At 45.3% G+C, this 72089-nt stretch overlaps 1 protein-coding gene across 1 annotated transcript; it reads right to left on the bottom strand.

Annotated features, from left to right (window-relative positions):
* Positions 1 to 33578: 33578 nt before the first annotated feature.
* Positions 33579 to 62186, bottom strand: LOC136620535 (serotriflin-like). Its single transcript, XM_066595386.1, has 8 exons — positions 62134 to 62186; positions 57464 to 57531; positions 55212 to 55349; positions 54547 to 54637; positions 50663 to 50811; positions 48737 to 48834; positions 47536 to 47618; positions 33579 to 33759 (listed from the first exon to the last, which is right to left on the bottom strand). The coding sequence occupies exons 2-8, from the start codon at positions 57521 to 57523 to the stop codon at positions 33635 to 33637; spliced, it is 744 nt and encodes a 247-aa protein (XP_066451483.1). The 5' UTR covers positions 57524 to 57531; positions 62134 to 62186; the 3' UTR covers positions 33579 to 33634.
* Between the last annotated feature and the right edge of the window lie 9903 nt (positions 62187 to 72089).

Raw genomic sequence — 72089 nt, 5'->3', positions numbered from 1 at the left:
AATAAAGTAAAAAAAAAAAAGATTAGCCAACCTAGAAGAGCCGTCTGGCTATTCTCTCCAGCCCTGGAAGTTGTCTTCTGTGTTTTGAAAAATCCCCACCTCCAGAAAGCGATGCCTCTAATTGGCTCAGCGCTGTGGCTAATCAGAGGCAATGCTCAGCCGTCATTGAATGACAGCTGAGTGCTGCCTCTGATTGGCTGAGTGCTTAGCTAATCAGAGGCAGCAATTAGCTGTCATTCAATGACGGCTGGGCACTGCCTCTGGTTGGCCACAGCGCTCAGCCAATTAGAGGCAGCACTCAGTTAGTTGAGTCCTATAGCAGCTACAATATAGCTATCAGCCTTGTAGTTATGCCCATAAACTGCACTTCAATGTCAATGGGTCAAAGTTACATTTCTTTAAGGCAGCAATATGCAGTCCTAAGCTCTCGCTCACGACCTGAAGGTTGCAGGTTCAATCCCCAAACGACTCAGGTAGCCAGATCAAGGTTGACTCAACCTTCCATCCCTCCAAGGTCAGCAAAATGAGCACCCAGCTTGCTGGGGTGGGGGGTAATAAATAAATGACCGGAAAGTGCTGTGGAATAGGTTGGTGCTATACAAATAACAAGTCCCTTTATTTAGTCTGGTCAAGAGAACAACTGGATTTGGGGACAGCTGAAGCACCTCTATAATTCAGATTCACTACAGTCACACTTGAATTTTTTTGATTTTGAATAAAGCTAAAAAATAAAATTGTAAATGTTCTTTAATGATTTTTATACAGATAGCAAAAATTCAATCAGTTACAAAGGTCACCTGATAATCAACCTACCTTCGCTCTAGTGTACGATACTAGACTATAAGGATGTATGAAGTGACTTGTGATACTTAATACTGGAAGAATCACTTGATTTTACATACAGTACTTCCTAATGAGAAGTAGGTCATTGTGTCTCTCACATCATGTTGACAAGGAAGAATATTAACACTATTTATTGTTCCAGGTACCACTAGTATAATCTCTCTATTGTTTTCAATGTTTTCCTCATTAGCAAATTTGGACTCAAATTAAATTGCGGTTTGACTCTTAAACTGTGCTAACCCTAGGATTCTCAGCATCGATGTGTTTACTTGGATGTGCTGCTTAGTAAGAAGATAAGTTGTAAGTTATGTTTCAAGGAAGGAAATGGGATGTTATGAAGGCGTCAAAATGACATGTACATAATAATCCTTACTAGAGATGAGCGAACGTACTCGTCCGAGCTTGATATTCGTGCGAATATTAGGGTGTTCGGGATGCTCGTTACTCGTAACGAGTACCACGCGGTGTTGCGGTTACTTTCAGTTTCCTCTCTGAGACGTTAGCACGCTTTTCTGGCCAATTGAAAGACAGGGAAGGCATTACAACTTCCCCCTGTGACGTTCAAGCCCTATACCACCCCCCTGCTGTGAGTGGCTGGGGAGATCTGATGTCACCCGAGTATAAAAATCGGCCCCTCCCGCGGCTCGGCTCAGATGCCTTGTGAGTTAGCTGAGGGACAGTGGTATCGTGCTGGAGTTGCTGTAGGGAGAGCGTTAGGAGTTAGTGTAGGCTTCAAGAACCCCAACGGTCCTTCTCAGGGCCACATCTAATAGTGTGCAGTACTGTGTTAGCACTGTATTTTTTTTTTTTTTTTCAAAATTGGATCTGCAGAGCATTGCGCCCTGCAATAGGGACAGAAGTGGTGGTCAGGCAGGGAGAGTGTTAGCAGTGAGTGTAGGCTTCAAGTACCCCAACGGTCCTTTCTAGGGCCACATCTATCCGTGTGCAGTACTGTCCAGGCTGCTGTTAGCAGTGTTGCTTTTTTTTTTTTTTTTCTCAAAACCGGCTGTGCAGACCATTGCACCCGGCATTAATACAACAGGGATAGAATTGTGTAGGCAGGGCCAGAAGACATACATTATTCATTGAATAGACGCAGTGTGGCTTGTCCTTTGAAAAACAAGGGAAAAAATTCTATTTCGCCTGCCTCTGACAGTCCTCAGGGCTCTGGGTACGTGTGTGCTGCGTGCAGAACGTTAAAAAAAATCAGACGCAGCCAGCTACGTTTTACTGCAGGCTTGCGCCAATTTTTTTCCTGCATGGGAAATCCCTGATCTGCTGGAGCCAATAACTTTGCATCACTGCAGTTCTCTGACACATTTGCAGGGCCACAACACAGTTATTAAACTAAGTAGTATTCATTGAATACACGCAGTGTGGCTTGTCCTTTGAAAAACAAGGGAAAAAATTCTATTTTGGCTGCAGGCTTGCGCCAATTTCTTTCCTGCATGGGAAATCCCTGATCTGCTGTAGCGAATAACTTTGCATCACTGCAGTTCTCTGACACATTTGCAGGGCCACAACACAGTTATTAAACTTAGTAGTATTCATTGAATACACGCAGTGTGGCTTGTCCTTTGAAAAACAAGGGAAAAAATTCTATTTTGGCTGCAGGCTTGCGCCAATTTTTTCCTGCATGGGAAATCCCTGATCTGCTGTAGCGAATAACTTTGCATCACTGCAGTTCTCTGACACATTTGCAGGGCCACAACACAGTTATTAAACTTAGTAGTATTCATTGAATACACGAGTGTGGCTTGTCCTTTGAAAAACAAGGGAAAAAATTCTATTTCGCCTGCCTCTGACAGTCCTCAGGGCTCTGGGTACGTGTGTGCTGCGTGCAGAACGTTAAAAAAAATCAGACGCAGCCAGCTACGTTTTACGGCAGGCTTGCGCCAATTTTTTTCCTGCATGGGAAATCCCTGATCTGCTGTAGCGAATAACTTTGCATCACTGCAGTTCTCTGACACATTTGCAGGGCCACAACACAGTTATTAAATGTAGTAGTATTCATTGAATACACGCAGTGTGGCTTGTCCTTTGAAAAACAAGGGAAAAAATTCTATTTTGGCTGCAGGCTTGCGCCAATTTCTTTCCTGGCTTGGAAATCACTGGTAATACAGCATGCTGAGGGGTAGGGGTAGGCCTAGAGGACGTGGACGCGGCCGAGGACGCGTAGGCCCAAGTGAGGGTGTGGGCACAGGCCGAGCTCCTGATCCAGGTGTGTCGCAGCCGACTGCTGCGCAATTTGGAGAGAGGCACGTTTCTGGCGTCCCCACATTAATCGCCCAATTAATGGGTCCACGCGGGAGACCTTTATTAGAAAATGAGCAGTGTGAGCAGGTCCTGTCGTGGATGGCAGAAAGTGCTTCGAGCAAGCTATCATCCACCCACAGTTCTGCGCCGTCCAGTGCTGCAAATCCGAATCCTCTGTCTGCTGCTCCTCCTTCCTCCCAGCCTCCTCACTCCACTACAATGACACATGCTCAGGAGCGGGAAGACTCCCAGGAACTGTTCTCGGGCCCCTGCTCAGATTGGGCAGCAGTGGTTCCTCTCCCACCAGAGGAGTTTATCGTCACTGATGCACAACCATTGGAAAGTTCCCGGGGTCCGGGGGATGAGGCTGGGGACTTCCGGCAACTGTCTCAAGACCTTTCAGTGGGTGAGGAGGACGATGACGATGAGACACAGTTGTCTTGCAGTGAGGTAGTAGTAAGGGCAGTAAGTCCGAGGGAGGAGCGCACAGAGGATTCGGAGGAAGAGCAGCAGGACGATGAGGTGACTGACCCCACCTGGTGTGCAACGCCTACTCAGGACAGGTCTTCAGAGGGGCAGGCAAGGGCAGCAGCAGGGCAGGTTGCAAGAGGCAGTGCGGTGGCCAGGGGTGGAGGCAGGGCCAGACCGAATAATCCACCAACTGTTTCCCAAAGCGCACCCTCGCGCCATGCCACCCTGCAGAGGCCGAGGTGCCCTAAGGTCTGGCAGTTTTTCACTGAGACGCCTGACGACCGACGAACAGTGGTGTGCAACCTTTGTCGCGCCAAGATCAGCTGGGGAGCCACCACCAACAGCCTCACCACCACCAGCATGCGCAGACATATGATGGCCAAGCACCTCACAAGGTGGGACGAAGGCCGTTCACCGCCTCCGGTTTGCACCGCTGCCTCTCCCCCTGTGCCCCAACCTGCCACTGAGATCCAACCCCCCTCTCAGGACACAGGCACTACCGTCTCCTGGCCTGCACCCACACCCTCACCTCCGCTGTCCTCGGCCCCATCCACCAATGTCTCGCACCGCACAGTCCAGCCGTCGCTAGCGCAAGTGTTGGAGCGCAAGCGCAAGTACGCCGCCACGCACCCGTACGCTCAATCGTTAACCGTCCACATAGCCAAATTTATCAGCCTTGAGATGCTGCCGTATAGGGTTGTGGAAACGGAGGCTTTCAAAGCTATGATGGCGGCGGCGGCCCCGCGCTACTCAGTTCCCAGTCGCCACTACTTTTCCCGATGTGCCGTCCCAGCCCTGCACGACCACGTCTCCCGCAACATTGTACGCGCCCTCACCAATGCGGTTAGTGGCAAGGTCTACTTAACTACGGACACGTAGACAAGCACAGGCGGGCAGGGCCACTACATCTCCCTGATGGCACATTGGGTGAATTTAGTGGAGGCTGGGACAGAGTCAGAGCCTGGGACCGCTCACGTCCTACCCACCCCCAGAATTGCGGGCCCCAGCTCGGTGGTGGTATGTTCGGCGGTGTATGCTTCCTCCACTAAAGCACCCTCCTCTTCCTCCTCCTCCTCAACCTCTGTCTCGCAATCTAGATGTGTCAGCAGCAGCAGGACGTCGCCAGCAGTCGGTGTCGCGCAGCGTGGCAGCACAGCGGTGGGCAAGCGTCAGCAGGCCGTGCTGAAACTACTCAGCTTAGGAGATAGGAGGCACACGGCCCACAAACTGCTGCAGGGTCTGACAGAGCAGACTGACCGTTGGCTTGCGCCGCTGAGCCTCCAACCGGGCATGGTCGTGTGTGACAACGGCCGTAACCTGGTGGCGGCTCTGCAGCTCGGCAGCCTCACGCACGTGCCATGCCTGGCCCACGTCTTTAATTTGGTGGTTCAGCGCTTTCTGAAAAGCTACCCACGCTTGTCAGACCTGCTCGGAAAGGTGCGCCGGCTCTGCGCACATTTCCGCAAGTCCCACACGGACGCTGCCACCCTGCGCACCCTGCAACATCGGTTTAATCTGCCAGTGCACCGACTGCTGTGCGACGTGCCCACACGGTGGAACTCTACGCTCCACATGTTGGCTAGGCTCTATGAGCAGCGTAGAGCTATAGTGGAATACCAACTCCAACATGGGCGGCGCAGTGGGAGTCAGCCTCCTCAATTCTTTTCAGAAGAGTGGTCCTGGTTGGCAGACATCTGCCAGGTCCTTCGAAACTTTGAGGAGTCTACCCAGGTGGTGAGCGGCGATGCTGCAATCATTAGCGTCACCATTCCTCTGCTATGCATCTTGAGAAGTTCCCTGCAAACCATAAAGGCAGCCGCTTTGCGCTCGGAAACGGGGGCGGGGGAAGACAGTATGCCGCTGGATAGTCAGGGCACCCTCCTGTCTATTTCTCAGCGCGTACAGGAGGAGGAGGAGGAGGATGAGGAGGAGGGGGAAGAGACAGCTTGGCCCACTGCTGACGGTACCCATGCTGCTTGCCTGTCATCATTTCAGCGTGTATGGCCTGAGGAGGAGGAGGAGGAGGAGGATCCTGAAAGTGATCTTCCTAGTGAAGAATGCCATGTGTTGCGTACAGGTACCCTGGCACACATGGCTGACTTCATGTTAGGATGCCTTTCTCGTGACCCTCGCGTTACACGCATTTTGGCCACTACGGATTACTGGGTGTACACACTGCTCGACCCACGCTATAAGGAGAACCTTCCCACTCTCATTCCCGAAGAGGAAAGGGGTTCGAGAGTGTTGCTATATCACAGGACCCTGGCGGACAAGCTGATGGTAAAATTCCCATCCGACAGCGCTAGTGGCAGAAAGCGCAGTTCCGAGGGCCAGGTAGCAGGGGAGGTGCGGAGATCGAGCAGCATGTACAGCCCAGGCAGTGCAACAGTCTTTAAGGGCCTGGACAGCTTTATGGCTCCCCAGCAAGACTGTGTCACCGCTCCCCAGTCAAGGCTGAGTCGGCGGGAGCACTGTAAAAGGATGGTGAGGGAGTACGTAGCCGATCGCACGACCGTCCTCCGTGACGCCTCTGCCACCTACAACTACTGGGTGTCGAAGCTGGACACGTGGCCTGAACTCGCGCTGTATGCCCTGGAGGTGCTTGCTTGTCCTGCGGCTAGCGTCTTGTCGGAAAGGGTGTTTAGTGCGGCTGGGGGAATCATCACAGATAAGCGTACCCGCCTGTCAACCGACAGTGCCGACAGGCTAACACTCATCAAGATGAACAAAGCCTGGATTTCCCCAGACTTCTCTTCTCCACCAGCGGACAGCAGCGATACCTAAGCAATACGTAGGCAGCACCCGCGGATGGAAGCTACGTTCTCTCTCACCATCCAAAACGGGGACATTTCTGCTTCATCAATCTGTGTATAATATTCCTCCTCCTGATCCTCCTCCTGAAACCTCACGTAATCACGCTGAACGGGCAATTTTTCTTAGGGCCACAAGGCTCACTCATCTAATTTTTCTAAACAATTTTCATATGTTTCAATGCTCTTAAAAGCATTGAAACTTTAACTTGAACCAATTTTTAGTTAAACTGGGCTGCCTCCAGGCCTAGTTACCACTTAAGCCACATTAACCAAAGCGATTAATAAGATTCACCTGCCATCTTGGTTGGGCATGGCCAATTTTTACTGAGGTACATTAGTACTGTTGGCACACCAATGTTTTGGGGTCCTCACCTACAGTGTAATCATAGCAATTTGTATGTTCTTCGCCTGCACTCATGGTACAGAAGTGTGTGTGGGGTTGGCCTACACTTTAGCTACATGAATGTAACTTGGGCCTTGGCTATACTGCAGCTACTGAAATGGAACTAAGACTGCGCTCCCACTATACTGCTGCTTCGGAATTGTTCCTGGGGCCTGTGTAGGCTGCTACAATGACTTAAATGGAACTAAGACTATGCTCCTCCTATACTGCTGCTTCGGAATTGTTCCTGGGGCCTGTGTAGGCTGCTACTATTACTGAAATGGAACGAAGACTGCGCTCCCACTATACTGCTGCTTCGGAATTGTTACTGGGGCCTGTGTAGGCTGCTACTATTACTGAAATGGAACTAAGACTGCGCTCCCCCTATACTGCTGCTAGTGATATGTTAGTGGGGCCTGTCGCTAATGCTACGGCTGAAATGTTACTAATTCTGGGCTCTGCCTATACCGCTGCTAATGGTATGTCTCTGGGGTGTGGAAACAGAGGCTTCCCAAAGACATGATGGTGGCGAGGCCATTTCCCACCAACGCTGTTACTGTTAAGGTGCATATAACCACGGACACGTGGAGAGGACACGTAGTGCCTCCAAAACATCCCCCGCCACGGCCCACTTAATCCTGGCCACATTCCGAAAACCAACAAAATAAAACCGTGCTACTAGGTCCGCAGTCACCACCACATTACCACCAACGCGGTTACTGTTAAGGTACATATTACCAGTCTGACTGGGGCATGCAGTGTTGGCCGGAGCCCACCTGCATTAAGCATGACATTACTACCTCAGCTGTGTTGGGCAATGCAACGGGATATTTTTGTGTATCGCCGGTGGGTTCCAGGGAGCCACCCATGCTGTAGGTGCACACGGAGTTTAACCTACATGTGTCCACTTGTAAAGAACCCCAGTCTGACTGGGGCATGCAGTGTGGGCCAAAGCCCACCTGCATTAAGCACGACATTACTACCTCAGCTGTGTTGGGCAATGCAATGGGATATTTCTATGTACCGCCGGTGGCTTCCTGGCACCCACCCATGCTGTGGGTCCACAGGGAATTATAAATGCATCTGTTTCCACTTGTAAAGAACCCCAGTCTGACTGGGGCATGCAGTGTGGGCCGAAGCCCACCTGCATTAAGCATGACATTACTACCTCAGCTGTGTTGGGCAATGCAACGGGATATTTTTGTGTATCGCCGGTGGGTTCCAGGGAGCCACCCATGCTGTAGGTGCACACGGAGTTTAACCTACATGTGTCCACTTGTAAAGAACCCCAGTCTGACTGGGGCATGCAGTGTGGGCCAAAGCCCACCTGCATTAAGCACGACATTACTACCTCAGCTGTGTTGGGCAATGCAATGGGATATTTCTATGTACCGCCGGTGGCTTCCTGGCACCACCCATGCTGTGGGTCCACAGGGAATTATAAATGCATCTGTTTCCACTTGTAAAGAACCCCAGTCTGACTGGGGCATGCAGTGTGGGCCGAAGCCCACCTGCATTAAGCACGACATTACTACCTCAGCTGTGTTGGGCAATGCAATGGGATATTTTTGTGTATCGCCGGTGGGTTCCAGGGAGCCACCCATGCTGTCGGTCGACAGGGACTTCACAATAGGGAGTTGTACCTGCCTGTGTCTATGAATTAAAAAGCCCGGTTTGACTGGGGCATGCAGAGACACCTTGACAGAATGAATAGTGTGTGGCACATAGGTTCCCCATTGCTATGCCCACGTGTGCAGCTCCTGATGGCGGTGGCACAGGATTCTATTTCTCATTGCTTCTGTACAGCATTGTGGGCTATCGCCCCGCCCCTTTTAAAGAGGGTCGCTGCCTAGCCGTGCCAATCCTCTGCAGTGTGTGCCTGCGGTTCCTCCTCATGGCAGACGCACTTCTAAATAGACATGAGGGTGGTGTGGCATGAGGGCAGCTGAAGGCTGCGCAGGGACACTTTGGTGTGCGCTGTGGGGGGGGGGGCGGTTGGGCAGCATGTAACCCAGGAGAAGTGGCAGTGGAGTGTCATGCAGGCAGTGATTGTGCTTTGTTGGAGGTAGTGTGGTGCTTAGCAAATGTATGCCATGCTAATGAGGGCTTTTCAGAAGTAAACGTTTTTGGGAGGGCGGGGGCCCACTCTTGCCGCTATTGTGGCTTAATAGTGGGACCTGTGAACTTGAGATGCAGCCCAACATGTAGCCCCTCGCCTGCCCTATCCGTTGCTGTGTCGTTCCCATCACTTTCTTGAATTGCCCAGATTTTCACACAAGAAAACCTTAGCGAGCATCGGCGAAATACAAAAATGCTCGGGTCGCCCATTGACTTCAATGGGGTTCGTTACTCGAAACAAACCCTCGAGCATCGCGAAAAGTTCGTCCCGAGTAACGAGCACCCGAGCATTTTGGTGCTCGCTCATCTCTAATCCTTACACATGAGTGTGCATGAACACTAGACGGTTGTGAATCCAAAAGTAAGACTTTTTCTATCATTTTTATGTATTCAGGCAAAAATGACAAATTTGTGTCCCCACATTCCATAATGACTGTCCATAATAAGGTGATTACCAAATATTTGGGCCCTTCTGGCCTTGAGATGTTGGTGGCTCATAGACCTCCTTTACCATAAGCTGATAACAGAACCTTATGGTAGATGTAACCCAGCAGATGTGGCCCCACTGTGTCAATGACTGATTTGGTTTTGAGCTACTCTGGAGGGCTGTTCTAAAACATCCCCTGATCTTCACCCTTTAACCCCTTAAGGACATGGCCTATTCTTGGTTTAAGGATGCAACGATTTGTGGCGGATTTTAATCTCCATTTTTCAAAAGCCATAACTTTTTCATTTTCCTGTCGGCATGGCTGTATAAGGGCTTGTTTTTTGCATGATGAACTGTAGTATTTATTGATACCATTTTGAGGTACATAGACTATATTGTAAAACTTTTATTATTTTTTATGACCGCAGAGAGAGAAAACGCATCTATTCTGCCATAGTGTTAGAAAAAATTGTCACCGCGCTACAAGGTACTTTGTATTGTATGAAGAACACTTTTCCTTTAGCGGTGAGCATAAAGGCAAGTGATAGTGTAAGAAAGACACTTACTGGGGAGGAGGGGGGTGTGTGGAAGCAGAAACTCCCTCCTTGAAGTGTAGACTCCAATCACAGATGATGGTACACGCTGGTGTATTGGATAAAATCCAAGGTTTTCTTAATCAATCCACCGATTGTGGATGACTTATTATACAGGCAACGCGTTTCGGTGTACCAATGACACCTTTCTCTAGCCATATGATACATAAAAAACATCAAACATGTACTCACATTTATAATGAAATCGAAAATGAAAGTGCTCGTTGCATCCGTGGGTAGCGCCATTTTGTGGGCGGGGTTTACTATGATGATGCATGACATAGTGATGGGGGGAAGGGCCAGCCTTACAGTAACTGGAGAATGGAATAAAAGTTAAATTTGGGAAATTGTAAGTAAATATGTGTGGATAAGGGGCCCAGAGACAACTATCTGGTTTGCAAGGAAAAACGAGCAGCAGAATGATAGGAAATACAAGTTTTGTGTAGGGATAGGGCACTGGGGGCGTGTTTAGCAGCGCGTTGTGGTCACATGGGGACCGCGCACCGCGTCATAATGAGAGGGAGGCTAATGTGTGTCACTATCACGCTGAATTGGCGTGCCGTGTCATGAAGCCTGGTGAAGCTAATTGGTTGGCGCGGTCACGTGGGGGTTACGTGACGTGTCATCCTCATGAATGGGGTTTGTAGTAAGCGCAGTCACGCTGTATTAGCGTGCTGTGCTGCGTAAATGCCGGAGGTATGATTGGGAACGTAATGACGTAAGCAGAGTGTGCCCCGTCCTTTCGGGGGGCATGTGACTGGATAGAGTAATAACGCAGCTATGAGAGTCACATGACCGGCAGTTTGTCACAGCTCTATTCCGTGGGGCTAATCAATAGAACTGTTATAATCATAATTGTGGATTAATTTAGTAATGAATTAATGATTTAATAAAACGATAATTGGAACTAGTATAAATGAACATGTTATTATAATAAATTATTATGAAATTAAAGACTGGTAATGATTTAATAAGTACAAGGCTGTAAACTATGAAAAGGTCGGGGGGGGGGGGAGGAAAGAGGGTGTGGGGAAAAATGTAAAATAAACCGATATACATAGGTTTAGCAATAAATATTCAGTTAAAATTACTTATGGCAATAATTATTTTTGGCATAAATATTCATAAAATGAATTGTCTATAGATACATGAAAATACCAGTTAATAAAAGATGATCATTATATTGATTATAATTAATGAAAATTGACAATACAGTTAAAAGTGATGTATTAAAAACAAAAGTTAAATATTCTTCTCTAAAACTTCATTAAGCCCAAATGGGGCTAAGGCTTTCATTTTATAAATCCAGTACATTTCCCTTCTTTTTAGAAGGGAATTTTTTTTTTTTTTTAATGAATTTTGAATGAGTCTACACTTCAAGGAGGGGGTTTCTGCTTCCACACACCCCCCTCCTCCCCAGTAAGTGTCTTTCTTACACCATCACTTGCCTTTATGCTCACCACTAAAGGAAAAGTGTTCTTCATACAATACAAAGTACCTTGTAGCGCAGTGACAATTTTTTCTAACAATATTGTATTATATATTTCTTTGTGAGGGTTTCCCTGTATTAGGGAACCCTTTTGAATGTCCTGCAGCTCTCCTGTTAATACGTGGATTGGGTACTCACGGAACCCCAGTGGAGTGGTGTTTTTCGAAAAAACCTTGTGGCGCATTCCTATCCTACTTATCTATTCTGCCATAGATTTCTTTTTAAAGCGTTAATTATGCAGCATAAATGACACAAAATATTTCTTCTGCGGGTCAGTACGATTACAACGATACCAAAATTCTTATATTTTTTTAGGTTTTTCCACTTTTCTGAAATGAAAACCCATTTTTTGGAAATCTTTTTTTTTTTCTAAATCGCTGTATCCAAAGTCCTATAACTTTTTTTATTTTTCCATGGGCGGAGCTCTGTGGGGCCTTATTTTTTGCAAGACAAGCTGTAGTTTTTATTGGTACCATTTTGGGGTACATATAGCTTTTTTGATCACTTTTATTGCGGTTGTTTGGGAGGCAAAATGCCAAAAGTTTTTTTGTGTTTTTTTTACACTTTTTGCCATGCAGGATAAAAAGCGTGTTCAACTTGTTGTACTTGTCGTTATGGACACGACGATACCAAATACGTGGGATATTTTTTTTATGCTTATTAGACAAAGCCCCCAAAAGGTTTGTTTTTTTTTTACTTTTTTTTTTACATTTTTATTTTTTGCACATTGTTCTGATCTTTTTTAACACAATTTGTGTCCCTCTGAGGGACTTACACCATACTAGCTCTGATCGCTATGATAAGGCATTGCAGGACTTCTCTCCTGCAGTGCCTTATCACTTATTATAGCAATCATTGGCAGTGACAATACAGGACACCGGTAACTGGCGTCCTGTTGCCAAGGCAACCAGCTGGGCTCTCTGCAATTATATCGCGAGAGCCCGATAATATGACAGAGGGAGGGCACTCCCTCTGTTAACCCTTCCCGTGCCGCGATCTACATAGAAGGCCGGCTCCTGCTGCCAGATAGCGCAAGATCTCTTATGATCTTGTGCTATCCTTATGGCGTAAGGGTACGTCCAGTACCCCCCTGCCATGACGTACCCTTATATCATATGGAGGAAAGGGGTTAAACGAAGTCTGTCACCAGAATTTGGGCAATCAACTGAATACACAGGAAGGGGCCCAGTGATGAGGAATATAATGGCACCTTTTTTTATTTTCCAGTGTGACTCCACTTCCTGATATAGCCTGGTCTTTGGGCCACAAACTATGTGCAAATGTAGCACCAGCTGATGTGTGTACCCACTGTATCTGCAGTCCAGGTGTATCACTGCCCATCGGAGAGAAACCTTGCCTATTTAATACTACCTGACATCTCCAGCCCCGGCCACAGGAAACCCAGTCTTTACGTCACTGTAGGAGATGCAGCAAGCCCACAGTGATAAGGAGAGGGGGTCATAGGATCTGCACATGGATTTAGCCCTGTCAATAGACAAAATCCGCATGTGGAATTCCAACACGTAGGCATGTCACATGTCATTAATGTTTGTGTATTTAATATGTGGTCTAGGACAACTTCTTCCAATGTGGCCCTAGGATGCCAAAAGGTTGGACACCCCAGTCTTAATCCAAAGCATGCTGGAGAAAGATACACCAAATATTGCATTCCCAGCAGCCAGTTGATGTTTGTGAGTTAGCTGTATGGCAGATGAAAAAAAAACTGCAATATTCTGAGAACCATTACTCTTTTTCTGTATGCAGGCTTGTTTTTTTTTGCTAGGTCACCTATAGTTTTTCTTGACACAATTTTGGGGTACATTCAGCTTTCTTGATCACATTTTGATTCATTTCTTTTGTCTGATGGGGTGTGTATTTTTTACATAGTTTCACTTAATTAACCCCTTAGTGACCAAGCTTGTTTGCGCCTTAATGAACAGCCAAAATTTTGGAAATCTGACATGTCACTTGATCATAGAATAACTCCATAAAGGTTTCGCATATCCAAGTGATTCTGACATGTTTTTTTTTCACCACATATTATACTTCATTTAGATGGCAATAATAGACCAATAGAATTTGTGTATATTTATTAAAAGCACCAAAATTAGAAAATTTTTGAAACAATTGTCATTTTTTTACATTTTCAACTGCAATATCTCAAATATGTGTAAAGATACGGTACAAATTTTTGATAATATATATTTCCATCTGCTTACTTTATTCTGGAGTCACGTTTGAAAAACTTTAGTTTTTTATTAACCATTCAGGAGACAAACAAATTTAACAAATTAGAATTTTGAGGAACATTTTGTTTTCCTACACAAAGCCAAGATTGCAAAGGCTCATAGGTTGTATAATGATAGATACCCCCACAAATGACCCAATTTTAAAAAATACACTCCTTAATATATTCACTGAGGGTGGGGGGGGGGGGGGGGGGTCAGGAGCATTTTGAGCCCATGGGTTTTTTTCAGGAATTAATGCAATTTAGAGGATAAAAAAATAAAATGTCATAATTTTGCAAATATGTCATTTTAAAGATAGTCTTTTTTTTAATAATACACATGAAATTGAGGATTTGCACCCCAAAATGGATACCCCTGTCTGTCCTGTATTTGGCCCTTATATTATGTCTGTATGCACAACTGGGCCAAAATGAAAGTAGCAGACAGTGGCTTTTAGATCTGAAATTTTGCTTGAAGGTGATTTAGGCCCCATTGCCCACTTGTAGAGCCCTTGAGCTACCAAAACGATAGAAAACCCCAACAAATAACTCCATTTTGAAAACTAGACCCCTTAATGAATTCATCTAGGGATGTACTGCGAATTTTGACCCCACAGTTTTTGAATGAATCTCAGCAAAGCAGAAAGAAAAAATTACAAATTCCAATTTTTTGGCAATGTTTTTCTGTACAGCACAAGCACACATATAAATGAAGACTTGCACCCCAAAAATGGATACCCATGTTTGTCTGTGTTCATAAACATGCCTATTCTACCCCCAATCTGCTTACTGGACACACAGCTAGGCTTATAATGGAGGGAACACCCTTTGGCTTTCAGGGCACGACTGAATAATATCCATGCCCCATTGCTCACTTGTTGAGCGATCAAGCTACCAAAACGATAGAATGCCCCTACATGTATCCCTATTTTGAAATCTAGATCCCTTAGTCCATTTAGCTAGGTGTGTACTGAGCATTCTGACCCCGCAGTTTTTTTGCAAAAATTATTATAAAACATGTGAAAAAATAAATAAAATTTAGTTTTTTTCATAAATGTCACTTTCATGACAGTTTCCTCTGTTTCAAGCAGGAAAAACTCAGGAGACGCACCCCAAACTTTATAGCACTAGTTCTTTCGTCTTCAGCAATACCCCCACTGTAGCCTCAATCTACTCATAGGACACATGAATAGGCCTATAATGGAGGGAACACCCATTGGATTTCAGGGCACAACTGAATAAATTCCAGGCCCCATTGTATGCTTGTGCAGAAAAAAAATCACTCCCTAAAAAGACCCCCCCACTCCCCTCTTTTGGCATTCCCTAAATCTTAGATCAAAGTAATAATGTAAGACTGTGTAGTATGTCTCAAAAGAGGGGTAATTACGGAAGCCTGTTTGGGATGGGCAAATGGGGCAGTAAAACTAGGTATCCCCCACCCTTCTATACTTTCTGCAAACAGGACACTTTTTGGGGGGTTATTTCTTGACCTCTGTGGTAGAGATGGGGTGTAGGAAGCGGCGCTCTGTAAGGCTTCGTAAGTTTGCTAAGGTGTGACGGTCTCACACAGAAGGCGCTCAAGAAGCTGCACCTGGAACTGTAGGAAGGCGAGCGTTCCCGGTGTTTCTTGTACATTAGTTAGGCATTACAGGTAGTGGTCTGAATAATGCCGGGCTCACATGGCCATACGTAGCATCTTGAATGCCGGAGGTGAGTAGCTTCAGCTATGGCAATGGATCCAATCCATTAGGGGAGATGAAACGTTAACTTTATTTAACTCTTTTTAACTGCTATACAATCACCGTTATCCAATAACATGATAACATGACCAGGGACCGCATGCTGCAGCCCATAGTGACAGCTCCCAGCTGTCTCTGGTAGCCGATAGCCGGGAGCTGTCACACGCACATACCCCGGGGCTTTACTCTAAAGGGCCAGCGTGTTTTTACGGCCCTGTAGATTAAAGCCCAGACATGAAAACAGATATGAGTGGTCACTAAGGGTATATAATATATGCTACTAGAGTATATGGTAATTGAACCTGCCTTGCAGTTTATCAGGTGGTGCGTGTTTGGCTTCCTTTACTGTGAGTTATGTCTTGAACAGAAAAGGAGACAGTGACTGTTCCGGAGCCATTTCAGCAGGCGGGCTCTAGCAGTGTTGACACGCCAACTTGATTTCCAGATACCCAAATCTTGCACCTCTGTTTCCTGAAAGCCACAACTAAAAGACTAATATATCTTCTGTCCAGTATTAAAAATGTTATTACAAGCAAAAGACTGTCTGTAATATGTTTCGGCAAGAGGTATACCATGTGATTGAGTGTACCATGTCATTCTGTACCGTGTGATTGAGCACACTTTACAAGCCATGGGGCCCAAGCCATGGGGCTAACAGCAGGCTATGACCCTTGTGTTGATCCCTCAAACCTGGTACCCCATTCCCAACATCCAAGGGTCTAACACAGGTCCTGACCAAGGTTGGGTGCCATTTTTGTGATTTTAAATGGAAACTCAGACAAGGCCATAACAAGGTGTGAATAGGCCCTCGCACTTTACAGTCCTGGGATCACAAGTTGCCAGTATAAAACTGTCAGTCTTCACAATAGCAATATGACTGATGGTCAGTGTCTTTGCTTTGTCAGTATTGTGTGTAGCATTGATCATGATGCAGAAAGGGTTAAATTGCGGGGATCTGAGTCGTCTTTGATTTGAGCTGTTCATGCTGGAGGGTGGTTGTCAGTCGCAGGCATCCTGCTGCTAGTCATTATACTGGCACAACTTCTGTGCGCCATAAGATCGCCAACATGCACATAGTAACATAGTGTGTAAGGCAGAAAAAAGGACCTATATCCATCTAGTTCAGCCTACTACCTACCTATTGCCTGCCACCCAATGTTGATCCAGAAGAAGCTAAAACACCACAAAGAGGTAGATTCCAATTTTTCTCATTTTAGGGGTAAAAAATCCTTACCGACTCAAATCTGTCAATCGGAAGAATCGGATTACCGACACTTCTGAAGTAATTAGTGATATAACATAAAATATTGCATCACTCAAGAAAAGCATCCAGGACCCTCTTAAAACTCTTTCATCCAGTTCACCATCACCACGTCCTCAGGCAGAGAGTTCAATAGTCTCACTGCTCTTACAGTGAAGAACCCCCTTCTATGTCGGTGTAGAAACCTTCTTTCCTCTAGATGTAGAGGGCGCCCCTTTTTATAGTCCTGGGTATAAACAGATGATGGGAGAGATCTCTGTATTGTCACCCGTTATATTTATACATAGTTATTAGGTCGCCTCTCAGCTGTCTTTTTCCTTAACTAAAATAATACCGATTTTGATAGCCTCTCTGGGTATTGTAGTCCGCCCATTCCAGTTATTACTTTAGTTGCCTGCCTTTGTACACGCTCAAGCTCTGATATGTCCTTCTTGAATATTGGTGCCCAAATCTGTCCACAATGTTCCATGTGTGGTCTGACCAGTGACTTGTATAGGGTTAGAATAATGTTCTCATCATGTGCCTCTAGACATCTTCTGATGCACCCATGATCCTATTTGCCTTTGCAGCAGCTGCCTGACACTGGTTGCTTCAGTTAAGCTTACAGTTAACTAAAACCCTCAAGTCCTTTTCCCTGTCAGTGTTTCCCAGTGGTTTCCCATTTAGGCCGCCTGCAGACGAGCGGGTCGGATCCGGCAGCGAGAATTCTCGCCGCGCGATCCGACCCGAGCGCCTGCAGGGACGAGCGCGTACTCATCCGCGCCTGGCGGCCCCGGCTCTCTCATGTGCCGGCTGCCGCGCAGCCGGCGCATGCGCAGACCGGAGCCGGCGGCCGGGTGAGTGCGTGCCCCGCAGAAAATTAGGACATGCCGCGGTTTGTTTGCCGCGCGAGATTTCCCGCGGCCATACCGCGGCCGTCTGCATAGGAGTGCGTATTTTAATGCACTCCTATGCAAACTTTCAGCGGCGGAAATCCCGCGGGAAATCCCGCGGCGGGATTTCCGCTCGTGTGCAGGCGGCCATAGTGTGTAAGGGTGACGTATATTTCCCTGCCCATGGGCAGAACTGGACATTTATCAGTGTTAGGGCTCTTACCCCCTTTTCTGCCCCCAACTTATACAGATCCATTTGCAATCTCCCTGCATCTTCTCTTTTAGTCGTTTCTTTACATAGTTTTGTGTCATCTGCAAATATTGCTATTTTACTGTGAAATCCTTTTACCAGGTCATTATTACATATATTAAAAAGAATAGGACCCAGTACTGACCCCTATGGTACCCCACTAGTAGCAGCGACCCCTCTAATACTGCCCCCTGTGGTAATTTAATAGTAATATTAACCCCTCCAATACTGACCCCTGGGGTAACCCATTAGTAATGGTGACTAGAGATGAGCGAACGTGTTCGTCCGAGCTTGATATTCGTGCGAATATTAGGGTGTTCGGGATGTTCGTTATTCGTAACGAACACCATGCGGTGTTCGGGTTACTTTCACTTCCTTCCCTGAGACGTTAGCGCGCTTTTCTGGCCAATTGAAAGACAGGGAAGGCATTACAACTTCCCCCTGTGTTGTTCCAGCCCTATACCACCCCCCTACTGTGAGTGGCTGGGGTGATCAGGTGTCCGCCGAATATAAAAGTCGGCCCCTCCCGCGGCTCGCCTCAGATGCCGTGTGAGTTAGATGAGGGACAGTGCTGTTTGTACCGGAGCTGCTGTAGGGAAAGAATTGGTAGTTAGTGTAGGCTTCAAGACCCCCAAAGGTCCTTATTAGGGCCACTGATAGCTGTGTGTTGGCTGCTGTTAGCAGTGGCAATTATTTTTTTTCTCAAAATCGCCTCTGCAGAGCGTTGCACCCGGCATTAGGGACAGAAGTGCTGCATAGGCAGGGAGAGTGTTAGGAGTGAGTGTAGCCTTCAAGAACCTGAACGGTCCTTTCTAGGGCCATATTTATCCGTGTGCAGTACTGTGCTGGCTGCTGTTAGCTGTGCTGCATTTTTTTTTTCTTCTCAAAATCGCCTCTGCAGAGCATTGCACCCTCCATTGATACTGCAGGGAAAGAATTGTGTAGGCAGGGCCACAACACAGTTATTATTCATTGAATATACGCAGTGCTGCCTTTTGGTGGAAAAAAACTGAAAATAATTCTATTTGTCCTGCCTCTGTCCGTCCTAAGGGCGGTGGACACGTGTCGGCTGCGTGTGCAACGTTTAAAAATCATACGCACCCAGCTACGTTTTACTCCTGGCTTCGCCATTTGCTTTCCTTAATTGGGAAAAAAAATACCTGCTCTGCCAGAGTTAATAACTCTGCTACCCTCACGTTCTGTGACACATTAGCAGGGACACAGCACAGTTATTAAACTTCTCATGTTCATTGAATATACGCAGTGCTGCCTTTTGGTGGAAAAAAACTGAAAATAATTCTATTTGTCCTGCCTCTGTCCATCCTAAGGGCGGTGGACACGTGTCGGCTGCGTGTGCAACGTTTAAAAATCAGACGCACCCAGCTACGTTTTACTCCTGGCTTCGCCATTTGCTTTCCTTAATTGGGAAAAAAAATACCTGCTCTGCCAGAGTTAATAACTCTGCTACCCTCACGTTCTGTGACACATTAGCAGGGACACAGCACAGTTATTAAACTTAGATTATTCATTCACTAGAGGCAGTGGGGCCTTTCGTTTTCAAAAAAGGGAAAAAATTATATTTGGCTGCAGTCTTGCGCCAATTTATTTCCTGCCTGTGAAATCAAATCACTGGTAATACAGTATGCTGAGGGGTAGGGGTAGGCCTAGAGGACATGGACGCGGCCGAGGACGCGGAGGGCCAAGTCAGGGTGTGGGCACAGGCCGAGCTCCTGATCCAGGTGTGTCGCAGCCGACTGCTGCGCGATTAGGAGAGAGGCACGTTTCTGGCGTCCCCACATTCATCGCCCAATTAATGGGTCCATGCGGGAGACGGTTATTAGAAAATGAGCAGTGTGAGCAGGTCCTGTCGTGGATGGCAGAAAGTGCTTCGAGCAACCTATCGTCAACACGCAGTTCTGGCCGTCCACTGCTGCAAATCCGAATCCTCTGTCTGCTGCTCCTCCTTCCTCCCAGCCTCCTCACTCCATGAAAATGAGACATGCTCAGGAGCGGGAACACTCCCAGGAACTGTTCTCGGGCCCCTGCTTAGATTGGGCAGCAGCGGTTCCTCTCCCACCAGAGGAGTTTATCGTCACTGATGCCCAACCATTCGAAAGTTCCCGGGGTCCGGGGGAAGAGGCTGGGGACTTACGCCAACTGTCTCAACAACTTCCTGTGGGTGAGGAGGACGATGACGATCAGACACAGTTGTCTTGCAGTGAGGTAGTAGTAAGGGCAGTAAGTCCGAGGGAGCAGCGCACAGAGGATTCGGAGGAAGAGCAGCAGGACGATGAGGTGACTGACCCCACCTGGTGTGCAACGCTTACTCAGGAGGACAGGTCTTCAGAGGGGGAGTCAAGGGCATCAGCAGGGCAGGTTGCAAGAGGCAGTGCGGTGGCCAGGGGTAGAGGCAGGGCCAGACCGAATAATCCACCAAGTGTTTCCCAAAGCGCCCCCTCGCGCCATGCCACCCTGCAGAGGCCGAGGTGCTCTAAGGTCTGGCAGTGTTTCACAGAGACGCCTGACGACCGACGAACAGTGGTGTGCAACCTTTGTCGCGCAAAGCTCAGCCGGGGAGCCAACACCAACAGCCTCACCACCAGCAGCATGCGCAGACATATAATGGCCAAGCACCCCACAAGGTGGGACGAAGGCCGTTCAGCGCCTCCGGTTTGCACCCCTGCCTCTCCCCCTGTGCCCCAACCTGCCACTGAGATGCAACCCCCCTCTCAGGACACAGGCACTACCGCCTCATGGCCTGCACCCACACCCTCATCTCCGCTGTCCTCGGCCCCATCCAGCAGTGTAGTTCAGCGCACCGTCCAGCCATCGCTTGCGCAACTGTTGGAGCGCAAGCGCAAGTACGCCGCCACACACCCGCACGCTCAAACGTTAACCGTCCGCATAGCAAAATTCATCAGCCTTGAGATGCTGCCGTATAGGGTTGTGGAAACGGAGTCCTTCAAAAGTATCATGGAGGCGGCGGCCCCGCGCTACTCAGTTCCCAGTCGCCACTACTTTTCCCGATGTGCCGTCCCAGCCCTGCACGACCACGTCTCCCGCAACATTGTACGCGCCCTCACCAACGCGGTTACTGCCACGGTCCACTTAACAACGGACACGTGGACAAGCACAGGCGGGCAGGGCCACTACATCTCCCTGACGGCACATTGGGTGAATTTAGTGGAGGCTGGGACAGAGTCAGAGCCTGGGACCGCTCACGTCCTACCCACCCCCAGAATTGCGGGCCCCAGCTCGGTGGTGGTATCTGCGGAGGTGTATGCTTCCTCCACTAAAGCACCCTCCTCCTCCTCCTCTTCTGTCTCGTAATCAAGATGTGTTAGCAGCAGCATGTCGCCAGCAGTCGGTGTCGCGCGGTGTGGCAGCACAGCGGTGGGCAAGCGTCAGCAGGCCGTGCTGAAACTACTCAGCTTAGGCGATAAGAGGCACACGGCCCACGAACTGCTGCAGGGTCTGACACAGCAGACCGAACGCTGGCTTGCGCCGCTGTGCCTCCAACCGGGCATGGTCGTGTGTGACAACGGCCGTAACCTGGTGGCGGCTCTGCAGCTCGGCAGCCTGACGCATGTGCCATGCCTGGCCCACGTCTTTAATTTGGTGGTTCAGCGCTTTCTGAAAAGCTACCCACGCTTGTCAGACCTGCTCGTAAAGGCGCGCCGGCTCTGCGCACATTTCCGCAAGTCCCACATGGACGCTGCCACCCTGCGCACCCTGCAACATCACTTTAAGCTGCCAGTGCACCGACTGCTGTGCGACGTGCCCACACGGTGGAACTCTACGCTCCACATGTTGGCCAGGCTCTATGAACAGCGTAGAGCTATAGTCGAATACCAACTCCAACATGGGCGGCGCAGTGGGAGTCAGCCTCCTCAATTCCTTTCAGAAGAGTGGGCCTGGTTGGCAGACACCTGCCATGTCCTTGGTAATTTTGAGGAGTCTACCCAGGTGGTGAGCGGCGATGCTACAATCATTAGCGTCACCATTCCTCTGCTATGCATCTTGAGAAATTCCCTGCAAACCATAAAGGCAGCTGCTTTGCGCTCGGAAACGGGGGCGGGGGAAGACAGTATGCCGCTGGATAGTCAGGGCACCCTCCTGTCTATTTCTCAGCGCGTACAGGAGGAGGAGGAGGAGCATGAGGAGGATGAGGAGGAGGGGGAAGAGACAGCTTGGCCCGCTGCTGACGGTACACCGGCTGATTGCCTGTCATCCTTTCAGCGTGTATGGCCTGAGGAGGAGGAGGAGGAGGAGGAGGAGGATCCTGAAAGTGATCTTCCTAGTGAAGACAGCGATGTGTTGCGTACAGGTACCCTGGCACACATGGCTGACTTCATGTTAGGATGCCTTTCTCGTGACCCTCGCATTGCACGCATTCTGGCCACGACGGATTACTGGGTGTACACACTGCTCGACCCACGCTATAAGGAGAACCTGCCCACTCTCATTCCCGAAGAGGAAAGGGGTTCGAGAGTGTTGCTATACCACAGGACCCTTGCGGACAAGCTGATGGTAAAATTCCCAGCCGACAGCGCTAGTGGCAGAAGGCGCAGTACCGAGGGCAAAGTAGCAGGGGAGGTGCGTAGATCGAGCAGCATGTACATCCCAGGCAGTGCAACAGTCTTTAAGGGCCTGGCCAGCTTTATGGCTCCCCACCAAGACTGTGTCACCGCTCCCCAGTCAAGGCTGAGTCGGCGGGAGCACTGTAAAAGGATGGTGAGGGAGTACGTAGCGGATCGCACGACCATCCTTGGTGACGCCTCTGCCCCCTACAACTACTGGGTGTCGAAGCTGGACACGTGGCCTGAACTAGCGCTGTATGCCCTGGAGGTGCTTGCTTGTCCTGCGGCTAGCGTCTTGTCGGACAGGGTGTTTAGTGCGGCTGGGGGAATCATCACAGATAAGCGTAGCCGCTTGTCAACCGACAGTGCCGACAGGCTAACACTCATCAAGATGAACAAAGGCTGGATTTCCCCAGACTTCTGTTCTCCACCAGCGGACAGCAGCGATACGTAAGCAATACGTAGGCTGCACCCGCGGATGGAAGCTACGTTCTCTCTCACCATCCAAAACGGGGACATTTCTGCTTCATCAATCTGTGTCTAATATTCCTCCTCCTCCTCCTGCTCCTCCTCCTGAAACCTCACGTAATCACGCTGAACGGGCAATTTTTCTTAGGGCCACAAGGCTCACTCAAATAATTTTTCTGAACAATTTTTATAAGTTTCAATGCGCTTAAAAGCGTTGGAACTGTAACTTGAACCAATTTTTCGTTACACTGGGCTGCCTCCAGGCCTAGTTACCACTTAAGCCACATTAACCAAACCGATTCACCTGCCATCTTGGTTGGGCATGGCCAATTTTTACTGAGGTACATTAGTACTGTTGGTACACCAAATTTTTGGGGCCCTCACCTACAGTGTAATCATAGCAATTTGTATGTTCTTCGCCTGCACTCATGGTACAGAAAGGTGTGTGGGGTTGGCCTACACTTTAGCTACATAAATGTAACTTGGGCCTTGGCTATACTAAGGCTACTGAAATGGAACTAAGACTGCGCTCCCGCTATACTGCTGCTTCGGAATTGTTCCTGGGGCCTGTCTTGAGTGCTACTATTGCTGACATGGAACGAAGACTGCGCTCCCGCTATACTGCTGCTTCAGAATTGTTACTGGGGCCTGTCTTGAGTGCTACTATTGCTGACATGGAACGAAGACTGCGCTCCTCCTATAATGCTGCTAGTGATATGTTAGTGGGGCCTGTCCTAATGCTACGGCTGAAATGTTACGAATTCTGGGCTCTGCCTATACCGCTGCTAATGGTATGTCTCTGGGGTGTGGAAACAGAGGCTTCCCAAAGACATGATGGCGGCGAGGCCATTTCCCACCAACGCGGTTACTGTTAAGGTGCATATAACCACGGACACGTGGAGAGGACACGTAGTGCCTCAAAAACATCCCCCTCCTCCTCCAACAGGGAAAACATTCTTGGCAAATGCCTTTGCATTGGTTCGTCTGGTGGCAGTCCAAGAATTTCACCTTTACCGACACAACAAGAGAGCCCCCACACCATCCCCCCACCACGGCCCACTTAATCCTGGCCGCATTCCGAAAACCAACAAAATACAACCGTGCTACTAGGTCCGCAGTCACCACCACATTACCGCCAACGCGGTTACTGTTAAGGTACATATTACCAGTCTGACTGGGGCATGCAGACACCTTGACAGAATGAATAGTGTGTGGCACATAGGTTCCCCATTGCTATGCCCACGTGTGCAGCTCCTGATGGCGGTGGCACAGGATTATATTTCTCATTGCTTCTGTACAGCATTGTGGGCTATCGCCCCGCCCCTTTTCAAGAGGGTCGCTGCCTAGCCGTGCCAACCCTTTGCAGTGTGTGCCTGCGGTTCCTCCTCATGGCAGACGCACTTCTAAATAGACATGAGTGTGGCGTGGCATGAGGGCAGCTGAGGGCAGCTGAAGGCTGCGCAGGGACACTTTGGTGTGCGCTGTGGGGGGGAGGGGGGGCGGTTGGTCAGCATGTAACCCAGGAGAAGTGGCAGCGGAGTGTCATGCAGGCGGTGATTGTGCTTTGTTGGAGGTAGTGTGGTGCTTAGCAAAGGTATGCCATGCTAATGAGGGCTTTTCAGAAGTAAAAGTTGTTGGGAGGGGGGGGGAGGCCACTCTTGCCGGTATTGTGGCTTAATAGTGGGACCTGTGAACTTGAGATGCAGCCCAACATGTAGCCCCTCGCCTGCCCTATCCGTTTCTGTGTCATTCCCATCACTTTCTTGAATTGCCCAGATTTTCACACATGAAAACCTTAGCGAGCATCGGCGAAATACAAAAATGCTCTGGTCGCCCATTGACTTCAATGGGGTTTGTTATTCGAAACGAACCCTCGAACATCGCGGGAAGTTCGTTTCGAATAACGAAAACCCGAACATTTTGGTGTTCGCTCATCTCTAATGGTGACCCAATCAGAGTGTGTAAAGGTGCTGGAAGAGGATTCTTTTCCACAACCTTCATGTAGGTGATTCTGCGGGATGGAGTTAAAGGGGGTTTCCAGTGGTTTACTTTTATGACATTTTATGTGCATTCCCTACAATGATGGATTATCAATCTTCACCACTTCTTCAGCATTCTTATCATATGGCTAATTCTATGCAAGATTGTGTTACATCGTAAATCCAAAAATAACGAATGATAATGTATAAAGTGGCAAGCAAAAACTCGAGCTACAAAAGTTTATAATGACGGCTCCATCTAGTGGAGGAAGTGTGAACTACAAAGTGGGACCGCACATTGTCATACAAACCTGCAAATATAAACCAATCTCTTAGGACAAGGGGTTAACTGTGTAGAGCACGTGTCAAACACAAGGCCCACGGGCCGAATCTGGCCCGCTGCCTCATGTTATGTGGCCCGCGGCGTGCCGACGCCGCTCACCACTGCAGTGATTACCAACTGGGGTGCCGCAGCTCCCCGCTGGTAATTGCGCTGTTAGCAATGATCACGGTGCACACTGGCGACAGTGTGCAGCCAGGATCCTCCTCCCCTGAGTCCCCTGCTCATCAGTTCCTCAGGAGAGGACTCGGGGAGGAAGCTTGGCGGGCGCACACACTAATGTCAGTGTGTATCCGGGCTCAGCGCGAGCAGAGGGGAAGTGGCGCTGACTGCAGGGAGGAGGTAAGTATATGGGATAGGGGGGAACTATTATTACTTAGGGGGGCTTATTACTGTGGGGGGCTTATTACTGAGGGGGAGTCTTATTATTATTACTAAGGGGGCTTTATATTGTTACTGAGGGAGGGTTAATGTTGCTATGGGGTATTACTACTACTATTACTAATTGGGCCACTATCAGGGTCACTATTAGGGCTCGTTCACACGGGTGTAATTGTATTTCAGTCGCACAAATACACTGCGTATTTGCGCAATCGAAAATAGCTTATACCTGTATATTTATGTATGCAACAAAGAATGCACCATTGAAATGGTGCGCAAATATGCAGTGAATACATAGGTTTCCTGCGCATTCACCATGTATTTGCGCGCCCCAATTACTTCAATGGCCTATTGGGGGGCATCGTATGCAACAAAATAGGTCATGCTGTGTGAAAATATACATCATGTGAATGAACTCATTAAAATTAATGGCTTCTATTCACTGCATATTATGTACACAAATACACTTATGTGAACAAGCCCTTACTATACTGTCTTAGGCCCCCTGCACATGGGCGGAAATTCCGTGGCGGGATTTCCCGCAGAATTTCCACCCATGGAAGCTGCCATAGGATTACGTTAGAAAACCCAATCCTATGCAGACGGCCATGATTTTTCTGCGTGCCCCGCACAGAAATGTCACTCCCCGGCCGCTGGCTCCGCTCTGCGCATGCCGGTTGGCCGGCAGTCGGCACATCTCAGAGCCGGACCCGCGGGAGCAGGTGAGTGCCGCGCTGGTCCTGCAGGGGCTCGGGTTGGGTCCCACTCCCAGAATTCTTGCAGCGGGATCCGACCCGGCCATCTGAAATCAGCCTTACAATCAGCCCTTTGAAGGTCAACATAAGCCTGATGTGGCCCTCGGTGAAAATGAGTTTGACACCCCTGGTGTAGAGGGAACACTATGTCTCCCCCTAAAGCACAATTGAGGAGGTGGGAGAGTTTACAGATTTGAAAGCAAAAGAAACACTAATCTCTGCCTTTAATTTTTTTTTTTACCACCGTTTTTCCTTCTGTGTTATTGTTTTTGCACACTAAAAACACTTGTAAAATAAAATAAAATAGTTTTTCTATTGTCGCATTACAAGACTCAGAACATTTTTGTTTTTTTATCGATAGAGCTGCACAAGGACTTATTTTTTTCTGGGACAACCTGTAGTTTTTATTGGTATCATTTTGGGCTTAGATTAACTTTTTGCAGATTTTTTTTCCTGCTATTTAGGAGGTAGGAGTAGCAAAAAACAGCAACTCTAAGATAGATTGTTACATGAATTTTATGATGTTTACTGGGCAGCATAAATAGCATTTTTCTTCTATTCTGCAGGGCAATACAATTCTGATAGCACATTTATGTAGTTACATTTTTTTTTTTACTACTTTTACACAATAAGAACACTTTTTTATAGAAATAAAAATTGAATTTGCATCACCGCATTCCAAGATGCATAACGTTTTACATTTTTTTTCACCTATAGAGCTATGTCAGGTCTTTGTTTTAGTGAGAAGGATTGTATTTTTCATTGATACCGTGTGTGTGTGGGGGGGGGGGGGGGGGGGGGGGGGGTACAACTTTTTGATTGCTTCTTATTTCACTTCTTTTGCTAGGCAAATGGATGAAAATGGCAAATCTGACTTTTTTAAATGACTTTTTACATTGTTCACCATGTGAGATATATATATATATATATATATATATATATATATATATATATATATATATATATATATATATATATATATATATATATGTGTGTGTGTTTATTTAAAAATAAACATAGTAGCATAGTTAGTAAGGCCAGAGTAAGACACATGTCCATCCAGTTCAGCCTATTCCACCCCCCAATGTTGATCCAGAGGAACGCAAAAAAAAACAATGAGGTAAAAACCAATTTTCCCCCATTTAAGGGAGAAGAAATTCCTTCTTGACTCCAATCTGCCAATTAAAATAATCCCCAGATCACTGACCCTTCTGAAGTAATCAGTGATTCTAACACATAATATTGTATCACTCAAGAAAGACATTCAGGCCCCTCTTGTACACTTTTATGGAATTTGCCATCACCAAATCCTCAGGCAGAGAGTCCCATAGTCTCACTGCTCTTACAGTAAAGAACACCCTTTTATGTCAGTGTAGATGCCTTCTATCTGTGTTCTTGTGGAGGGCGCCTGTTGCAGCAGTGCTGAGATTGCTGTCAGGTTGACGGAGTCTAGTGCGAGTTTTAGACATGGTTTTGTACCTTCTAGCTTAGCAGGTGTGACGCAATGTGCTCACATCTGTGCATGATTAACTAGCTATTTAGCTAGGATGGATAGGAAGTTAAGGTGCTGTAAACGGTCATTGGTTCGCTGTCTGAGCTGGCAGTTAGTGGCTCCTGTGGATAGCGTGGTATCCATGGTTCCTTACTTCAGACAGCTCCATGTGCTGCGGCTTATTCTACCAAAGCTAAGTGCTGTGTTTTACTTTGTTGTGCCCTTTATCAGTTTGGCCAAGTAGGGTTACTTAGGTCCTAGGATCGAGTGCAGGCCTGCATTTCTCAAAGTGATCAGTCTGCTGTGTCAGGCAGGGCTCTCTCCCTCGTTCGTTACATATTTAGGGAAAGACTTCCCATTTATTATTTATCTGTTTGTTTCGGCCGCCGCACTGTGAGCAAGTATTGTGCACGTTTGCAGTTGCTGGTCCAGCACGTCCTATGCCGACGTAACTGCGCCCCCTTGTTACAGTCCTGGATATAAACAGATCATAGGAGAGATCTCTTTATTGTCCCCTGATATATTTATACATGGTTATTGGAGCGCCCCTCAGCCATTTTTTTTCTAAACTAAATAATCCCAATTTCAATAACCTCTCTGGGTATTGTAGTCTGCCCGTACCATAAATTATTGATATTTTACAGTGCCATCCTTCTACAAGGTCATTAATAAATTTATTAAAAAGAATAGGGGCCAATACTGCTCCATGTGGCACCCTACTAGTAATGGTGATCCAATCCAGGTATGTATCATTTATGACCACCCTCTGCTTTCTACCACTGAGAAAGTTACTTACCGACTTACACAGTATCGACTGCTTAGGAAACATCCAGGTACTCAAGATCCAATGACTCTCCCCAGTTCAGTCCAGAACTTACCTCCTCATAGAAGTTCTCTCATAACCCCATGTTGATATGAAGTTATACGGCTATTTTCCTTGAGGTCCTCCAGGATAGCATCTCTTAGATATCCTTCAAACATTTTTCCCACAATAAAGTAAGACTTACCGTCTGCTAATTTCAAGGTTCACTTTGTGACATCTTTTTGAATATCGGCAACCCATTGACTATACACCGATGCAGTGGAACAGATCCCATCAGTCCAAAAAATAGAGGCAAAAACGGTCTGTGTATCACATTACTTTATTCTTTTAGAACCCAGGGGTGCATTGCCTATTTTAAACTTTTCAAGACAACTCTGCACTTCTTCCTGGGTTAGACTGGTGGTATTTAGTGGAGAGTTTACTTTATCACTCTGCATCTCATCTGATATTTCATTTACCTCTGTAAATACACTGGAGAAAAAGCGATTTAATAGATTTGCTTTCTCCTCATCACTCTTTACAATTTCTCCTACATTTGGTAAAAGGCCAACACTTTCAGTATTCATCTTTTTACTATTTGTGTAGTTGAAGAATAGTTTAGGGTTAATTTTACTCTGCTTGGCAATAAGACTCTGTCTCCATCTTTGCTGCTTTTACCTGATTTCTACATACCGTATTTTACGGTGTATAAGACGACGGGCGTATAAGATGACCCCAACTGTCGACTTATATGCTGGGAATACGATGTAGGAAAAAAAATCAATGACATAATTGAATAGCTGTGATTGGCTAAAGCAGCGCCGGCTTTCATTGGCTGACGGCGCGCTGAGTTAGCGAATCAGCGCATTAGCTTTCTGGAGGCAGGGCATTCAAGCCCCACATCCAGAAAGCAATGCTCTGTCGGCGAGGGGGAGGGAGCAACAGCCTTCAGCAGCACCGCAGAATGCCGTGGGAGGTGAGTATTGTTTTTTTTCTTCTACAGCTTATACCCGGCGTATAAGATGACCCCCGAATTTGGAGAGCATTCTCCCAGGTTAAAAGGTCGTCTTGTACACCGGTAAATATGGTAATTTAGATTTTTCCTTATAGGTTTTTAGTGCTTCTTTGCTGCCTTCTTGTTTTAGTAATATAACTGTTTTGTTTTTGTTGTTTATTGCCTGTTTTACATCTTTTATTGTCTGTACTCATATTTTTGAGGAGATTATTTCAGTCAATATGATTTAGGGCATCACTGAGCTGGTCAAAAGTTGCCTCCCTAAAGTTTAGTATTTTCATAGCTCCCCTATATAACTCTCTCTTGAAAGTTGAAATATATTATATTATGGTCACTATTTCCCTGGTGATCACCAACCTGCAACCCTGTTATTCTGTCAGGTCTGTTGGTTAATATAAAATCCAAATGGTCATCCATCTAGATGGGTCCTGTACAAGTTGGGTAAGGTAATTACAGTATCTGCAGTAATTGACAGAACATGTTACCGTTATTAGATCTACAGGTTTCAGCTTCCCAGTTTATATACAGATAGTTAAAGTCTCCCCATATTAATTATCAAATTGTGATTTGCTGCTTCATCTATTTGTTTCCGTAAGAGATTTTCAGTGTTTATTGTGGTTTCTGATTTTATTGTAGTTTTTTTTCCTCCTTGTATCTTTATCCATACAGACTCCATATATTTATCTCCCTTGCATATATATTCCAGCAGGATTTTACATAAAGACAAAACCCTCCATATTTCCGTTTTTTAAGGTCCCTTCTAAACAGACTGTAATGCTGAAAGTTCACCGCCCAGTCACAGCTTTCATCCGATCAGGTCTCCGTTACTCCTGCTATGTCGTAGTTTTCCTCAGACATTACTACTTCCAGTGCGTCTACTTTATTGGTCAAACTTCTAGCATGAATCACCATACAGTTTGAAGCTTTCTGGAATTTTTTAAAATGTGTATCCCTATTAACTATTCAGCCAGTTCTAACTTTACTAGTCCCTCTCACCACTTCATCCTCATTACTTAGTTCCAGGTCACTGTCTACACTTTCTTCCTCTCTATTTGTGTGATTGCCCTCCCTCCAGTCCATTGTGTAAACACTCCTCCAATGGATGCAGCCAATCCTATAGTAGAACCTGTAGCCCAGAAAACGGCAGCCCAGTTCTCCAGTAACCCAAACCCCTCCTTCGTACACCAACTCTGGAGCCACTTGCTTACCTCCGTAATCTCCCACTGCCTTTCTGTTGTGGCATGTGGTATGGGTTAGTATTTCATCCACCCTAACATCAGCCCCAGCAAGTGCCTACTCAGTGAGCAGCACACTCCTTTCCATATTGCCAATGGATCTCATTGTTGCAAGCTGCTTATTTAGATCCAGGATCTGGGCTTCTAAATGTGCAACATGCTCACATCTTGTACAGCGGTATGCACCCAGCTGCTGCAATACTGCATACATGGCACAAGATGTACACTGGATGGCAGGGGTGTAACTAAAGACTCAGGGGCCAAGGTGCAAAAGTTCAGCTCGACCACCCCCCGTACCCATACCTAAATTATGCTGAATACAGCTGCAAATTGAATTTACATACATGAAATAGCCCCTTGGTGTAATCTTTCCACACATGACTCATTTCTTTCACTACATGAAAATTTGTTTGTAGTCCCTTAGGCCACTCTCAAACTGGGGTAATGGGGTTACTCAGACCTGCACTTGAACCCAGTGTTTCTAATGCCACAATTTTCGAGAGCTGTCCTATTTTTGCATTTTCACATTTTTTTAACGCACCTCCTCACCCATCACAATGCTGGGGTGCTTTAAAAATGCTATAAAATGCTGTACCATGCAGTCAAAAACACAGCTTGAAAATTACAATAAAAATGCCACAATTTTGAGCTGTATTTTCTGAACGCATTTTTGAGAGTAGCCTTAGGGGGTGTTCATGTTTTTTGTAGTACTTTTGAACCAGAGCAAAGAAAAACGGATAAAAAAAACTGTACTTAATTTTCGAAGACCATATACATTTTTAAGAAACTGCATACACTGCTAAAAACCGCATGTGTTTTTGATGTGTTTTTTTAATTGTCTGTATATACAGTATATACAGATAGATAGATAGATAGATAGATAGATAGATAGATACCCTGTTTTCCCTAAAATAAGACCTATCCTGAAAAAAACCCTAGTTACAGTTCATTAAAAAGTCAATAGGAATGCTTTATATGCATGAAAAGGGCCATAAAAATGCAATTGCTGCATTTTACAGCACTTTTCACACAGGTCATCCGAGTCACTTAACCAGTAGACTCAGTTCAGATCCTTCCCACCACATTCCAGAGCCCTGGCGTGGTTTCCGCAGTCCACAGCTTAGGCAATCTCTAAGAACCAATTGCAGCCATCGCTTTGTGGAGGTGGGAATTATGATTCATGTAACCATGAAGTGATCCTGTGTTGGTGACCAAGGGCCTTATCAGCATTTTTACTGGTCAGAATATGCAGTAAAAACGCCAATAACAACAAAGGTCTGAGCGACAATAAGGGTCAGAAGTTCGAGGCTCTCACACAGATTGGGTTGTCCCGCTCTTGTCAAAATAAGATTCCCCTGAAAATAATCCCTATCACATCTTTTTGAGTAAAAATTAATATAAGATTCTGCCTTATTTTCCTCTCTGGCTCGCACTGTCAGCCGCACTGCAGCAATTACGCGGCCGGCAGTGTGACCAGCCGGTAATGTACTGTATGTGCATTTGTATATGGGCGAGGGTGGTCTCTGGGCCCTCTCAGTGCATTGGCCTGGTCACCATTGCGACCCCTGACAGTACGCCAGTGCTGGATGGCATTGTCAATCATGGAGCGCATTCTAAATTGGGATCGTAAAGATAGATTCGATAAAATATATTTGCCAAAAATTTCAAATAAGTCACTCCTCCAAAACTTCTGACTTCAAAGTCCATAATCCCAAGTCACACACTTAAGACAGTACACTTAGAACACAGTACAGTTAGACTATAGCCATGCACATGTGAGAGGGTGAGACACCCTGTGTGTTTTATTATGGGGATGTAAACCGCCGGCGAGTCACGCCGCCTGAAGCTTTCCATAGCATTACTATGGAAAGTGCCAGCCCCCTGTCCACAGGATGCTGCCAATTGCCCCGATTCTCTGCGGTCAGCCTATCTATCAGATTAGGCTGACCTGCGGAGAACCGTCTGCGGCTTCTGTTCCCGGGCGGCAGGTTCCGCGGCGGAGCTCTGCCGTGGGATACTGCAACGCCCGTGGACAGGGGGCCTTACAGATGCAGAAGCATCAAATGGTTTTTGTCTTGATTTTTTATTATAAATATGAAGGACATTTTTTTTAAACTTTTAGTTTAGTAATTCGAAAAAATAAAAAGAATTACTTTTTAAACTAATTTTTTTGTTTGAGTCCCCACAGGGCACTGGTACCTTAAGTGTTCTGTAATACTACGATCTGACAGGCATTCTGTCAAGCCAGTGAAGAGCCAGGCTACTATAGCAACCAAACAGCAGCTTGCAATCTCATTGCGTGGGTGGGGGGGGGGGGTTGTTCATGATTTAAATGATACTGTCAGAACTAACAGTGGCGTTTACAGGGTTAACAGTCACGATCAGTATTACCGCTGATGCCGGTGGGTGCAAAGTGTGAGAAACAGCCTGTTTTGGGCGTCTTATCTGTTGTGGGGGGCAGCGATCACCTGCTGACAGCAGAACTTAAAAATGTTTGTCGCTGCTGCAGAGTGCCCATGCAACAGTGACGGGGTTAAATATAGTATCATGAAATCCTACCTAAAGCACTGCAACTCACATCAGAACCACTGGGTGGCGACATATAAACCCATAAAGCCTAGAAGTCTCTTAATCAGGTCATCTCATGGCTCCACACCTCTCAAGATAGGTTAAACCGAGGGGAGAGGTAAAGGGTCACATAAGATACTAATAAGCGCCCATACAGTAGGGATTCCAGTGACTTCAATTAAAATTCCTTTTATTTGCTAAAAAAATAAAACGAAGATGAAATTATGTAAAATCTGTCTTTATTTTCTCATCTGCGGGGAAATAACTAATTTGTCCAATTACCAAATTTCATCTTCACAATTGCATGATGCTTCGCACCCCGCGTCCACCAGCTCAAATATACCACAGTATTCAGTGATGTTTTTGCAGTTCTTGTAGTTGTCTTGGTATTTGCATGGGTTAGCTGAAAAAAGCAGAAAAGAAAAAAAATTGAGTACATCCATACAGGAAATCCCCAAGTAGTTTTTTTACACAGTATTCAGTGATGAGGCGACTCCCTGCGGGGACTAACGGAACCCCACGGGGACTAAGGGATTAAGAGTGGGACATTTAAAAGGTTCTTCTGGCCAGAAGCACCTTTTAAATGTCTGGCTGCAAGCAGCGGGGAAGCTATTCCATGTGCAGGAGTTTCTATTAAGGGCTCAGTCACACGGGGGCATCGGCGTCCGTGTTACTGCACGAAGGAGACGGTCGTACCTCAAGACGGACGTCTCTCTGCAGCGTCGGGAGAAAGAACATGTGACCAGCTTCATTGCCAGTCATGTGTTCTTTCTTCAGCGCTGCAGAGAGACGTCCGTCTTGAGGTGCGGCCGTCTTCTTCCTGCAGTGAGGGCTCAGTCACACGGGCGCATCGGCGCCTGTGTACGGGTGCCGATGCGCCCGTGTGACTGAGCCCTAACTCCTGTTCCCATAGGAGTCAGTGGAAACTCTGGCAAAACACGCACCAAAGCTAGAACATGTCCTATCTTTTTTAGGTGTGCGTCATTTTGTGCTGCTAATTCCCCGCATATGAACGTTCTATATGAACCCATCAGTTCTTTTAGAAGCGTGCATTATGCGCGTGCAAAACACACGGTCGGCAAGTCGAGCCCTTACTGTTTTGTGGCTGACAAAATGAGCAGAGTCATCTATTACTATGATTAATGAGGGAGTGCCAAATTAATGACATTATACAAGCAGTATGCCGAGGCACATTTGTCAGCTTTGCTGTATAGACTGAGACATGTGAACGGAGTCATCTTATCATCTTTATTGGGTGGGCAAGTTAATGGCATCTGTATTGTTCTGGGGGGAGCCTTGATGAGGCAGATAGTAAAGGTGCATTTAGACGTATTGATTATCTTTAAAAAAAAATCGTTAAAGTGAATGATCGTTCGTTTTAAATGCGAGCCAATGACCGAATGATGAATGAGAATTGCTCACTTTTCATTCCTCTTTCAGTTTCAGCTGGTATAAAAGTAATTGCTGGCTCGTTGACTTCTCATTATGTTTAAACACTTCCGGCTCAGTGCTTTGCAAAGGAATGTGAAACACTCAACAAGAATTGAGTGATTCTCCACGGCGATCTGTCTGCCTAGACCGGCTGCATGAATGCGAACAATTACGAACCAGTTAACGGTGACATCACTCACTTGGTCAAACGAGAATCGGCTCATCTAAAAGGGCCATAACACTATACTTATTAAAGAGTTAATAAGAAATATGGTACCACCAGCCATCTTTAGAAGGAAGAGAGATGTTCCACAGGCCGCAGGATGTGTAGAGGGGCAGAGTAGTCTGTTTATTTGCAGTGAGGGGGTACCAGGTCAGGATGACACGTTTTGCACAGCCGCACAGGTCGTTGAGGGCTGGCCCTGCTACTACATTAATCTATGTTAGTTTTTGGTGTAGATTATAGTAAAAGGGATGAGGCTCACGTGGTCACATCCCCTAAAGCCTGACACCATCAACTTTTTTTAAAAGCTGGCAGGGAATGGCGTAAATGTCAGAAAAGTTACTATTTTGGTACTTGTGCAAAAATTGCAACGTTTTACTTAACCCCTTAAGGACATGGCCTATTTTGGCATCGAGGACCAAGCGATTTTTGGTATTTTTCCATCTCCATTTTTTAAAAGCCATAACTTTTTTATTTTTCCGTCGACGCAGCCTTATAAGAGCTTGTTTTTTGCGTGGCGAGCTGTAATTTTAATTGGTGCCACTTTTGGGTGCATAGACTATATCGTAAAACTTTTATTATTTTTTTTTATGATAACAGGGAGAGAAAACGCATCAATTGTGCCATAGATTTTTTTTTTTTACAGCGTTAATCATACAGCATACATGACACAATAAATTTCTTCTGTGGGTCGGTACGGTTACAACGATACCAAAATTGTTATATTTTTTTTAGGTTTTTACACTTTTTTGCAATAAAAACCCTTTTTTTTTGGAAATCTTTTTATTTTCTTTATAGCTGCATTCAAAGTCGTGTAACTTTTTTTATTTTTCTATGTATGGAGCTCTATGAGGGCTTATTTTTTGCGAGACGAGCTGTAGTTTTTATTGGTTCCATTTTGGGGAAAATACGGCTTTTTTGATCACTTTTATTGCATTTTTTGGGAGGCAAAATGCTAAAAATTAGCATTTTGCCTCTGTTTTTTAGTGTTTTTTTTACACTTTTTGCCGTACAAAATAAAAAGCATGTTCAACTTTTTGTACATGTCGTTACAGACATGTCAATACTAGAGATGAGCGAACGTGTTCGTCCGAACTTGATATCCGTGCGAATATTAGGGTGTTCGGGATGTTCGTTATTCGTAACGAACACCATGCGGTGTTCGGGTTACTTTCACTTCCTTCCCTGAGACGTTAGCGCGCTTTTCTGGCCAATTGAAAGACAGGGAAGGCATTACAACTTCCCCCTGCGTCGTTCAAGCCCTATACCACCCCCCTGCAGTGAGTGGCTGGGGAGATCAGGTGTCCGCCTAATATAAAAGTCGGCCCCTCCCGCGGCTCGCCTCAGATGCGGTGTGAGTTAGATGAGGGACAGTGCTGTTTATACCGGAGCTGCTGTAGGGAAAGAATTGGTAGTTAGTGTAGGCTTCAAGACCCCCCAAAGGTCCTTATTAGGGCCACTGATAGCTGTGTGTTGGCTGCTGTTAGCAGTGGCAATTTTTTTTTCTCAAAATCGGCTCTGCAGAGCGTTGCACCCGGCATTAGGGACAGAAGTGTTGCATAGGCAGGGAGAGTGTTAGGAGTGAGTGTAGCCTTCAAGAACCTCAACGGTCCTTTCTAGGGCCATATTTAACCGTGTGCAGTACTGTGCTGGCTGCTGTTAGCTGTGCTGCATATTTTTTTTCTTCTCAAAATCGCCTCTGCAGAGCATTGCACCCTCCATTGATACTGCAGGGAAAGAATTGTGTAGGCAGGGCCACAACACAGTTATTATTCATTGAATATACGCAGTGCGGCCTTTTGCTTGTAAAACAAGTGAAAATAATTCTATTTGTCCTGCCTCTGTCCGTCCTAAGGGCGGTGGACACGTGTCGGCTGCGTGTGCAACGTTTAAAAATCAGACGCACCCAGCTACGTTTTACTCCTGGCTTCGCCATTTGCTTTCCTTAATTTGGAAAAAAAATACCTGCTCTGCCAGAGTTATAATAACTCTGCTACCCTCAAGTTCTGTGCCACATTAGCAGGGCCACAGCACAGTTATTAAACTTCTCATGTTCATTGAATATACGCAGTGCTGCCTTTTGGTGGAAAAAAACTGAAAATAATTCTATTTGTCCTGCCTCTGTCCGTTCTAAGGGCGGTGGACACGTGTCGGCTGCGTGTGCAACGTTTAAAAATCAGACGCACCCAGCTACGGTTTACTGCTGGCTTCGCCATTTGCTTTCCTTAATTGGAAAAAAAAATACCTGCTCTGCCAGAGTTAATAACTCTGCTACCCTCAAGTTCTGTGCCACATTAGCAGGGCCACAGCACAGTTATTAAACTTCTCATGTTCATTGAATATACGCAGTGCTGCCTTTTGGTGGAAAAAAACTGAAAATAATTCTATTTGTCCTGCCTCTGTCCGTCCTAAGGGCGGTGGACACGTGTCGGCTGCGTGTGCAACGTTTAAAAATCAGACGCACCCAGCTACGGTTTACTGCTGGCTTCGCCATTTGCTTTCCTTAATTGGAAAAAAAAAATACCTGCTCTGCCAGAGTTAATAACTCTGCTACCCTCAAGTTCTGTGCCACATTAGCAGGGCTACAGCACAGTTATTAAACTTCTCATGTTCATTGAATATACGCAGTGCTGCCTTTTGGTGGAAAAAAACTGAAAATAATTCTATTTGTCCTGCCTCTGTCCGTCCTAAGGGCGGTGGACACGTGTCGGCTGCGTGTGCAACGTTTAAAAATCAGACGCACCCAGCTACGGTTTACTGCTGGCTTCGCCATTTGCTTTCCTTAATTGGAAAAAAAAATACCTGCTCTGCCAGAGTTAATAACTCTGCTACCCTCAAGTTCTGTGCCACATTAGCAGGGCCACAGCACAGTTATTAAACTTCTCATGTTCATTGAATATACGCAGTGCTGCCTTTTGGTGGAAAAAAACTGAAAATAATTCTATTTGTCCTGCCTCTGTCCGTCCTAAGGGCGGTGGACACGTGTCGGCTGCGTGTGCAACGTTTAAAAATCAGACGCACCCAGCTACGGTTTACTGCTGGCTTCGCCATTTGCTTTCCTTAATTGGAAAAAAAATTACCTGCTCTGCCAGAGTTAATAACTCTGCTACCCTCAAGTTCTGTGCCACATTAGCAGGGCTACAGCACAGTTATTAAACTTAGATTATTCATTCACTAGAGGCAGTGGGGCCTTTCGTTTTCAAAAAAGGGAAAAAATTATATTTGGCCTGCAGTCTTGCGCCAATTTATTTCCTGCCTGTGAAATCAAATCACTGGTAATACAGCATGCTGAGGGGTAGGGGTAGGCCTAGAGGACGTGGACGCGGCCGAGGACGCGGAGGGCCAAGTCAGGATGTGGGCACAGGCCGAGCTCCTGATCCAGGTGTGTCGCAGCCGACTGCTGCGCGATTAGGAGAGAGGCACGTTTCTGGCGTCCCCACATTCATCGCCCAATTAATGGGTCCACGCGGGAGACGGTTATCAGAAAATGAGCAGTGTGAGCAGGTCCTGTCCCGGATGGCAGAAAGTGCTTCGAGCAACCTATCGTCAACACGCAGTTCTGCGCCGTCCACTGCTGCAAATCCGAATCCTCTGTCTGCTGCTCCTCCTTCCTCCCAGCCTCCTCACTCCACAACAATGACACCTGCTCAGGAGCGGGAACACTCCCAGGAACTGTTCTCGGGCCCCTGCTTAGATTGGGCAGCAGTGGTTCCTCTCCCACCAGAGGAGTTTATCGTCACTGATGCCCAACCATTCGAAAGTTCCCGGGGTCCGGGGGAAGAGGCTGGGGACTTCCGCCAACTGTCTCAACAACTTTCTGTGGGTGAGGAGGACGATGACGATCAGACACAGTTGTCTTGCAGTGAGGTAGTAGTAAGGGCAGTAAGTCCGAGGGAGCAGCGCACAGAGGATTCGGAGGAAGAGCAGCAGGACAATGAGGTGACTGACCCCACCTGGTGTGCAACGCTTACTCAGGAGGACAGGTCTTCAGAGGGGGAGTCAAGGGCATCAGCAGGGCAGGTTGCAAGAGGCAGTGCGGTGGCCAGGGGTAGAGGCAGGGCCAGACCGAATAATCCACCAACTGTTTCCCTAAGCGCCCCCTCGCGCCATGCCACCCTGCAGAGGCTAAGGTGCTCTAAGGTCTGGCAGTTTTTCACAGAGACGCCTGACGACCGACGAACAGTGGTGTGCAACCTTTGTCGCGCAAAGCTCAGCCGGGGAGCCAACACCAACAGCCTCACCACCACCACCATGCGCAGACATATGATGGCCAAGCACCCCACAAGGTGGGACAAAGGCCGTTCACCGCCTCCGGTTTGCACCCCTGCCTCTCCCCCTGTGCCCCAACCTGCCACTGAGATCCCACCCCCCTCTCAGGACACGGGCACTACCGCCTCATGGCCTGCACCCACACCCTCATCTCCGCTGTCCTCGGCCCCATCCAGCAGTGTAGTTCAGCGCACCGTCCAGCCGTCGCTTGCGCAACTGTTGGAGCGCAAGCGCAAGTACGCCGCCACGCACCCGCACGCTCAAACGTTAACCGTCCGCATAGCAAAATTCATCAGCCTTGAGATGCTGCCGTATAGGGTTGTGGAAACTGAGTCCTTCAAAAGTATCATGGAGGCGGCGGCCCCGCGCTACTCAGTTCTCAGTCGCCACTACTTTTCCCGATGTGCCGTCCCAGCCCTGCACGACCACGTCTCCCGCAACATTGTACGCGCCCTCACCAACGCGGTTACTGCCACGGTCCACTTAACAACGGACACGTGGACAAGCACAGGCGGGCAGGGCCACTACATCTCCCTGACGGCACATTGGGTGAATTTAGTGGAGGCTGGGACAGAGTCAGAGCCTGGGACCGCTCACGTCCTACCCACCCCCAGAATTGCGGGCCCCAGCTCGGTGGTGGTATCTGCGGAGGTGTATGCTTCCTCCACTAAAGCACCCTCCTCCTCCTCCTCCTCCTCTGTCTCGCAATCAAGATGTGTTAGCAGCAGCATGTCGCCAGCAGTCAGTGTCGCGCGGTGTGGCAGCACAGCGGTGGGCAAGCGTCAGCAGGCCGTGCTGAAACTACTCAGCTTAGGCGATAAGAGGCACACGGCCCACGAACTGCTGCAGGGTCTGACACAGCAGACCGACCGCTGGCTTGCGCCGCTGAGCCTCCAACCGGGCATGGTCGTGTGTGACAACGGCCGTAACCTGGTGGCGGCTCTGCAGCTCGGCAGCCTCACGCACGTGCCATGCCTGGCCCACGTCTTTAATTTGGTGGTTCAGCGCTTTCTGAAAAGCTACCCACGCTTGTCAGACCTGCTCGTAAAGGCGCGCCGTCTCTGCGCACATTTCCGCAAGTCCCACACGGACGCTGCCACCCTGCGCACCCTGCAACATCACTTTAAGCTGCCAGTGCACCGACTGCTGTGCGACGTACCCACACGGTGGAACTCTACGCTCCACATGTTGGCCAGGCTCTATGAACAGCGTAGAGCTATAGTCGAATACCAACTCCAACATGGGCGGCGCAGTGGGAGTCAGCCTCCTCAATTCCTTTCAGAAGAGTGGGCCTGGTTGGCAGACATCTGCCATGTCCTTGGTAATTTTGAGGAGTCTACCCAGGTGGTGAGCGGCGATGCTACAATCATTAGCGTCACCATTCCTCTGCTATGCATCTTGAGAAATTCCCTGCAAACCATAAAGGCAGCTGCTTTGCGCTCGGAAACGGGGGCGGTGGAAGACAGTATGCCGCTGGATAGTCAGGGCACCCTCCTGTCTATTTCTCAGCGCGTACAGGAGGAGGAGGAGGAGGAGGAGCATGAGGAGGATGAGGAGGAGGGGGAAGAGACAGCTTGGCCCGCTGCTGACGGTACACCGGCTGATTGCCTGTCATCCTTTCAGCGTGTATGGCCTGCGGAGGAGGAGGAGGAGGAGGAGGAGGATCCTGAAAGTGATCTTCCTAGTGAAGACAGCCATGTGTTGCGTACAGGTACCCTGGCACACATGGCTGACTTCACGTTAGGATGCCTTTCTCGTGACCCTCGCGTTGCACGCATTCTGGCCACAACGGATTACTGGGTGTACACACTGCTCGACCCACGCTATAAGGAGAACCTGCCCACTCTCATTCCCGAAGAGGAAAGGGGTTCGAGAGTGTTGCTATACCACAGGACCCTTGCGGACAAGCTGATGGTAAAATTCCCAGCCGACAGCGCTAGTGGCAGAAGGCGCAGTACCGAGGGCAAGGTAGCAGGGGAGGTGCGGAGATCGAGCAGCATGTACATCCCAGGCAGTGCAACAGTCTTTAAGGGCCTGGACAGCTTTATGGCTCCCCACCAAGACTGTGTCACCGCTCCCCAGTCAAGGCTGAGTCGGCGGGAGCACTGTAAAAGGATGGTGAGGGAGTACGTAGCCGATCGCACGACCATCCTCGGTGACGCCTCTGCCCCCTACAACTACTGGGTGTCGAAGCTGGACACGTGGCCTGAACTAGCGCTGTATGCCCTGGAGGTGCTTGCTTGTCCTGCGGCTAGCGTCTTGTCGGAGAGGGTGTTTAGTGCGGCTGGGGGAATCATCACAGATAAGCGTAGCCGCTTGTCAACCGACAGTGCCGACAGGCTAACACTCATCAAGATGAACAAAGGCTGGATTTCCCCAGACTTCTGTTCTCCACCAGCGGACAGCAGCGATACGTAAGCAATACGTAGGCTGCACCCGCGGATGGAAGCTACGTTCTCTCTCACCATCCAAAACGGGGACATTTCTGCTTCATCAATCTGTGTCTAATATTCCTCCTCCTCCTCCTGCTCCTCCTCCTGAAACCTCACGTAATCACGCTGAACGGGCAATTTTTCTTAGGGCCACAAGGCTCACTCAAATAATTTTTCTGAACAATTTTTATAAGTTTCAATGCGCTTAAAAGCGTTGGAACTTTAACTTGAACCAATTTTTCGTTACACTGGGCTGCCTCCAGGCCTAGTTACCACTTAAGCCACATTAACCAAAGCGATTCACCTGCCATCTTGGTTGGGCATGGCCAATTTTTACTGAGGTACATTAGTACTGTTGGTACAAAAATTTTTTGGGGCCCTCACCTACAGTGTAATCATAGCAATTTGTATGTTCTTCGCCTGCACTCATGGTACAGAAAGGTGTGTGGGGTTGGCCTACACTTTAGCTACATAAATGTAACTTGGGCCTTGGCTATACTAAGGCTACTGAAATGGAACTAAGACTGCGCTCCCACTATACTGCTGCTTCAGAATTGTTACTGGGGCCTGTCTTGAGTGCTACTATTGCTGACATGGAACAAAGACTGCGCTCCCGCTATACTGCTGCTTCGGAATTGTTACTGGGGCCTGTCTTGAGTGCTACTATTGCTGACATGGAACGAAGACTGCGCTGCTCTTATAATGCTGCTACTGATATGTTACTGGGGCCTGTCCTAATGCTACGGCTGAAATGTTACGAATTCTGGGCTCTGCCTATACCGCTGCTAATGGTATGTCTCTGGGGTGTGGAAACAGAGGCTTCCCAAAGACATGATGGCGGCGAGGCCATTTCCCACCAACGCGGTTACTGTTAAGGTGCATATAACCACGGACACGTGGAGAGGACACGTAGTGCCTCAAAAACATCCCCCTCCTCCTCCAACAGGGAAAACATTCTTGGCAAATGCCTTTGCATTGGTTCGTCTGGTGGCAGTCCAAGAATTTCACCTTTACCGACACAACAAGAGAGCCCCCACACCATCCCCCTGCCACGGCCCACTTAATCCTGGCCGCATTCCGAAAACCAACAAAATACAACCGTGCTACTAGGTCCGCAGTCACCACCACATTACCACCAACGCGGTTACTGTTAAGGTACATATTACCAGTCTGACTGGGGCATGCAGACACCTTGACAGAATGAATAGTGTGTGGCACATAGGTTCCCCATTGCTATGCCCATGTGTGCAGCTCCTGATGGCGGTGGCACAGGATTATATTTCTCATTGCTTCTGTACAGCATTGTGGGCTATCGCCCCGCCCCTTTTAAAGAGGGTCGCTGCCTAGCCGTGCCAACCCTCTGCAGTGTGTGCCTGCGGTTCCTCCTCATGGCAGACGCACTTCTAAATAGACATGAGGGTGGTGAGGCATGAGGGCAGCTGAAGGCTGCGCAGGGACACTTTGGTGTGCGCTGTGGGGGGGAGGGGGGGGCGGTTGGGCAGCATGTAACCCAGGAGAAGTGGCAGCGGAGTGTCATGCAGGCAGTGATTGTGCTTTGTTGGAGGTAGTGTGGTGCTTAGCTAAGGTATGCATTGCTAATGAGGGCTTTTCAGAAGTAAAAGTTGTTGGGAGGGGGGGGCCCACTCTTGCCGCTATTGTGGCTTAATAGTGGGACCTGTGAACTTGAGATGCAGCCCAACATGTAGCCCCTCGCCTGCCCTATCCGTTTCTGTGTCATTCCCATCACTTTCTTGAATTGCCCAGATTTTCACACATGAAAACCTTAGCGAGCATCGGCGAAATACAAAAATGCTCTGGTCGCCCATTGACTTCAATGGGGTTCGTTATTCGAAACGAACCCTCGAACATCGCGGGAAGTTCGTTTCGAATAACGAACACCCGAACATTTTGGTGTTCGCTCATCTCTAGTCAATACCAAATATGTGGGGTTTTAATTTTTTTTACCTTTTTTATGCTAATATTAGAAAAAGCACAAAAAAAGGGGGTTTTTTTCTACATTTTTCTTTTTTTTACATTTTTTTTCTTTTTACACAATTTGAGTCCCTCTGAGGGACTTGCAGCACTGTACCTATGATTGCTGTGATAAGGCATGGCAGAGCTACTGCTCTGCCATGCCTTATCGCTTGTACAGCGATCATAAGCATTGGCAATACAGGACGCCAGTGTCTGGCATCCTGTTGCCATGGTGACAGGCGGGTCTCTCGATAACCTCGCGAGAGCCGGTCGGAGACACAGAGGGAGCGCAATCTACTTCATTATAACTGTGTGGCAGGAGCTGTGTGATTATCACTAATGAAGAGTCCGTGTGGAACAGTCCATGTACAGATGTGACAAAGTTTACCTTGAGACTTACTACGTTAAGAAAAAGTTCTGTGTCACAGTTTTACCTTTTTCAATAGCTTTTCAATTGATTTGGTGCTGTTAAGATAACGCTAAACTTTGCTACAGATGTATTTTCATTATAAAGGAAGTCCTGGTGACTTTGATTGTTCTCTGCAGTAATCACATAAAGCCAAGTAATTCCCTGGCGGTAACAATGAGATCACATGACTTACCTGAAAAGTCCAAGAGCTTTCAGATAGAGAGGAATAACTTAAGCAGGCAATACTACTCAAAATACATACACTACCGTTCAAAAGTTTGGGGTCACATTGAAATGTCCTTATTTTTGAAGGAAAAGCACTGTACTTTTCAATGAAGATAACTTTAAACTAGTCCTAACTTTAAACAAATGCACTCTATACATTGCTAATGTGGTAAATGACTATTCTAGCTGCAAATGTCTGTTTTTTTGTGCAATATCTACAAAGGTGAATAGAGGCCCATTTCCAGCAACTATCACTCCAGTGTTCTAATGGTACAATGTGTTTGCTCATTGGCTCAGAAGGCTAATTGATGATTAGAAAACCCTTGTGCAATCATGTTCACACATCTGAAAACAGTCTAGCTCGTTACAGAAGCTACAAAACTGACCTTCCTGTGAGCAGATTGAGTTTCTGGAGCATCACATTTGTGGGGTCAATTAAACGCTCAAAATGGCCAGAAAAAGAGAACTTTCATCTGAAACTCGACAGTCTATTCTTGTTCTTAGAAATGAAGGCTATTCCATGCGAGAAATTGCTAAGAAATTGAAGATTTCCTACAACGGTGTGTACTACTCCCTTCAGAGGACAGCACAAACAGGCTCTAACCAGAGTAGAAAAAGAAGTGGGAGGCCGCGTTGCACAACTAAGCAAGAAGATAAGCACATTAGAGTCTCTAGTTTGAGAAACAGACGCCTCACAGGTACCCAACTGGCATCTTCATTAAATAGTACCCGCAAAACACCAGTGACAAATCTACAGTGAAGAGGCGGCTGCGGGATTTTGGGCTTCAGGGCAGAGTTGCAAAGAAAAAGCCATATCTGAGACTGGCCAATAAAAGAAAAAGATTAAGATGGGCAAAAGAACACAGACATTGGACAGAGGAAGACTGGAAAAAAGTGTTGTGGACGGATGAATCCAAGTTTGAGGTGTTTGGATCACAAAGAAGAACGTTTGTGAGACGCAGAACAAATGAAAAGATGCTGGAAGAATGCCTGACGCCATCTGTTAAGCATGGTGGAGGTAATGTGATGGTCTGGGGTTGCTTTGGTGCTGGTAAGGTGGGAGATTTGTACAGGGTAAAAGGGATTCTGAATAAGGAAGGCTATCACTCCATTTTGCAACGCCATGCCATACCCAGTGGACAGCGCTTGATTGGAACCAATTTCATCCTACAACAGGACAATAACCCTAAACACACCTCCAAATTGTGCAAGAACTATTTACAGCAGAAGCAGGCAGCTGGTATTCTATCGGTAATGGAGTGGCCAGCGCAGTCACCAGATCTGAACCCCATTGAGCTGTTGTGGGAGCAGCTTGACCGTATGGTACGCCAGAAGTGCCCATCCAACCAATCCAACTTGTGGGAGATGCTTCTAGAAGCGTGGGGTGCAATTTCACAAGCTTACCTCAACAACTTAACAGCTAGAATGTCAAAGGTGTGCAATGCTGTAATTGCTGCAAAAGGAGGATTCTTTGACGAAAGCAAAGTTTGATGTAAAAACAATGTTATTTCAAATACAAATCATTATTTCTAACCTTGTCAATGTCTTGACTCTATTTTCTATTCATTTCACAACGCATGGTGGTGAATAAGTGTGACTTTTCATGGAAAACACAAAATTGTTTGGGTGACCCCAAACTTTTGAACGGTAGTGTATATTAGAGATCTACAAACATAGCGAAGTTTAACTTGACAGTTAACACATTAAATAAACTATGGCACAGAACTTTCTTGCTTTTTTCAATGCCTTTTGTTGTATTAAGATAATTTGCTGCAGAAAGTTATCATTGGTGCTTAAAGGGGTTGTCAAAAATCTTTTTTTCTATAACTTATAGCTCCCCCTGCCAAAAATCAACAAAGAAGTGTATATTAACCTCTCCCTGCTCCCCTCTATGGCCCGCACCACCACTCTAGGTCTTGCCCATCATGTTTATAGGCTGCCCCAGCCTGTTTATATGATGTTACAGACTGCTGCAGCCAATGACAAAGTTCATCTATGCAGAGCTGAGATCAGTCATCGCTTTTAGCAGCCTATGACATCCAGTAAAAAGGTAGGACTGCAGCCTGTAGACAAACAACTAGAGTTAGGTGAGCGGTTGCGCGGGACACAGCAGGGAGCAGAGGGAGGAAAGTATATGCCTATTTGTTGTTTTATAGCAGGTAGAGCTGTGATTTATAGAAAAAAAACTCACTTAACTACATCTGCAGTTTCATTACGAATTAGAATTTTGTTCAACCTTAAAGGAGTTGTCCCGCGCCGAAACGGTTTTTTTTTTATTCAATAGGCCCCCCGTTCGGCGCGAGACAAACCCGATGCATGTGTTAAAAAAAAAAAAACGTTTAGTACTTACCCGAATCCCCGCGCTGCGGCGACTTCTTCCTTACCTTAGCAAGATGGCCGCCGGGATCTTCACCCACGATGCACCGCGAGTCTTCTCCCATGGTGCACCGTGGGCTCTGTGCGGTCCATTGCCGATTCCAGCCTCCTGATTGGCTGGAATCGGCACACGTGACGGGGCGGAGCTACGAGGACCAGCTCTCCGGCACGAGCGGCCCCATTCACCAGGGAGAAGACCGGACTGCGCAAGCGCGTCTAATCGGGCGATTAGACGCTGAAATTAGACGGCACCAGGGAGACGAGGACGCTAGCAACGGGACAGGTAAGTGAATAACTTCTGTATGGCTCATAATTAATGCACAATGTACATTACAAAGTGCATTAATATGGCCATACAGAAGTGTATACACCCACTTGCTTTCGCGGGACAACCCCTTTAAGGAAGTGAAAAATGACTTTTTCTATCTGATATCTATTCAGAGATATGATCACTTTAACTACAAGCCCAACGCCTGAGACTGCCCTACTGAGGAAATCAAGTGTTCCCTCTTGATTTATGTCAGTATTGTTGGGGGGCCATCAAATCTTAATTCACATAATAACTCTGGCATATATGCATATAACCGCCATTATTAGTACCAACTAGGAAGTTGTACTTTTGTTTTAATACATATTAGGTGTCTATGGTAACCCTGTACCTGACTAGTACCAGAACAGAAAATGTTACCGTTGAATAGGGCAGCCTCAAGTTTTATGACTATAAATTTAAATGACCCTATCTCATACAAAAAAAAATAGTTTTCACATGTTTAATGCATTAATGGGCTCTAATATGTTAGAAATGTCTCCTAGAGATTCATTTTTAATACCCATACTTACTGCACAAGCCATTATTACATTTCTGTGGGCAGTCTCCACATGGAGGTCCTTCTTTGTATGGCCATTCACCGATAATGTTTCCCCTGAAAGAATTTACATGGAAAGATGTTAGTGAATGCATATATTTGACAAATGTGTACTTGCCTTTGTTTAAGCCCCCAAAATAAGGACATTATGCCCCAGAAACACATACTTCAGGGACAATTTTTTATAAGATCCACCCTTTTACTGTCCGATTATTAGGGATGTCCCACCTAAATCGGCACTGTTGCCATTTATGAAATGAGATGAAAATCAAACAGAGCTTTTATCTAGGTTTATAGCTTGAATACAGATGTAGCTGAGCTCCTTCCCATCTGCATTAGCTATTTTAGTTTGAATTTCATCTGACTAATCTGTTTTTGGAGCAGAAAAGCAGACATCAAACTGAAATAACCATAATACCATGGGGTGCATTTTTTTTCACTTTTTTTCGGCATGAGGCAGGCAGGCGTTACATCCGTGCAGGCCAGGGGAACAACAATCTACATGAACGAAACTTAAATACGGGCTGGAGCAGAGAAAGAGGAGTTGGGATGTACACACACAATGGACACCAATATCAAGCAAGTATAAACCTGACGTGCATACAGACACCCACAGGCAAAACAGGGACATCAGAAACAAAACCAACAACAGAGGCCAAATACTTACCAATGTACTAAACGGCTAGACAGATGGCAATATCTAAAAGTACGTACAAGATACTGCTTTGTATTTTGGCCAAAACAAGTAAGCTCACAAGCCCATGTCAAGGGTTCCTCATCTTGTGTGTCCCAACTCTAGCAAAGCCACTAAAATAAAGGGGGGACCACCATAGAAGCAAAAACCTCCCAAATATGGTAGAATTTAGGTTTTTTTGTTTTACATTTCTCTCCCACTTAGAGTTTTTTAAAAGCTTTTCAGTACATTATATGAGTCATTAAATAGTACCATTGAAAAATCCAACTTGTCCCACAAAAGAAAAAGCCTTCAGACATCTACGTTGATGGATAAATAAGAGTTATCTTTTTTTTTTTTTAAGTAGGAAGGAAAAACCCGGAAATGACAAAATAAAAAAAAATTGCGCCCTTGAAGGTTTAAAAACAAACAAAATGCTTGGATCTTAAGGTCCGAATAGGCCTTTAAGTGGGTAATATAATTATTGTGTTTTTTAACTTACATCGGACACTGATGGCACACATAGAAGTATTTGTATTTCGGATGATCAAGACATTTAGCAACTGCACATCCAATCTTGCTTGATATGTACCATACGAGCTGAAAAATAATTTACACTTGTAACCAACATTTAGAAAAACAACAACCCAGCAGAGATGCACACAAAAACACTTATTTCTGTTACCTCTGAATGGCAAATCACAATTGCATTACCACTCCCCTTACAATGGGGCCTGTCCAATAATAGATCCCCCATTTTCTTGAGTAACTGTTCCCTCTTGTGACTGGGGCGATTATAATGAAAATTTGCCATTATCATCATCATTGACAACTTTACTGTCATCACCATCATCATCCCTATTAACTGTAATATCCAGTGGTGGAACTTGTAGTTGTTGGGCCCCAATGTAAAGCCTGTAACAGGACCCCCAACTATAGTGCTTTATTTACTATATTCGTCTCCTCATATGAGGAAGAAATTATTTATTGCCCCCCAGGGCATGGGTATATCGGCGTCCCTGCACCCATTATAGATAGACATCATCATCCCTATACACTATTATCAACAATGTTAGTATCAACATTTTTGCCATCATCCTCATCAACTTTACGGTCTTCATCATCATCATCATTATAACCACCATAAACCTTTTAGCATCATCACACCATCATTATCATCATGCTCACATCTTCATTTTCCTCATCACCATCATCATCTTTATCATCATAATCATCATTATTTTTAATATCATTATAACTATCCTGAACATTTGCAGCATCACTACCTTCATCATCATTATCATTTTTAACATTACTATAACTATCCTCATTTTTGGCATGAACCCAAACATCAGTTCGTCTTGGCCAAACCGGCCAAAATTCTGCCTTCTACAGCTCAGTGGTTAACACGGTTGCATCGCTGGAGTCCTAGGTTCAAATCTGACCAAATAAAACATCTGCATGGAGTTTGTATGTTCTCCCTGTGTTTGTTCCTTCAAATGTATACGAACATTGATACAAACATCATGTAGATGACGTCCCTGGTCAAAATTGAACCTCGGACCCAAATGCTGCAAGGCAACAGTGCTAGCTACTGAACCACCATGCTGCCTCTTCTTTCATCTTCCTCTGGAGAAGGAGGAGAAGAAGATGATGATCTTCTTCTTATTAGCAAGAAGGAGCGTCGTGGCTCAGTGGTTAGCACTGTTACCTTGTCTTAGTTTTGGAAACACGCTCAACACTAATCAGCATTATTACTTTCATCATCATCACCATCATTATCATTTTTATCATCTTCATTTTTAACATCATTACCATCAGAAATATTTTCATCATCATCATCATTTTCAGCATCACTATTATAATTTTCAACACTATTGGAACCATCAACATTTTCATCATCATCATCTACTTTTTACTTCATCATCAGCAAGAACACTTTTCAAGAAGTTGCCCCTGCATTGCTCATGGCACCTAAGGAAATGCCAGCCATTAGCAGGGGATGCCAGGAAAACCCCAGAGACTACTTTTTGAAAAGTGTAGTTACTGATACCGACCAAGGCCAGCCTAGCAATTTCCGGTGCAAGAGAAATGCAGTATTACATAATGGTTGCATAGATGAATTTAATACAAGGCTGGATCAAGTCCTCTACAACTGGAACCACTCCTACAAAGAAACTCTCCGATAGAGCACACATATATGGGTCAAGAGTAAGAAATCTCCTCTATAATGTCCATATACCCTACGAGGGCACAGCTACTCATGTGAATTTAGCCATCACCACAGGTGGCCATACAGTGGAGCCGGTAGATCTCAGAGCAGAGACTAGTAGCTCTTAATGATAGGCCATCAAATATGTAGGTTAAACAATGTGATTGGTTTTACAGATAGGTATGCTTTCATCTGTTTTAGAAGAGTCCATGGTACCTGAGTGTAGTGTCCAATCATGGCGTTAGGTGTCTTTGCTGTATTGTTTGTGTAATCATAATCTTTATATTCATTAAAAAAAGCCATCAACACTTCTGTCCAATTGGCACGATATGATGACATGAAAAGGTTTTCCCCGCAGGAGCAGTCTAGAATGCAGTGAATGGTAAAACGTTATTTGTCAATACTTTAAAATCCTTTATAAAGTGTTATAACAAGAACCATACATTTGACCTCCAGTGACATGCCCAGATAATTTAAGCCTAGATAATTGGCTTTCTTGTCTATTTTTGGGGGGCACAGACTGAAGACCATGGGTATAGCTATCTCCACTAGGAGGCAGACACGAAGCAGAAAAAATAATTAGCTCCTCCCGCTCTGCTATGCTTCCCCTCGCAAGCACCAAGCTAATCACTTTTAGCTTAGTGCCTGACACGAGAGGGGAGGACTCAAGACAGGGGTCAGCTGAGGCTAAACATTGTGCTGCTTATAATGTTATATGTATATTAACATGATGAGGTATTATTTGTATTATCTATTTCCTGTTCCCACTGTGTGCATGCAAACTGATTAGCTTGGTGCCTCCAAGGAAGGTATTGTGGAGCTGGAGGACCTGATTCTTTTTGTTGTTGTTGTTAATGTCCTCTTGGTGGCGGTAGCTATACCCTCAGTCTTTAAACTGTGTCTCCAATGAACAAGATGAGAAACTGATTTTAGGGTAAGACCAAAATCTTGTTATAATGGATTATCAATAGCTAGATAATTTGATATTTTCTCTGGCTGGAAGGCATGAGCTGCATTATTATATGGGCAAAGAGGCAATTGCCCTGGATATGCCATTATTTATGAATACCCCTGCCCCAAATCACCAACACATTCCACCAATCTAACATTTCTTCCCTATAAACTATGTCATTAGCAGGTTAAGTATTAACTCCCTAACAGTCACATTAAATTTGGAGGAACCCTCCCAAAAATGTCACTTTTTTAAATTGTCGATTTCAAATTTATGTCTCATATAAATATATTTGGTGCAGAACTTAATTGTTTTAAGTACATTTTTAACCCCTTAATGACATATCTAATTTTATTCTTAAAGCAACCCTCCAGTTTCAGGACAAAATTCTGACATGGGACTAAATGAGTATAACTACCTGCTGTCATTCCTCTCTGCTCATGTCCCTCCAATCTGCTGGTGTGGGTCCTTTTTTTCAGCCAACCAAGATGGTCACTGCAGTTTTTTATCTATGCTGTGCACTGCCCCATGACCAGGGTAAGGTCCGCGGATAAAGATCCCATTGTGGGACAAATCAGCGGACCTTAGTTATGTAATTTCATCTCCCCTCACGGATATGATCCGTAAGGAGAGATGAAACTTTAACTTTTTAAACTTTATATTTGTACTTTTTTTAAAAGGACATCACGGAGGACCAGGGTGAGTATGTTCAGCTACCCCCATGGATTCGATCCATGGGGCAGCTGAAACTCTAACTTTTTAAAACATTTTTTCACTTTTTCGTGATTCCCGGATACCGGTGATCACATGCTTGAGGACCGCTCACCGCAATCCCCAGTGACATCTCCCAGGATCCGGGAGCCAGAAGATTTGAAATTTGCCAGGCTTCCCGGCCTTCTGTGCATGCATGTGATGTCAAATGTCTGCGCAGAAGAGCCACTTCGGGTCCCGGAGGTCCAGTTCACTGCTGGACATCAGGGAGGACCGGGGTGAATAATCTCAGCTGCCCTGATGAATCTGAGCAAATATGCTCTCTGACTGATGGGGATTGGGGGTGAGGAGTGGGGGGGGGGGGGTTGATAACATGAATAAAACTTAATGTCACTTCTCTCCTGGGACAGGGAGATAGAGAGGAGTAGAAAGCAGAACAAGATCTGCTTGTCCAAAACTATAATGTCCTTTTCCTGCAGTACAAACTGATCTCCTCCTAAACTGTTGCTGGGTTAATTTGCACTTGTTTACCACTGTATGGCACAATCATACTGTTATTTAGCACAATATTGTAGCAAAATGTACAGTAAGCACTTTTTATAGTACTTCTGCATCATTTAAGTAGTATTATGGCAAAATTACTCTCCATTTCCCTTCCTATAAATGGATGGGGACCCCAAACATGGTCTAGTGCCTATGTACACTGACCCAATTATATTCTACTCATACATACCCACCTATGGGACCTAGAGATTTGCTTCATGTGTTCTTTGTTTCTACTACCTACATGAACACAAGGAAGGGTACTTTTAGGGCCAGTTTATACCCCATCCATGCAGGACAGGCTGCAGACTGTTGTCATCAATCTATAGCCTATTAATGCTTTGTACATTCTTGTATATCAGGGAATTGCAGATTACCTCTGCTGCTATTCTTGTATACTAGGTGATTGCACATTCCCCTTTCATTAATCTTGTATATAAGGAGACTGCACATTATCTCTTGCCCTAATCTCGTATATTTAGGGATTTCCCCTTATTCCTTTCCCTAATCTTGCGTTTTAGGAGATTGTACATACTCCTTGTCCATAATCTCATCTAGTAGGGAATTGCCCATTATCTCTTGACATAATCTTGTATATTAGAGCAGTATATACTATCTCTGTCCCTAATCTTGTAAAAGCGTTTTTTTCATGCGGTCCGATCATGTGAATGGACAGGAAAACATTAATTTATTTCGACTTTGGCTATTCTTCTCCATTGCGATTTCTGGCTGCATGCGGCCAGTGTGAAAGCGCACACGCTCGTGTGAATAAGCCCTAACTTTGTATATTAGGGAATCCACATTATTTATTTTGCTAATCTTCTATTTTAGTCGATTCTACATTCCCTATTTCTCGTATTTTAAAGCATAGGTATCTTTAAAGTGACTCTCCAGTTTTGGGACAAACTTCTGTCCTGGGCCCAGAGGGGGTGAGCGTATATTACCTGCAGTTGCTCCTCTCTGCCGTCCCTTTAATCTGTCAGTTCTAGGTCCTGTTTTTGACTGTTCAAAATAGCTGATGAAATCTTCAGATTACCTAGTCCCTACAATGGCAGTGTTAGTGTTAGAATACTAATGTACTAAATCTACTTTATAATTGGATGGAGCTGCTCATGTGATCAGCACTAGCCAATCAAAGAAGAGTGCACAGCGTGCATTAGGTAGTTAAAGGGGTTGTCCCGCGGCAGCAAGTGGGTCTATACACTTCTGTATGGCCATATTAATGCACTTTGTAATGTACATTGTGCATTAATTATGAGCCATACAGAAGTTATCAAAAGTTATTCACTTACCTGTTCCGTTGCTAGCGTCCTCGTCTCCATGGTTGCCGTCTAATTTTCGCCGTCTAATGGCCAAATTAGACGCGCTTGCGCAGTCCGGGTCTTCTGCTTTTCTCAATGGGGCTCCGTGTAGCTCCGCCCCATCACGTGCCGATTCCAGCCAATCAGGAGGCTGGCATCGGCAATGGACTGCACAGAAGCCCTGCGGTCCACCGAGGGAGAAGATGCCGGCGGCCATCTTCACCGGGTAAGTAAGGAGTCACCGGAGCGCGGGGATTCAGGTAAGTGCTGTCCGGTGTTCTTTTTTAACCCCTGCATCGGGGTTGTCTCGCGCCGAACGGGGGGGGGGGGGGGGGGTTTAAAAAAAAAAAAACCCGTTTCGGTGCGGGACAACCCCTTTAAAAGGTCACTGCAGCCATCTTGGGTGGCCGAAAACAGGGTTTAAAACCAGCGGCTTGGAGGAACCGAAGAGACGAACAACTGCAGGTACTATTCCCCTCTCCCCTTCCTTTCCTCGGACAAAACTCTGTCTTGAAACCAGAGGGTTGCTGTAAACTCCAGGCATTTCATGTACAAACAATAGTAACAGAATATTTTGGATTCCCCCACAGTACCTGTGATATTTCTTTGTGACACGTTGCTGTGTTTCATTGCGCATGTTTCTGCATACCTTAATGCAGTCTTTGCCGCTTCCTCGTTCCATGACTTAAAAAAATAAGAAAACAATAACATAAGATACAAATATATTTGTAATTAAATAGAATTTCCATGATATTGCCAAACTGACCTTACAATAGTAAATCAGAAGACAAAGCATCACCCGAAGTTTGGTAATTATGGGTTATGTACTACAGCAATGTTTGACTATTTTACAAAAGTGACAACAGGAAGTGCAACCATATTGCTAATCATTCACTTCCTGTTGGCATTTATGTTGGAAATATGACATATCACTGTAAGCTTTTCGACTTGCAGTGCTGCTGAGCCTGCTCCGTACCCCCAACGCATTCATATTTATGTTATACGGCTGTGACAGTAGAGGAGAGGGCACAACAAAGAGTAGCATAGAGGGACACTCAAGGAGTAAGCCAACATCCTGAGGCTCGGGACTCCCTCAATAACAGGGACCTTAATCACCCATTATGCATGACCTTCCTGTGCATTTTCTGTGCAGTGGGACCGAGATGACACGGAGGGGCGAGGAGGAGACGGAGATCGATGTTGTGTCCCTATTCAATCACGTTATTTCCCATCAGACCATGAAATTGACAAATCTTACCACTTCTACCATGTTTCTTGCAGATGGCTCAACGCTACGTCGTAATTTATTTGTTAGGTCAACAATTTCTTTCTGTATGTCCGGATTGTCTGTTGATATAGCAGCCAATGTTTTATAAGTCTGAGGTCTTCTATAAGCCTGAAAGAGAAATAAATGTCTGTTAGAGCTTCTTCCTGGGTCCATAAGATATCCAGGGCCCAACAGGCTCCAACTCCAGGGATCAAGCGTGAGAAATTCTCAGCACAATCATTGCCTCATTATGCATTTCTAGATTTTTAATTACTTGATTGTCATCCTATTATCTGCTCTCTTTCTTGATAGCCACATGCGGGATTATAACATAAATGCGGTAATTACTGTTTGACAGCTTGTAAACATTGTGTTATTCAAGGCTGAAGATTACAGAAGATTGAGTCATTAGTTGTCATCTCCTTCCAAAACAGATTCTGTGATCTGCATCTAAGAAAAGCTAAAGGAAAAAGAAAAACGCCTCCCGATTCCTTTGATAGATTGCCAAAAGTCATTAATAGCTCAACACGATAAGACTTGTTCGAACTTCTGAGCCGGGACACTGACAGTGTTTTCTAGCATACATTATTCTCATGATCGTATACCCTTATTTTATTTACTGCAGCTGCCTAATTGTTGGTATCAAGCCAAAATTATATGTTTGAGCTAATAGGCAATAATGAAGGCCCGAAGAATTTTGGAAACTCGCAGTCCTCCACCTATAACACTTTACCATATATTTCTTCGAACATGTTCAGAATCCCCTGGAATATTGTACAAGTGAAACTGAGTTGTAATACTGTAAACATATGTTATTGTAGTTCAAAAACCCCGGCCAAAAATTACAAAAAACATTGTAATTCACACTAAATGGCCACTTCATTAGAGGTGCCAGCCCTTTCAGAATTGGAGCTTTCCTGTCTGTAAATGTGATCCATGACTCCAGAGGGCAGCATAAAATCACAGTTTCAGACTTCTTTCTCACGAGCGTATATCAGGCGGCTGTTTTCACAGCTGGCTGATATACACTGTGATCTGATGCATTGGATTCCAATGCATCAGATCACATGGCCGTATTCCTGTGATGTAAAAGTGCCCGGCCAGGTCAATATAGCACCGGCGTTTTTGCATCAGGCCCACAAGATAGACCTGAAACTATCTTTTGGGCCAGAATACATCGGCCGCTGCATAGGCTGCTATGGGAGCCCATGGCGGCAGCCGCAGGTGTAAGGGAGTTAAGCACCTCTCCTCCCCCTGTGCAGGCTTAACTGTCCTCTCCTACCCGCTAGCTCTCTGCAATAGGAGGGGGCGGGACGTGGGCAAAGCTAAGTGTTGTCCCATCCCGCCTCCTCCCATTGCTGGCTGTGGACAAGGGGCGGGACGTTGGCTGGCGCTTGTCCATAGCCATCAATGGGAGGAGGCAAGACGGGCCGACGCTTAGCTCCACCCCTGTCCTGCCCCATCCCATTGCAAAGAACAAGTAGGGAAGAGAGGAGAGGTGAGCCTGTCATGGGGAGTAAGGGAAAAGGGGCAATGGCATGGTAATCCTGGCACATATGTGCCAGAGCCCATGCCATCTGAACGGATGCACAAAGGTTTGATTTGTGCGCCCGTTCACCAATTTTATCTCTCCCAAAACAACATATATAAGCCGGCCGTAAAAACAGTGGGCGGCATGCGCTTTTGGGAATCCACATTAGATGGTAAAATCCAAGATTCCGAGCAACTTTCAAGCAGGCTGGGTCATCAGTATTAGACTATCCGGGGCTAGAATCAACCTTGTGGGGTCCCTCTAGCCCCGCCCCCTAGTTCCAACCTCCCCACCCAGTGGGGAATTGCCCAGCAGGGGGCAGGAGGAATAGCCTGCTGCTAGCAGCAGAGCATTTAAAACGTGCTCCCCAGAAGCACATTGCAAGGCCTCATGCACATGGGCACACTCTGATTCCATGTGGGAAATCCAACACGGAATCCTTCCATGCCCGCTGCCTGTGATCCTGTATATCTGTCAGAAAATCATTTTCTGTATTCAGATGTGCCGCCGGCACCCCGGCACACATGCGCAGTAGAGATCCCCCCGCGCCATCACCTAGTCAATGACGCAGATCGGCGAAACTTCTGCAATGCTCATTGCAGAAGTGCCATGGGAGTGCAAAAAATAGATGCAAAAATATATATGCCATCACATAATATAGTGAAGAAGATCCAAATACATTCCTATGAATCCGTGTGCAAGGTGGACTTACCTGAATCTGGACCTCAAGGACCATAAACAGGATGGAGAAGCACAGTGCATGAATCCACATTTTTCTTCCTATAATAGATATTTTCATTTGTTAGATATCTTTTATCTTCATATGATAAACTTCTGGGAATCTCACCCTACAACACTCTACACTTTTTTTCATACCTCACACCCAGGATTATTGCCCCAAATGCAGAAACCTCCTAACACCATCCTATTTCCTACCCTACATATGAAGGGACATACCACCATAAATGAGAAATAACCCCAAGGAGCTGGTGAGCAAATATTCAAATCACTTCAGTATGAAAAATATACATCCTTAGAAGATACAATAGGCGCTCGCTCCCATAAAGAAAGTAAAAATAAGCGCACCAATAATTACATAGTAATATCAGTACTGCCATGCAGCCCTAGCAGCCAAACACAAGAAAGAGCTGTAAAAAGAGACACTATCCAGACGTTCATTATGCTTCAGTCCAATATGAACAACCACCTTCTAGCCTCCCAACTGAACTCTTCCTGCAAGTACCAACACAGATTGGCACCACCCTCCCACCATGCTAGAGCTTCAACCATCAAAAGACCCTAATCAGTTCACTTTCAGGAGACTCTTCTAACAATAGAGGATTTCACAAATTAGGCAATCACTTTTTAAAGTTTTGTAAGTGTACAGTCTTTACAAGTCCATATGGTATAATCACCTTACAATTGACAGAATGTAAAAAAATATATAATTTGCACTTAGATTTTCAATAAACCCAAAAGTATTTACTTAAACAAGTGAAAATAAAAAGATATATATATATATATATATATATATATATATATATATATATATATATATATATATATATATATATATTTCATTAAATAGTATATATTTTTAGGTAAATAATGTAATAATAAAGTAAAATATACAATATTCACATAGAATATTCAGTAAATATGAGCCTATGTAATACAGTAGCATTGAACTACCGGCAGACGGTGCTCCCCACATCTTACCTGACTCCAGACAGACTCTGCAAAGTTTGTGTCTTTGATACTGGAGATGCCGAAAATATAAGATCACTGCATGTGAACCCTGTATTTATAGGGACCATGGATTAAACACTTCCTGTGACTCCTCATGAACGCATGAAGCAATTTGCATTTTAAAAAGCCACAAGACTTTAATGACGGAGATTACACAAGTGTTTTGCAAATATGCCAATGAGATCGTACTGGAAGGATGTATTAAAACTTGTCTATTGTTGATTGTTCATATAAGTTCTTCCTACATTCTGAGACATTTATGTACTTTCTTTATGACAACCTAAAAAAAGAAGGGGATGTTCTGGTTCAGACAGCCTGCTTGGCCACATCCGGACACCGGGTTATGTGATTGGTAGAAATAAGCAATACTAGATAAAAGGGTTATGCTCTGAAACTGATGGAGGTGATGACCATTAATGCCTTGAAGACAATCAAACTAGATACATATTCTTAAAGGGGTTGTTTGGTTTGGAAAAGTCATTATCAATTACCACTTAATGGAATTCTAAGTTAAAGGGTTTATACAAAGATGGCATCCCTTTTTCATCTGCTCTATTAATGCCATAGACTGTGGTCACCTGATTGGAACTACCACTCCACGGTCGAAACAAAGGATGACTCTAAGATCAGCTCCCATCCAGGGTGATAGTGTGATGTCCTTGTAATTGCAGGATCGTTATTCCTGTAACTGTCCTATAATATTATGTTTTCTCTGCAATGGAAATGTCTTGTTGGCCAAGACTTCCCTCAGTAAAATCAGCTATTTTCTGGATGCTGGGAGTGGGACCAGGGCAATCAGCTGTTACTGTAGCTATGAGCCTGTTCCATACATTCTTCGCGAATGCATGACATATATTTATATTATGCAGTCTGGAAGGGGCTAAAGGGATTTCAGCACTACATTTATCACCTATCCACAAGATAGGTGATAAATATGTGATTGCTGGTGCTCACATCTCTGGTACACCAGTAGATAACGAGAACAATGGCCTCTTGGTGCATGTAGCAATGACCACGCACGTGCATTACCATTCCTTTTACAAAAGGGATTTAGGATATGCTGTTCTTGTTATCATTGGGGAGCCCACAGGTGCTTTCTGCAAGATACTACAAAGTTTACCCACATTTTACAGCTGATCATTGAGAGGCCCAACCATGGGACACTTTAGAATTAGTTTATCACTGGGGGACCTTCTAAGGAGTATGGATTGTCCAAAGTGAAGAACTTTTGTGTTCCTAGTGTATGCTATGTCTAATAATGCTTAGAAGGTATCTGGCTTTTTTAAAACCTCTCCTCTAAGGGACTAATCACACTGTCTTTTGCACCATCTGTTTCACGTATGGACTTTGGAATTGTGTCTGGACCTGATGGCAGGTCTCTGGAGCTGAACTCAGTGAATCGTATGTGCTTATGATGCTCTGAGTTCGGGTTGGGAGACCCAAGTTCAGAACGCATTTCCAAAGTTCGTACTTGAAAAGGATGGTGCAAAAGGCAATGTGGTTAGCCCCTAATATATAATGACTAGAGCTGAGCAAGCACGCTCGGTTAAGGCAGATACTCGAGCGAGCATTGCTCTTTTCAACTATCTGCATACTCGTCCAAGCAAATGCGGGGGGCGGCGGGGTTGGGGGGGGGAGTGGAGAGTGAGAGTTTTTGTTGCATTCGTAATTTAGATAGCTAGAAATACAATAGCGCCCCCTAAGTAGCAGTATATTATTAGTTTAAAGCCTTATGGGACTTAAAGGCTTGGGGCACTTTTAGATAGGATTTCTTTCCACTTAAATTTATGAATTTTAGTCTGACTATCCTTTTTGCAATAGGGGTTAATTCAACATTTTGCACCGTTTGTCTTCTGCAACTTCTACATATCATTGTAAGTGTAAACTGCAGCCTAAGTCTCAATAGGAGATCCATCAGTGAGGCTAAACTGACTTAAGGTGCTTTTACATGAGCCAATAATCGTTTGGATTCCCATGATAACTCTTGTAAATGCATGCCCGACTGAATGACAATCAAGAGTTTGTAATGCTTCGCATTTGATGTATTGGCCAGTGTAAACAGACAATTGTTCATTTATGGATGACTACCTGTTTACTGGGAATGGAGGCGGCACAACCTGTCATCCTGTGTAAAGGGGCCCTAAGTCAGCTCAGGCTCACTTGTGGATCTCCTATGAAGACTTAGACTGCAGTTTATATTTACAATGATATGTAGAAGCCGCAGAAGATAAACAGTACAAAACGTTTAATGAAATCATACTGTAAAATGATTGTCAGCCCAAAATAAATACATTTCAATGAAAATAAAACTTTCCACACCCATAGCCTTTGTAAAAGCTTTAAAGATGACCTAAAACACTTTTTTCAACATTTTATATAATTGTACTCAAATTTACTCAATACATTTGAACTGTAAATAATAGTAAAATAAAATTACCCCAATATATCTGGTATTTTCATAAATGTAACAGTGTACTATACTGGAATATAATATAGCACACGGTATAATATGGGGTAGATTTAGTGCTCTAATATGGGCTAGTGGTCACGCAGCACAAACTTAGGCTAGACACGATATGGCAGTGACTGGTACGGGATGATAAATCTGGCGCAACTTCAGACATTTATGCAGAGGTGTAACTTGAAGCTCCTGGGCCCCAGTGCAAAACCTGTAACAGGGCCCCCAACTATAATGCTTTATTAAGAGTACTGGGCTCCCTATATGGAGAAGAGAGGCCTAATAGGCCCCCTAAGGCTCCTGGGCCCGGGTGCAACCGCATCCCCTATGGTTGCGCCCTTGCATTTATGTCTACCTGTATACCACATTATTATTTGGCTTAGTTTATGCCAGTGTTTACGCAAATTTTTGACACAATTATGACATTCCAATTCCCCCCCCCCCTAAAGCTATGCCCTTTAACTCCCCCCTAAAGCTAAGCCACTTCCCTTTTTTGGACGCGGTAAAAAGATATCTGAACGCATTTAAAACGCATCAAAAATGTGGTGCAGAGCATGTACAATAGTTCACATTTTCAATAATAAATCTGCCTCAATTCCAGGTTTTTCCATTCATAATTAAATTACAACATTAAAAAATAAAACATACTGAAAAAATTATGATACATATAGAAAGCACAACACATCCTAAAGCATTTTTGCACGTGCATGAGAATAGCGTTTTTGCGGAACGAATTTTGCTGTACTTTTTGCCCCCATGTCCATTATGGCGCGGCAAATAAAGATGTATCAATTGATATGGCTAATTTTCTAATGAGTTCTTGATGTGTTCTTTTTTCAGCATATCACGCATCTCCTAGCGTATTGTGTGTGCATTTGCGTATCCCCCTTGACTTCTATGGGGAAGTTTGGTACACAGGAAAATATAGCATGCTGCTTTTTTTGCATGACCGAAAAAAGTGGATGCGAATGAACCCATTGAAATCAATGGGTTCTGTCAGCTGTGTAATGCGCATATAAATCTTGTACATCCTAATGCGTGTGGGAATACATGCATGTGGATCTAGCCTAGGAAACTATGCAAAAAAATGTTGTGGCCCCTTAGACCAAAATTGTCACAACTATCTATTCCCGAAGTGGTTAGCTCACTTAAGGCTTGTTTTGTGGTATACTCACTCTGCAGCTTCCCTCTACTTGCAGGTGTCAACTCTTCTGTATCCAGGAACTTTCTGCAGGTAAAAGAACAGGTTGGTATAAGAAAGAACAGACTTTGATATGTTCCTCCCCCTTGTCAATTCTTGTCTTTCCAGGTCTTAGACTTAAAACTCTTGCAACACAATTAATTGTAGAGTAGTGCTAATGAGACTTGTTAAAAGATTACTCCTCCCAAAATATGTTATTATTACCCAAAAGCGTTGTTAGTTTACTCTCAGGTCATTTGAGATGTTTTACGAGGTGTCTCAGAATGATCCTACCGGTATTTTCCTCGAGGTCTGTGTGTACCAGTTCATAGGATCTCCTGCCCCCTTTCTCTTTGGTGGACCACAAATTGATGGAGATCTTGATGCCGAGATGAAAGTGTCTAATTCCACACGCCATTATTCTAAAGCCCCTTACAATATAGAAGACTGGTTTGGATGCTCAGCAATGGACCCCCAAGCTCCTGGATGCCCCCGCATTGCAAGTAAGTCAAAAAACTATCATATCCTTTCTTTCATCCAAGGTCTACCCAACTGCCTCAATGATTACCCACATTCAGAAAATTAAAACAAAAAACTCAAATTCCAGTTTTTACCTGAAAGACATTAAGATCTGAATGTGTACAATATATTAATCAGCATCTTAATTCCCCTGTATGGTTAATTTGTGCCTGATTTATAAGTCACTATTTCAAATATGGACTCCTGAGTTAAGAGGGTGGTTATTGGTAAGAAAAACATGGCTGCTTTCTTCCAGACACATCACCACACTTGTCCATAAGGTTGTGTGTGGTATTGCAGCTCAGCTCCACTGAGGTGAATGGTAGCTGAGCTGCAATATCAGATAAAACCCATGGACAAGGTTGGCATTGTGTTTGGAATAAGGCAGCTATGTTTTTCTAACCCTGAACAATTCCTTTAAAGAGGTTCTACCAAGGTAAAAAGTTATCCCCTAGCCACAGGATAGAAGATCAGTTTTGCTTGGTGGGAGTGTGTTCGTTGGGCCCTATACCAATTATGAATACAAGGGTCCCAAAGTTCTCTGCATGGTGATTGTGCATGCACACTGCCACTCCCTTCATTTCAGTGGAATTGTCAGAGGTTTCAGAGTTCAAACATTAAACAATCTACAGCACTTTCATGGAAATGCATGGACCACCTAGCTATCCATGCCGGGACCTTGGGGACGTTTGTTCTTGGGATCAGTGGGGCTACCAGTAGTCAGAATTTCACGATCAGCAAGTTATCCTCTATCCTGTAGCTAGGTAATAAGTTTCTATCTTGGCTGTTGTTGTTGTTAGCCGTTTAGTCGTTCACGACCCTCGGCGACCCTAAAGGCGAGCTCCTTCCATGTTTTTTGGTTTATTACTTCTTTATTCAGTTGTTTGCTACCCATGCCAGTATCAGCCTTTATGTCCTTTGGCGGCCAGGTCTTCTTTGGCCACTGATCTGTCCAAGCATTATTGATTTTTCTAGCAACTCTGATCACATTACATGGCCAAAATATGTGAACCTGAGCCTGGTCATTCTTGCCCTTAAGTGATATATTGGACCTAAATGATTCAGGACTTCTCTGTTTGTTACTCTAGCAGTCCAGGGCATTCACATTAGCATCACCAGCACCACATTCATCTGCGTAATGGAAATTGTTGATGCTTCTGTCACCTATTTTCACGTTTTCCAATTCATCTGTGTCCATTTTCTGCATGATCACTTCCGCATATAGGTTAAACACAGCTCTTGTAGGGCCTGCCATAGCTTGTCATGGTCAACGCAGTCAAAGGACTTAATGTAGTCGATGAAGCACATGTAGATATTCTTTTGATATTCTCAAGCTTTTTTCATGGTACATCACTAATTTGCTATATGGTCAAGGGTGCAGCTTTCTCCACCGAATCCTGCCTGCGGATCAGGAAGTGCTGCTTCGACTACCGGCTTTTATCTTCGACTACTGTCTTTGACTTCTATCTTGGCAGAAACACTTTAAGGGCGCCCACCCACTGGCGTTTTTTTACCTGCGTTTTGCGTTTTGCATCTTGCGTTTTTCCTGCACAGGCATAGAGATAACATGTGTTCCTGTCCACTGGCGTTTTTTTTGCGTTGCGTTTGCGTTTTTAACATAGGAACTGTCAGTTGCATATGTGTCCTTATTTTTCTCCTAATGCACCCATGAATGTCAATGGAAATTAACGGAAAAGCCGCGAAAACGCCGCGAAAACACCGCGAAAAACGCGCGGAAAAATCGCGGGAAACGCGGCGAAAACGCTGCGTTTTTTTCCCGCGGAAAACGCAAACGCCAGTGGGTGGGCGCCCTTATAGAGAGAGTCTCCTATTCAGGACTAATATCTTTTAGCCAGAGTGGAGAACAGCTAAAAAGTTAATCTCTTAAGGCTAAAACACATGGGCGCATATGCTATTGGTTGCAGGTTTTTAAAAAAAGTAGAAAGATAGATCCTGCCATATCTTCCTCGCACGTAGAAAAACTATATGCAAGTCCTATCTTTTCATGTGTGTAGTATTAATGTGCAAAGATCCCAATAGCGGACACAAAACTATTGAATTGAATGGTTTCATTTTGTACTGATATGTGGCCGTGAAACTTTTTGCAGCCACATAATGGAATTAAAACACACCTATGTGTTTAAGCCTTTACTTTGGTATACTGACCCAGCATATCCTACATTACAAGAACAGCCTATTGATTTCAATAGAAACTGTGTAATCCTTCAATTGCTCTGTAGATGTGCCACAAAAAATAAAACGCTTACTATCATGTTACTGTGCAGATTGTAACTGCTCTTTGTGGTTAAAGCAGCAGAGAACTATGTGGCTGGCTTCCTCTCAATGGGCCTTCCTAAGAGAAAGACATTGTCCAACATGAACAACTCTTTTTATTTTTAAAGCTTTGTTCATATCAGCATCTTCTGTTCATTTGAGGGTCTTGTGTTTTTCTGTGGTTTCAAGACTAACCCAATTTTATAAGTCATCAGGATAGATCTAGATTTGTTGGGATTTTTTTGAAAATGGATGCTGATCATGGTTCCATCAACTCTTTATGGACCAAGCGTGGTAGAGATATGGCGCTTGGTCCTCGGCTTTAATTCCAGCCAATAGCAGAAATACGATGTGGAATTAAAGCCTCTCCTTCTGCAATCAAGCAGAAGCAGGTCCGGTCCTCAGCTGTGACTAATAAAATGTCCAAAACAAACTGAGGAACCCATTCCCATACCTTAATTGTAGCATAAATATAGTAATTTTAAAAATTAACTATAAAGTAAAAAAATATATATTTTTTTTACCCTTTTACCCCCAATAAAACTAAAAAAACTGAACAAAAAGCCAGTAAAACAAGATATATAAAAAAGGCCTATGTATCACGGAAAAAAATGCAGCAAAAATAATTTTGGTAGCTAAGCGAAAAAAATAAGGCCGTAAAACCATCACATGGGTAGAATCTCTAAAAAGTGTCTGGTCCTTTAGGACTAAAACACCCTGGTCCATGCGCAAAAACACGCATGTATGAAGGTGCTTGCATTGCCTTCAATGGAACCATTGCCGGCGGCTCCATTGAGGGCAATGGTCTGCCGAAACCCTGTAATTGTTTTTCAGGGAAGAGCTTTACATATAAGCTCTTCCCTGCAAAACAAGAATTTTAATGCAAAAAAAGAAAAAAAAAAGCCTTACCTGTCTGCCGCTGCTGTGTCCCCATGGATGCAGTAAAGTAATTCTAAACCCCTGTGGGGAATAAAGAATTGCCTACCACAGCTGTCACAGATGACAGCTGCAGTAGGGGATCCAGCTGTCGGCATCCTGTAATTGTTTTTCAGGGAAGGGCTTTAAATATAAGCCCTTCCCTGAAAAACAAGGAAAAGTGGTGTAAAAAATAATAAACACCACATACTCACCTTCCTTTAGCCGAGTCCTCTCAGCGCTGTTCTCAGCCCATTTAAAATCCCCGCCTGACGTGCTCAGCCAATCACAGACAGCTGCTTCTGATTGGCTGAGCCGGGGACAGCTCTGAGAGGACATGGCTGAGCCCCAGCAGCTGAAGGAAGGTGAGTATGTGGTGTTTATTATTTTTTACACCACTTTAACTTGTTTTTATATTTAAAGCTCTTCCCTGAAAAACAATTGCAGGATGCAGGCGGCTGGATGGCCTATCGCAGCTGTCATCTGTGACAGCTGTGGTAGGGAATTCTTTATTCCCTGCAGGGATGAAGAATTCCTTTGCTGCATCTGTCACAGATGTGGCAGGTGCAGCAGGAAATTCTTTTTCCTCGCGGGGATGAAGGAAACATCTGCTGCATGCGGCAGATGTGTTCTTCATCCCTGCAGGGACACGGCAGCGGCGGACAGGTAAGCATTTTTTTTTTACACTAAAATTCTTGTTTTTCAGGGAAGAGCTTATATGTAAAGCGCTTCCCTGAAAAACAATTATGGGGTGCGGCAGACCATTGTCTTCAATGGAGCCGCTGGCAGTAGCCTCGGCTCTATTAAAGACAATGTGTGCATTCTCTATGGTGCACGCATGTCCTATCTTTGCAGGCACACGCTTGTAAAGCACGGACATGTGCACACACCATAGGAAATGCATTGGTTCTTATAGAAGCGTGTTTTTGTGCACGCGTGTGCACGCACAAAAACATGCCCGTGTGAAGCCACCCTTAAGTGGCTTAAAACAACAGCCTGACAGTAATTTAGGCAAAGACTTAAAGTTACTGATCGAAACAATATACAAAGGGAGGTAACAGCAACACCATGTTGTGTTAACTTAGATGGATGATACAAGTTTTATGTTATCCTCCACCCACAGAAATTGAAAGTCAGCATTGTAGTAATTAATTGCATTGACTTGCTAATTTTTTTCTGGAGCACTTACTCATGATTGAAGACAGCACATCCCGAAGTTGGTAGAATTTAACATATTCTTGAAGCAAAATAATACACAATGCAGAAACACAGCCTGCAATGCTGGAAGGAAAGATGTGATAAAATGCAGTAGATTGTCCAAGTACACAAGAACGAGGAAAATGTATGTGACAGAATAATTAAATGGAGAAATGGGTTTTCCAGGACTACAACGGATGACTTATCCTTAAAGGGGTTGCCCACTTGTAAACTATTGATGAACTATCAGCAGGATAGATCATTAATAATAGATGAGTGGAGGTCTGCCCCAACCCCTGCCAGTCTGCTGACTGATGGTGCCAAATCCTCCTCATTGCTGTATTCTGGTACAACACTATACTTTTGGTGATAGCTGTGCCTGGTATTTTAGCTCAGTCCCATTCCATTGGTTTTACTGGGACTATAGTATTGATGACATCCTTAGTATAGGCCATCAATATCAGATAAGTGCTGGTCATACTTCTACCACCCTGTCAATAAGGTAACTGATGGTGCCACATCCCCGTTGTTGTTAACCTGATACGACACCTTACTTTGGGCAGTAGTTCTGCCTGATATTGCAGTTTAGTCCTTGGTTGGGACTGAGATTTAGTGAGCTCCAATGCCAGTCACAGATGCTGTCCTGTTTCAATAAAGACACCCATAAACATGGGGTACCAGATGGCCGAATCTTTGACTGAGAGCTGTTTCATCTAACATAACCATAAACACGCGCACTCTGTCAGATGGTGGCCATACCCCTCTGGCATCAAGCATCTGCAATGAAGAAAAGTCAGGATATCCTCATGGATATGATTTTTAGTTGAAGTAGAAAGGGTAGCTGACTTTAACTTAGATGTATAGCCAACATAAGACACTAGGTAACTTGGTTACTTTCTGGAAGTTTGAAGCTGTTGATTCGTTATCTTCTGTTGTTTCAAATGAGAGCAGCCTAGATCTTATTTCTATTAATTCGATGTACAACCCTGAAATAATACACAAACACATACATCTTCCTCTGTGGTGGTATGTTGTAAATTGTATCACTTGGTGGTACAAGTTGGGCAATTTGCAGATTCATAGCCCAGCTATCAACCTTTGGCATTATTCCTCCCAACCAACCAGTACCTGACAGATATAGTGTGTATGGCAAAGTTGAGACCGTGTGACTATACCAAGATCTCCATGTCGCACTGTCACTTCTGCCAGGGATCTCCACAGCAGCATATGTGCGGTGTAACAATTTGGAAGAACAGGCTGTTCAGTAATTGCACTTTTGTGCTTTGTTGCCCCTTAGAGTCTCACCTTTTTGTTTCTTTTAGGCGAATTTCACACGTGAAACTCAGCCCGATATTACGCTTGCCAACATGTGATTTGACCATGTATGCGAGGCATTTTTGTGTCAAAAATGCCTCGAACCGATTCAGGGAATTAGAAGCCCTCCAACAAGGCTGGCAGCCGCTCCGGAGGATCTGCAAGTGTTTCCCATTATTTTCAATGGGAGACCTTGCATCACCCTTGCGTGCACCTCGAGGGTATGCCCAAACATAGGAAATGCCACTATTTTTTCCTGCATTGTCATGTGAAAGTGGCCTTAGAGGGCAATGGAGCTGGACTTGGTCTATTGCTGTGATAGCCCATCCATGTTAGGGAATGATGAGTTATACATTGGGACACAATATCTGGAACACGTGCTTCATTCAGCAGCAATCTGCTTTACCACTTGTTCATGATAACGATTCTTGACCTTCTGGTCCGACCCTTTTGTCAAGGAGTTGCTTATATCCACAGGATTCCCTTTTGCTGAATGTTTTTCTCAATTACACCATTCTCAATATACTCTCTACATCAATGTACAAGAAAACCCGTCAAGGTTGGCAGTGAAATCCTGGCCCTGGCTAGTGTAGCACCGATGACCCAGCCTCGTTGGAAATTGTTCACATGGAAAGTGATCCACAGAAAATGTGCTCACTTGATTTTATGCTTTTGATTTTTGGGGTCAAGGATCTATTTTTCATACAGGAAAGCTCCAATCGTCAGAGGACCATTCAGTATGTATAAGTAATTTTGGTTCTTTGGGTTTGTCTTTTTCATGTCTTCATGCCTTAGGGCTCAGTCACACAGGCGTTTTGCCGCACAAAGTTTTGAACGCATAACTGATGCGTTCAAAAAGTTGCGTGACCTTAGCGGGCGTCACAGTGGAAAAAACGCTGCCAGCAGAGTTTATCCGCTCAAAAGGGCTCAGTCACATGGGCATTTTGACGCTCAAAAAGAGCGCTGCCCGCTATCCTCCGCCACAGCTGTGCCACAGTCGGCTGTGGCACAGGAGCCCGATGTTCTCCCATTGAATTCAATGCAGCTGGCAATACAGCCGGCTCCATTGAAAGCAATGGGCTGCCGGGAAGAGCTGTAGTGATTTTCGGGGAAGGGCTTCAAATATAAGCCCTTCCCTGAAAAACAATCTAAAAATGTGTAAAAAAAAAAAATATATATACTCACCTCTCTGCAGCTGCTGCGTCCAGCCAGGTCTTCTCCCTGCACTGCTCTGAGTAGTATTCAGCAGGCGGGGATTTAGAATCCCCGCCTGCTGAATGGGCTGCCTCTGATTGGCTGAGCGCAGGGACCAATCAGAGGCAGCTCTCAGCTGTCATTCAATAGCTGAGAGCTGCCTCTGGTTGGTCACAGTCCTCAGCCAATCAGAGGCAGCCATTCAGGAGGCAAGGATTTTAAATCCCCGCCCGCTGAATACTACTCAGAGCAGTGCACGGAGAAAACTCGGCAGGACGCGGCTGAGCCCTGGCAGTTGCAGAGAGGTGAGTATAGATTATTATTTTTTTTAATTTTTACTCATTTTGGATTGTTTTTCAGGGAAGGGCTTATATTTGAAGCCCTGCCCCGAAAATTACTACAGCGCTTGCCGGCAGCCCATTGCTTTCAATGGAGCCGGCTGTATTGAATATAATGGGAGAACATCGCGCTCCTCTGTGACTGCTGTCACAGCTGTGTCTGAGGATCGCAATCTACATTATATGTTCTCAATGGGGTCGGTGTTGCTGCCACCAGCCCCATTAAGCGCAAGGTGAAACCCCTGGATGCGAAAGCATCCAGGGGTTTCACATACATAGAACACCAATTTGCCGCAGTTACATGCCTTCTGCGAACCGGTGTACTATAATTTTTGCCGCAGGCATTTTTCCGCATGTCAAATTTGCACATGGGACCGCTGCCATTAAAATGCACTGGTTTTATCAAGTGCAATTTTTTTGTGACTGAGCCCTTATACTTATTTCTACTGACAATTTCTCTGAAGAGATTTCTTTGTGTCTTCCTTTACTGGCTCCTCTCTTCCCTACTCTGTACGTAGGGTATTATTATAAGCTTGGCTAAGCTCCAGGTCTACCTTCACAATCTTGTTGACGTCTTTATAGTTGAATATAAAATAACTGGATCGGGTTGAGCCTCAGCAATTTATTTGACTCTATTATTTTGGTGAGAATAAGAATAACAATTCTTTTTTCCAAGGTGGGATGGAATAAGCACAAAAAACATGATGTGATTAAGGCCTCAGTCACACAGGCACATCGGCACCCGTAGACTGACGCCGATGCGCCCGTGTGACTGACAGTTAGAAGACGGCTGTACCTGAAGACGCCCGTCTCTCTCCAGCGCTGATCATAGAACACATGACCGGCAATGGAGCCGGTCACATGTTCTTCGTCCCGGCGCTGCACAGAGACGGCCGTCTGCTGGTGTCGGTCACACTGGCGCATTGGCGCCGGTGTACGGGTGCCGATGCGCTCGTGTGACTGAGCACTTATTATTTGCCGATGTTATGACCTGGCTTTTATGACATCACTCCATTTTGAACTGCATAGTCATAATAGACACATTAAAAGAGTCGTATTGATGGCTTATCCTAAGGCTAGCCCATCAATATCATTTGGGGATCAAATACCGATTGTCCCCTACTTAAAAACAGGTTCCATTCCAGGAAGCTGTGTGTATGTTTTTTTTCTTATATCCAACAAATGCTTGTATAGGGGGATCTCAGGTGGATCCTACTCCATACAACGTCGGGTGTAGGCTGTTACAGCCGACACCCGGCCGCAGCAACTTTGACAAGCCGTGACACTCATCGGGCTGTTAACGCTTTAAATGCCGGTGTCAGAATTGATAGGCCTTCTGAAAGGCCCCAGAGCAGCCTACGCAAAGTGCCTATCAAGCCGTGTCTATGGCATGGCTTGATAGAGGCCTGTCTGGTCGCATTACATCATACTATACAGACAGGCTTGTTTATATCATGCGAAGTTCATAACTTGAAGGTTTGCAAGTAGAGGACTATCTGTACTAATACTCAAGCTAATCAGTTGACTAAAAGTGCTGCTTGTCTTACATTGCTTACCAGGCACAGTGTCCAACATTTGGGTGTGGTTGTGCCACATAGTGTAGCTCAGTCTCATTCCTAAGAATGAATGAGTAAATCAATGAATAAGATTGAGCTGCATTACCAGGCATAGCTACAACCATACATATGGCACTATGAATGGGTAAACAATGGAAGGAAAGCAGCTTTTACTGGAGAGCCACAGTAGTTACGTACAGATGATTGACAAGGGTGCCAGGAATCGAGCCTCCACTGATAAAGTATTGATGGTTAATTCTAAGGAAATGCCATCAATAATATAATCCCAGAAAACCCCCTTAGGTCAGTAGAGACATTTTCAAGACAAGTGTTCTGCAACGTTGTCAGATGAACCTGATTACAATCTAGAAGAAAAAGTTCTTCATAATCCTGTAATTATTTCCTTGTGGGAAAGGACAATAAAACTTGTGTCCTATAAAAACAGTCATCGCTTGTGTTCACGGAAGGAAGACGATTTCATAGTCTAACTGCTTAGGTTCAAGCGTGAACATAGGATTATTAGAAACAAAGGCCGAAAGGCAAATGTAGCAGAGGAGGTCCAAATAGTTTCTTTATTGCAATGTCAGATCCTTTCCTATTAAAATGTCAAACTGAAAACAAAGCTAAAATCCAATTATATACAA

Source organism: Eleutherodactylus coqui, chromosome 1, assembly GCF_035609145.1.
Source record: "Eleutherodactylus coqui strain aEleCoq1 chromosome 1, aEleCoq1.hap1, whole genome shotgun sequence".
NCBI classification, from domain to species: domain Eukaryota; kingdom Metazoa; phylum Chordata; class Amphibia; order Anura; family Eleutherodactylidae; genus Eleutherodactylus; species Eleutherodactylus coqui.
This window is presented reverse-complemented; position numbering and strand designations above follow the sequence as displayed.

Coding starts and splice junctions, on each gene's coding strand:
- LOC136620535 (XM_066595386.1), bottom strand. CDS start 57,523: ATGTGGATTCATGCACTGTGCTTCTCCATCCTGTTTATGGTCCTTGAG. Junction 55,350..57,463: donor TCCTTGAGGTCCAGATTCAG/GTAAGTCCACCT, acceptor TTTCTCTTTCAG/GCTTATAGAAGACCTCAGAC. Junction 48,835..50,662: donor TGATTGGACACTACACTCAG/GTACCATGGACT, acceptor ATTATTTTTCAG/CTCGTATGGTACATATCAAG.